Source organism: Notamacropus eugenii, chromosome 7 (genome assembly GCF_028372415.1).
Source record: "Notamacropus eugenii isolate mMacEug1 chromosome 7, mMacEug1.pri_v2, whole genome shotgun sequence".
NCBI lineage: Eukaryota > Metazoa > Chordata > Mammalia > Diprotodontia > Macropodidae > Notamacropus > Notamacropus eugenii.
This window is the reverse complement of record NC_092878.1, coordinates 136,465,935-136,538,023: the sequence shown is the minus strand read 5'-3', so window position 1 is coordinate 136,538,023 and position 72,089 is coordinate 136,465,935. Positions and strand designations below refer to the sequence as shown.

The 72,089-nt window shown below is 39.7% G+C and overlaps 1 long non-coding RNA gene and 1 pseudogene across 2 annotated transcripts; one reads left to right on the top strand and one right to left on the bottom strand.

The window, feature by feature from the left end:
• Positions 1-30,043: 30,043 nt before the first annotated feature.
• On the bottom strand, positions 30,044-57,638 carry LOC140514983 (uncharacterized). Of its 2 annotated transcripts, XR_011970787.1 has the most exons (4): positions 57,210-57,638; positions 57,044-57,099; positions 39,651-39,782; positions 30,044-30,817 (listed from the first exon to the last, which is right to left on the bottom strand). It is a non-coding gene; the product is annotated as an uncharacterized lncRNA (long non-coding RNA). The 2 variants fall into 2 exon arrangements; XR_011970788.1 differs by lacking the exons at positions 57,044-57,099; positions 57,210-57,638 and adding an exon at positions 40,610-43,689.
• A 4,231-nt stretch (positions 57,639-61,869) lies between these two features.
• Positions 61,870-62,344, top strand: LOC140514763 (low molecular weight phosphotyrosine protein phosphatase pseudogene; annotated as a pseudogene).
• Positions 62,345-72,089: the final 9,745 nt, after the last annotated feature.

Below are 72,089 nucleotides of genomic sequence, written 5' to 3'. Positions count from 1 at the left end.
TTTCTGACTTAACTAATAAATTGATTATTAATTACCCAGAAGCTCTGTCTCTTGGGCTTTTCTTTCATCACAAAGCAAAGGAGAAATAACCTGACCATAGACAGCTATTACAAGGACAGAGAAGATCTGGCTTCATATTCAGAGGAAGATAGTAAAGTTAAAAAAAGCTACTTCTAACTCAAAGAGAATTGTCAAATGGTCCCCAACACAAAAGAGTTCTTTGAAGAACAGAAAAAGGACATCAAAAATCAAATTAGGGAGATAAGGAAAAATTAGGGGAAAAAAGGGTAATCCAAGAAAATCAGGAAAATTATGAGAAGAAAGTCAACCAACTAGAAAAACAGATGTAAAAAACAAGAAAGAAAATAACTCCTTGAAAACTAGAATTGGGAGTGGAGCCAAAATGGCAGAGAAAAGTCAGGGACTTGCTTGAGCTCTCCACCAAACTCCTCCAAAAACCTTTAAATAATGCCCTAAAACAAATTCTGGAGCTACACCACAAAAGGAAGGGGTGAAACAATTTTCTTGCCCAAGATAACTTTGAGCAGGAAAGGTCTGTCTCACCAGGGTGGTACAGGGTGTGCCAGCATAGACTAGGCCCCAGCAAACCAGGAAGAGGCCTTAGGAGCAACTGGAGCAACTGGGTCATCCATGGCAGCAGCTGCTTCCAGAGCTCTCAGCCCACAGATGGTAAGGGTGTCAAACACTTGGTCAGAAGGAGATTAAAGAGGTCTCTTTATTGACATCTGGGGATTGGATTCTGTTGCTTTGCTCATGTTTGGATCCAAGTCACAGTTCTGGGTGGCACTCCCACCATGAGGAGAAACAGTATACCAAAGTTTGCACCCACAGCGAAATGGGGACCCTTCTCACAGTTTCAGGGCAGAAAAGAGTGCTTGTGGGTGCTCAGAGAGCAGAGCAAAGGACAGGATAGTAGTAAGTGCACGTCTCCTTAGACCATACTACCTTGGAAGAACTGAGAAGGTACAGGTCCCTAGAAGTAGCACTGAAACCCTGGAATCTTGAAACAATCTTCTAACCTGGAGCCAGAGCTCCAGCAAGAATTAAAAGTTAAGAAATAGGCTGGAAAAAAATGAGAAAACAACAGAAAAAAATTCTGACTATATAAAGTTTCTATGGTGACAGGGAAGATCAAAACACACTGTCAAAAGAAGACAACAAAGTCAAAATTCCTACTCCAAAGCCTCAAAGAAAAATATGAATTGGTGTCAGGCAATAAAAAGGATTTTAAAAATCAAGTAAGAGAGGCAGAGGAAAAATTGGGAAGAGAAATGAAGGTGATTCAAGAAAATCATGAAAAAAGAGTCAACAGATTGGTAAAGGAGGCATAAAAAATACTGAAAAAAATTACACCTTAAAAACTAAAATCTCATGAAGAGAAGAATGCCTTGAATAGCAAAACTGGCCAAATGGAAAATGATATAAAAAAATTCACTGGAGAGAAGAACTCCTTAAAAAATAAAATTGGCCAAATGGAAAAGGAGGTACAAAACCTCACTGATGAAAATAATTCCTTAAAAATTAGAATTGAGCAAATGGAAGGAAATAACTCTATAAGACATCAAGAAACAATAAAATCAAAAGGATGAAAAAATAGAAGACAAGGTAAAATATCTCATTAGAAAAACAACTGACCTGGAAAATATGTGCAGGAGAAATAATTTTAAAATTATTGGACTTCCTTAAAGCCATGATTTTAAAAAAAGACCCTAGACATCATCTTTCAGGAAATCATCAAGGAAAACTGCCATGATATTCTAGAACCAGAAGGTAAAATAGATGTTGAAAGAATTCACTGATCACTTCCTGAAAGAGATCTCAAAATGAAAAGTCCCAGAAGTATTATAGCCAAATTCCAGACTCCCAGATCAAGGAGGAATATTGCAAGCAGTCAGAAATAATTCGCATATTGTGGAAGGCAAGGTAGTGGTTAGAAGTAAGGAGGGATAGTGTAAACAGGGTGAGGATAAATAGTGAGAAAAAAGAAGATGGAGGGAAATACATAGCTAGTAATTTTAACTTGGAATGTGAATGGGATGAATGGATTAAAAAATCAGAATCCAATAATACGTTGTTTACAAGAAACACAATTAAAAAAAAATTGAAAGATATACACAGAGTTAAAATAAAGGGCTGGAGTAGAATTTATTATGCTTCAGCTGATGTAAAAAAAATAATCATGATATCAAAATCAAAGCTAAAATAGATTTAATTAAAAGAGAGAAACAGGGAAGCTACATTATGTGTTAACCAATATTATTCAATATTGTTTCAGAAATGCTAGCAATAGTAATAAGAGGAGAAAAAGAAATGGAAAAAATCAGAATGGGAAATGAGGTAATACCCAATCTCTTTATGCAGACAATATGACGTTATATTTGGAAAACTTTTTGCAACATAGCTAACGTGGAGATATATTTTGCATGACTTCATATGTATTATTGATGTCATATTGCCTTCTCAATGGGTGAGGGAGGGGATAAAGGAGGGGGAGAATTTGGAACTCAGCATTTAAGAAAAGGAATGTTGAATTTAATTAATTATTTTAAAAATACATTTGATAGCTTAGTGATGACTCTTCACATACTTTTTGAGACTTCCCATCTAAATCCCCATTGGTATCCAATTCACTTATAAGGATTTTCAATATACGCTTTATATTTATTTACCTGATAATATTGTGAAGAGATCACTGTGACAAACTAAAAATTCTGTGCAGTCACATATCACTAGATTCTAAATCCTGAAAAGTTAGCTAATTTAAAATCCTCATGATATATACTAACACCAAAAGCAAATACTGGACATTTCTACTAGCTTTGGATGATCCAATTTGAAGCCCATACAATTGGTAGCATCCATAACCTTTTTTGACTTCAGCCTCATCAAAACTCATCTAGCTTTTGCCCGATTTGCCCATCTCTGTGACCTAATAAACTCTCTTGATTTAAGGTATTAATGATTGATAATGGCTTACCACTCAAAGATGAGACACATAGTATAATAGGCACATTAATAAGGAAAGAGTAACGTGTAAAGACTGAAAGGTGACAATATATGAGATTGTCCTTAACTTTCACTTTTCCTTATCCCTACTCAAGGGTAGGAATTGATGTTCCTTTGGCACCCCTGACTTCCCTTCCATTTTATATGTGTGTGTATGTATATATGCATGTGTACGTATATATATACATATATATACACATGGATATATATGTATGTATATTTTTATATACACACATGTATTAAAATATAGGATATATACAATAAAATAAAATTCATACATATATATTCACACACACATGTAATGAAGTTGCAGGCCAACTTCATTAATGCCCCCTTTTATTACATGTGGGGGCCTTGGCACAGAATTTCTTTGGATAATTAATGGTTTTTCTTCTATGTTTGTCAAAAGTTTCAAATAATGAATCTTCCCAATTCCCATGGCCAAGCAGTGGGTCAGCTTGTCTGTGTAATCTCTAGGTGTGGCTGTGGAATGCAGTTAGTAGTATTTGCTCACCTCCTCCCTCTTCTCATAACCAGAAAAGTCATGGGGTCAGAATCTTCACAGATCATGCCAACTGGGACCAGATTGGAGTGAAACCTTTCCTTTTAGCCACCACTTAGTTCTTTCCTCCTCTTCTCTTGTCTGGGGACAAAGTGGGAGAGGAGACAGCCTTAGCCTCAGATACAAGGTTATCCTCTCAGCTACCTCCTGGTTACAACGAATGCAGTCTTCTAATGGAAAATTAAAGTGATTGCCCAAATCCAGGCTTTAAGATTCTGCTTGTTGGAAGCATTCTAGAGTCATTCATAAAAGTAATCTGTGCATTAGTAAGTTCTGGTGAGGGTGGGGTGGGGGAGTATATGGCCTCTCCAACACTCTCCACTGTAGCACACTGTGACATAGAGAGAATCCTTCAGGGTTCTTCCCCATCACACATTGACTTTAAGTAGTGTCACATCCCCACACTATGTGAACAAATTAATTTATAAAAAGAGAATTGGGCTTCTAAATACCATTGTCAGAGGAGGGGGTGCTGAGTTTAGGAAGACAGGAAATGTTGAGGCTTTTTGTAATCTCTATTTAAAATTATGGAGGAGAGGGAAGGGAAGAGAAAGTAGAATGACAGAGAACAGTGTCCTCCTCCTTGAACATTCCGCATCACTTGGGGGTTACTGCCTAGTGCAAACACTGCAGGACACCATGCCTCCAGTGGGTGAAGCTGTTGGCTGCACTGGATTATACTGCCAACCCCTTGGTTACAGCTTCCTCTCAACCGTTTGTAAGCTACTGTCCCTCATTCCCTCAAATTTCACAGCCCCCTAAATCTCTTTCTGCTGTTTTACATTTTGTAATACTCCATCTTCTCCTACTCTAAGAAAATGAGGACCTACATCTCCCAAAATGCTTTGCCTTCACTTGCAGAATGCTCCTTTGAGACTTTCAGGCCCAGCCTTGCCCCCAAGGTGTTCCCTCTGTTTTCTTAGGGCTTCAGTGGGAGTTTTGACCTCTGCTGAGACAGGGAAGCAGCTGTTTGTTTCTTGATTAAGGGATAGCCCTGGAGCATCCTCTCTTACAGTGAATTCTGAACCAGATAGCCTTTAAAAGAAGCCCCCACAGAGAGAGGCCTCTAGTTCTCAACCCAGAGAAATAAATAGGAAGAAATTCTTGAAGTCACAAATTACAATTGGAATCATCATGATTAGAACTGAGGGATATGTGAGTCTTCACTTGGCATAAAATCATCAATGGCACAAGGATGTAGGCCAGGTTGCAGCTGTTCCAGAACTTGTCTTGGAATCAGAATATGACTCATGATGGGCACCCTGTGCCAGAGAATTCCTGAAAGAGCTAAAAACCTGGCATGTGTCCTTGTGAGAGAGCCACTGTTGTCAAGAATCATCCATGGGAGAGAACAAGGCAACTGAATCATATTCCCCAAACTGAGTAGAAGGTGAGAAGGAGAGGCAGCATAGCCTAGAGCATAGGACACAAGACTTGAAGTCAGGAGGACCTAAATTTGAAACCTGTTTGCTATCTGTCATTGTTGCTAAACCACTCAAATTCTCTGTTGCTTCATCTAAAAATAGGGGAAGATGAACTCAGTGACCTCTAATTTCCTTAGCAGCTCCAAATCTTTGATTCTGTGAGCTAGCCTCAGAGTAACTCAACCTGGATTCAAATCCTCTCTCTGATGCATTCTGATTGTGTTACCTTTGGTAAATCACTTAGATTCTCCATGTCTCAGACAACTTACAAAGCAAGTGCCAACCTGCACTGGGAAGGAGAGATTCCTCATGGGGGAACTCTATCTATAGGGAGCTTCCTAGAATAATGAAATCACAAAGTAAAACCAAAAACTTTTAAATTAAGGAGGAAAATTTGGTCTTTGTACTCATATCTATGTCCTGAGTGGTTTTAGTCAAGTGCCTGGCACAGACTAAGAACTGTCAACCCTGATAACAAATGACCAAAGAGTCTCAGAGGTTTTGCAGCTGCTGCTAACTCAAAAAAAATTCAGAGAGCTTATAAAGGTCATCAAAAATATAGTTAACTCTAAAAAACAAAATAAAACCAAAGAGATAACAGTGGTCATGAGCAAAAAACTTTCTTTATTCCATTGGAGGAGGGACACAGGTGCCGGGGTTCCCTGCAGTAGGGGACCTGCTTTAGTGTGGGCAAATCTCAGCATATATACCAATGATCGTGCAGTGAGCTGTAGCCCTGACAATGGGGGGTAACAGCCACAACAAGACAACTTTGATTCATAGCAGAACTCTATGACCTGAACATGGCTACAACAAGTGCTTATCCAACCTCACAGACCACCTGGGGCTAGTGGGATTTTACTGTGGCTGTGATCACCCAGAAGGTGAGCACAAAGGATTGGTGTTTTGCCAAACTCAGGACATATCCTGCTTGCTGCATCTTAGCTCTGGAAAATAGGGTGTCTCTGTAACAGCATTGACCCTGGCATACACAGGAGGGCCTGCTGTACAAGTTCTTAGATCTACTTATCTAAAAGGAAAGCAACTTTTGAGGGTTCAACAATCTACTTCAATCAAGTACATAAAACATTTGTTTAGTTCAGGAGAAAAAGTCAGCACCATGATCTTTAGAGAAAACACCAACAGAAAGACCAACAGACAGGGTTTCCAGTTCTCTGACCATAAGCAATACTGACCATACAGACATCGTTACGAGAGACAGAAGGACCAACATCTGGGTTTTCAAAGTTGGGAGGCTCCTTAACAGCTGCCCAGAGTCTTATATGGCCAAACAAACACTTCCAATGAGTAAACCCCAAAGTAAAACCTCACCTCAGAGTATATATACATTTTTCAGAGCCAGAGGGCATCACAACCCTTGAGAACCAGTGCCTCATTAGAAATTAACAAAAGATATGGGTCTTCCAACAAAAAAAATCTCCCCTAATCAAGTTTCCCTTAATGGGCAGGCCCATTAATGGACGGGGAAGATCTTTAACTCTCATCAACATAATTAACATTACAGTCTCCTAAAAAGAGAAGAGTAAAAAGAGAGGGGTGGTCTTGGCATGGGGGTCCTGACAGCATTTAATAAATGCTTACTGCCTTACCTCTTTGGACATGGTCTATGGTCTTGTCCCAGTTCAATTTTGGGACCTAGTTAGATACATACCTACCACCGTGCACAAATGTAACCCACTCAAAGCGGCTGCGCTGGAATTAAAGGTCAGGGAAACCTGGATGGGAGGAAAGGAACAAGTGTTTATTAAAGGTCAGGTACTATGCTAAGTGCTTTACAAATATGCTTTTATTTGATTCTCCCAATTACCCTAGGAAGCAGGTGCCATTATTATCTCCATTTTACAATTGAGGAAACTGAAGAAGTCAGAGGTTAAGTGACTTGCCTAGGGTCATACCCAGATTTGGACTCAGGTCTTCCTGATTCCAGGACTAGCACTCTATCCATTGTGCTAGCTACCTGCCTTTAGCTAGGGCATCTTGGGGTACCCAACCTCAACTTCCTAAATTTTATTCTGATTCAACTAACCCTTGACTAAGATGATCAGCCTCAAATTCTGTCTTTTCTCAAAAGCAAGGTTTTGATGAGGGAGGTTCACGGTCTGTCATTGAGTTGATACAGGAGAAAGGAAGGGACTATGGAGCCTCTACTTAGTTGTGGTCAGAAAGTAGGTGCTGTGCCCAGAGAACTTGTCTCCATGTTTCAGATTTCTCCCCTCCACCCCACCCACCCTCCAAGGTAGCTTGCACAAGATGGAACAGGAGTCAGGGAGTTATACTAAACTCTCCTTTTTGGAAAACACTAATCGTCAGAAATTAGCATCTCTGTGTCTCACTCACTGCCTCTAATTCTATCCTTTAGGGAATGCAGTTGATAGAGTGCTAGTCCTGAAGTCAGGCATCTTTCTGAGTTCAAACCTGAGTTCAGACACTTACTAGTTGTGTGACTCTGAGCAAGTCACTTAACTCTGTTTGCCTTAGTTTCCTCATCTGTAAAATGAGCTGGAGAAGGAAATTTCAAACTACTGAAGGATCTCTGCCAAGAAAATCTCAGATGGGGTTATGAAGAGTTGGACACAATTGAAACAACTCAATGAGAAGGTACTTCCTGAGTGTTCCTTTCCCCAAATTAAGCAATCCCAATTCCTCCAGTTGGTCCTCACATGGTATGTTTTCCAGTCTTCTTGCTACTCTAGTTACTTTATTTGGGGCCTACTTCAGCTTAACAATAGCCTTCCAAAAATGTGTTGTGTAGAACTAAGCCTAATGCTCCATACATAGTCTGACCAGAAGAGACTCAAATGGGACTATTAACCAATATTTTGGGACCATCTAATTCCTAGTTCTAAGATTGTATCCAAGGCTCCACTAGCTTTTCTGACCACCGAATTACAGTATTAACCCATCATAAACTTGTGGTCCACTAAAATTCTTAATTCAACTCAGTTCAATTCAACATGCTTTCAGAATGAGAAAATTTGCCCACTCCTATTTCTTTTCCTTAAACCATTAGGGGAAAACTGGGCATTCCCAGGAATTAGTCAAAGTTCAAGGCAGAGTAAGACAGGACAATGTGGGAGTGAAAATCTAAGGAACAAAAAGAAATTAATGTTTCCTTTTGATGAATTCCTGAACACATACTAACCTTGGTCTTTATAGATATAGCCCTGTATCTAGCAGAAACCTCTGAACTTGCCAACTTTTTCTGGGTCCCTTTCTTGCTCAACACAAACATGGTTTTCTTATAGTTCTATCTCTACTTAGGCGTCCTGACTGTTGTCCCTCCATACTCTGACTGTGTTGATGACACATCACTTTCCAGATTGCCAGAAAACAAGATGCCCATGGTCCGTGAAGCTTATGCAACTGTCCCATGTCAGGTGGAGATGTACTTTTCTAATATGAGGGATGAATTGTGCTGATTCATCGCCATACTCATCTATTTTCTCCTGTGACCCAGAAAGTACTTGTGTGAGCTTACTGAGCAAGGCAAGCAATCTGTTGTCACGGGACGCAGTTTTTCTACGCCTCTTGCTATTGTAGAGATCAAAATAATGACCTTGGCCTCATTAGCTAATCAGGCAAAATAGTGCCCTTGGTCTTGTGAAAATCATATGCAAATGACAATATGTATTCTCTAAAAGCCTGTCAAAGAGCCAAGATGAACACAAGTATACTTTTATTATCAACTAGGCTAATAACCTATGGGCCTGCCCCTACTCTTGGCCAATGTTTCAGGTTTTACATGTGGCTGGATTGAGGCCCAAAGAGTATTTCCCATAATGAGCACAGAACTAAAAAAGATTTGCTATTCACTGGAGAACAGACTATGGCAAGCCTTTTAATTTATATATAATATACATATATTTATATAAAATTACATATATAAATATATTTATATTCTATATTACATATATTTATTAATATGTAAATATCATATATATTCATTAATATATTAATATATATTATTATATAATATATTTAATTTAATATAATTATGCATGAATATATGTATAATATATTTTAATGTAATTATATATATATAGAATTTGATAAGAAGAAAGTTAAACCCTTGGATATTACTTGGGGATTCCCTTCCCCATTAAGGGGGAGCAACCAAGTGAGTAGCTTGGACCTAAAAATAATTTCCCCTAGACTAGCAATATTTAGGGGAGCTGATAGAAATAATTCTCATCTAATATTCGCTCTCCGAGGAGAGCAGAGTGGTCCACCTTATGGCCCCAATCTCTTCTTCTCCTCCAGTCAGAAGTCAAAATCTTCCTTGGCTTGGAGTTAGTGAGACCCTAGAGATATTTAATCAATTCTCCGTGAGAACTTTATTTAGAAAAAAATCACATGGAGCTATGTATGACGTACAAAGACAATGCATGTACACGGTGTACATGTGGTGGGTATTGGCCCAGATACTTGGTAAAGACGTTTGTCATGTTATGAAAGGCAGGGCGTGAGGTTGACAGATAGTTGATTTTTATTAAATTACATATTTCTAATAAGGAGACTCGGATTCACGAGCCCTAGAAGCTCTACCAAGGCACATGCCCTCCAGTCAATGAGACATCCCTCCTGCCCCCACCCCCCTCAAGCTCTAGACTTCCTTGCCTCATAGCTCTCTGAATACTGAGCATGAGCTTCACTTAGGGTAAGATAAGAGGTGATTCAACTATTTAGAGAATTGGAAATTTTGCTCTTCTTTTTATTGGTACCTGTCACCAACAGGAGGAGAGTCTAAATGTCACTCACCACTTTAACAGGAGACTAGTTTTTGTGGTTTAGTACTTAACTGTCCAGCTCGTAGAGATATACAATTTGGTGATCCCAAAGCACCATAGAAATGGTTATTCCACTGAAACCTTGTCATTACTCTATCCTCATTTTCCCCGCAATGGAGCTCCTGTAGAAATCATCCTGAGACAGGCCACTTTCTCTTTCTTATTCTTTTCTATGTAATGTTCTGTTGATTATCATAGAAAATATGGATTAAGAGCTGGAAAGGATTTTAAAGGCCATCTATTCCAGGCATCTTCATTTTGTAAATGAGAAAAATGGATAAGAATAAATAAATGATAAGAATAAATGAATGAAAGAATAAATAAATGAGAAGAATGGATAAGATGACTGCTTTTTGTAACTGAAGAAAGCATTGGATGGTGGCTCATCTGTCAGTTCACTGAAATAAATTATTATTATTTTCTTGGTACCTGTTAGTGGTATCTAGGTGGTGCAGCAGACAGAGTGGAAGGTCTGAACTCAGGAAGACCCGAGTTCAATCCCAGCCTCAGACACTTAGTAGCTGTGTGACCCTGGGTAAGTCACTTAACCTCAGTTTTCTCTACTGTAAAATGGAATAATAATAGCATAGCCTCTTCCTTCCAGGACTGAAACTCTCAAATGAGATAATATTTTTAATGTGCTTAGCACAGAGTAGGCACCTAATAAAAGAGGATTCCCTCTCCCCATGGTATAGGGAAGAGACTCCCTTTTTCAGTGCAGGGCAGCACCTTCTCTGCAATTTGTAGACTAAGAGATAACTGAGACTTGGAGTGGCTTGCCCAGGGCAAAGGTAGGATGCAGGTCTTCCTCACCCTGAGGCCAGTTCTTTATCTGTCTTGCTATGTTTTCTGGTATTATTATTTTTTTAACATAATATGGTCTTTTAGACCAAGAATTGAATATATCATCAAACTGTCTCTTTTGCAAACACATTATTAGCCTGCTTACTTCTGCAAGGCTAGGAGATGGGAAGCTTCACTAAACTCTCTCTGACATTGATTAGCTGTGTGATCCTGTGCAAGGCACTTAATCTCCCTCATCCTCAGCTTTCTCATCTGTCAAGTGGGAATGATAATCATATCTACCTCATGTTGTAAGGATCAAATGAAAGAACGTATTAACATGCTTCACAAGCATTAAAGTGTTCTATAAATGCTAGCTATTATTATTATTGGAACTGGATCTTATCTTAACATTTAATATCATGCATGATTAAATAATTTTGTTGCTGAAAATGAAATGTAATGACAATTTTTAAAATTAAAAAAAAAATAGAGAAAGGTGCAGCTACATGGTGCAGTGGATAGAGTGCCAGGCATGGAGTGAAAAGGACCTGAGTTCAAATGTGGCCTCAGACACTTACTAGCTGTGTGACACTGGGCAAGCTACTTAACCCCAATTTGCCTTGAAAGAAAAAAGGAAGGAAAGAAGGAAAAAAGGAAAAGAAGGGAAGAAAGGGAGGGAAGGAAGGGAAGGAAGAAAAGAAAGGAAAAAAGGAAGGATGGGAGGAAAGAAGAAAGTAAGGAAGGAATGGAGGGAGGAAAGAAATTTTCAACAACTCTTCATTTTACAAATGGGGAAACTAAAACCCAGATCAATTAAATGCTATACCCAACCTCACCTACTGGCAGAGTTGGAACTAGAATCCAAGTTTTTTGCTTCCTTGTCCAATGTTCTTGCCTTTTAAAATAAGTCAGTCAATAAATGTTTAAGGGTCTACTATGTGCCAGCCACGATGCCAAGCACTGGGGATACAAAGAAAAATCCCAGCTTGCCAGGAACTCACAGCCTAATGAGGGAAATCACATGTAAATGGCTATGCATAAACAAGATTTAGACAAATAATTGGAGACAGTCACTAGAGGGAAGATGCTAGAACTAAAGGGGATAAGGACAAGATTTCTTGGAGAGGGTGTGATTTTAGCTGGGATCTGGAGGAAGCCAGAGAAGCCAGGAGACATAGAAGAAGAGAGAACATTCCAGGCATGGAGGCTATCCTGGGAAAATTCATGGAATCTGGAGATGGAGCAAGTCAGTGTCACTGCACATCAGCGTGCTTCTGGGAGCGTAAGGTATCCGAAGACTGGAAAAATAGTGAGGTAGCATTGTGTACCAAATGCCTTGTATATTTTGAAATTGATTTGAATGTTGACACCATGTCAGTGCCAGACTCTAAAAGTCCTTTGAAAGATGTATGGGTTATCTTGAATTTTCTTTTTTTTAAATCAGTGTACCATTGGCCATTTTCTCACTACTGATTCTTCTATTCTGCAGACAATGGTGAGAAGCAGACAGGTGTTCTTCTGGAAAGACTTACATGAACTGATGCAAAGTGAAATGGGCAGAACTAGGACAATATCATACACAGGAACAGCAACATTGTAACGATGAGCAACTATGAATGACTTAGCCCTTTTCAGTGATACAATGATCCTAGACAATTCCAAAAGACTCATGATGGAAAATGCTATCCACCTCCAGAGAAAGAACTAATGAAGTCTGAATACATATCAGAGTATATTATTTTTACTTTATTTTTTTCATCATTTTTTTTCCTTTTTGCTCTGTTTCTTCTTTCACAACATGACTAATATGGAAATGTGTTTTACATGATGGCACATATATAACCTATATCAAATTACTTAACTATTTTGAAGAGAGAGAAAATTTGGAACTCAAAATTTTACAAAAATGAATGTTAAAAATTGTCATTACATGCAATTGGAAAAAATAAGATACTATTTTTAAAAAAGAACAGGAGTTGTTAACTGTTTTGTCTCATGGATTCTTTCCCAGTTCAGGCAAATGTAATGCCACTATGGTTTTTTACCTAGATTCATAATGGAAAGAAATGCTGAATACCAGGTTGTCAAGTCCTGCTTTAGAGAAATGAATAAGTTGCTGTAACATGATGTAGGTGACAGAGAACTGCCCTCAGAGTCAAGAAGACATGAGTTCAAATCTTGCCTTTGACCCACAGTGGCTGAGTGACCCTGAACAAGTCAACCTTTCAGTGTCTTGGGCAATTCTAAGACTCTAAACTGATGATCTGTTTTGACAGAGAGAATTTCTAAGATCAGTGAAATCACAGGTATAGAAAAAAATCAACAACCTCTTACGACCCTTATTTCATGTTTTTGAATTTTCAGATTTCCAAACGTAGAATTCATTGCTTTTCTAAAAATGTCTAAAAATGGCAGCTTTCTAACCTTGCAAATCCCACCTGGTTAGAAAATTAGGTTAAAAATAACTCACGTTTATCTACCACTTAAAATTTTTTAAAGCATTTTTAAAATAAAAGCCCAGAAGGATAAGTAATTAAAATAATAACAACATTAATAACAACTTTCATATTTCTATAGCACTTTAAGGTTTGCAAAACCCTATCTCTATATTATCTCCCTTGATCCCCATAATTCTGTGAAGTTGGTCTGATCTTTTTATTTTGCAAATAATGCAACTGAGGTGCAGAGAGGCTGTGAGTTTTCCATGGACACATAGCCAGTAAGGATCAGAGCTGAGATCTGACAGAGGAGCCCTTTTACCACTATGATCTGTGTTTTTGTAAGGTCCTGGCAGGTAGACTGTATTTTATACTTTTGTATCCCCTACAGTGCTGTAATACCAACGTGATACCCACAGCAGCCACTATGGATATGCATGAGTATTTCCAGAGTAAATTCGCAAAATATAAACTCTCTTCCTCAAAGATGAAACCAAGACATTTATTCAAACACCAGAAAGCCAAATCCATCCTAGTAACAAAGAAATCTATACACATTTTCAATGCAGGGAGCACAACCATCCCCAAGCCTTCTCTCCTCAGGCTTCCCCACAAACAAACTCTCTTAGGCAAAATTCCTCCCTTTCTCACTCATGCTAGCTACTCTGCTCTCTTTCAGCTCTACCTCCCTTTCTCACAGCGGAACCCTTCCTGCTCCACCCTCTTGGCAAGCTCCTTCCACCATTAGGCTCCACATGATTCAGGTTGTGGGCTAGGCCAAAGCTCAAAGCAGGTCACATGGGCCTATTAAGGAGCAGGAAAGATTTTCAAATTCCCTTACCATTACAAGTGCCTAGCACATTACCAGGCTCAAAATAGTCATTCAGTAGTCATTCAAACTTAATTGTTTGAAGCTATTATATACGTATGGATACTCACAAATTACCCTTAGCAATTGGTTATCAACTTCCACTTGAATACTTCCATTGATGGGAAATTTACTACCTCATGAGACAGTCTACTCCATTTTGGACTAGCACTAATTGTTTGAGAGAAGTATAGTGGGGTCAGATAGGTGGCATAGTGGATAAAGCACTGACCTTAGAATCAGGAAGATTCATTTTCATAAGTTCAAATCCAGCCTAAGATATTTACTAGCTGTGGGACTGGGCAATCACTTACCCCTATTTGCTTCAGTTTCCTCATCTATAAAATGAGCTAGAGAAAAAAATGGCAAACCACTCTGGTATCTTTGCCAAGAAGACCACAAATGGGGTCATGGTGAGTTGGACATGACGAAACAGCAACAGCAGAATGTAATGGAAGCCTCGCTGGATTTAGTGTCAGGGCCCTTATGTTTAACTCAGTTACTTGCTACATTAGGAAAGTCACTTAAATTTTCTGCACTTCAGTCAGCGATAGCTAGCATTTATGTAACTCTAAGGTTTGCAAGTACCTTTAAAATTATTAACTCATTTGATTCTCATAACAACCCTGAGAGATAGGTATAACTATTATCCCCATTTTACAGATGAGAAAACTGAGGCTCACAGAGTTTAAGTGACTTGCCCAGGGTCACATAGTTGAAAAATAAGGGAGAGAGAGAATTTCTCATAGCTCTTCTTTGGGATGGAGCTTGGTGTTTCAAAGTAATGGTGAGGCAGGTAGTTGGTGTGGTGGGTAGAGCAAGACAGGAAGAGCTGAGTTCAAATCTAGCTTTGACTACCAGCCAAATAATAATAGTACCTATCTCCCAGGGTTGTGAGGATCACCAGATAATATTTGTAAAGCATTTGGTATAGAGCCTGGCACACAGTAGGCACTTAAAAAATACTTGTTCCTTTCCCCTTCTCCATTTATATTATTATCGTGCTAGACCAGACTTGGAGGCAGCTAGGTGGCTCAGTAGATAAAGCACTGGGCCTGAAGATGGGAAGACCTGAGTTCACATCCAACGTCAGACACTTATTAGTTGAGTGTGTCACTTAGTCTCTGTTTGCCTTAATCCACTGGAGAAGGAAATGGCAAACTGCTCCAGTATCTTTGCCAAGAAAAAACCATTGAGGTGCTGTGGTCCACAGGGGCACAAAGACTTGGACATAATTGGACAACAAGAAGGACTTAACCCTTTCTTAATATTCTTTCTCTGTGTCTCCAGGAGTAGGGGGGAATCAATGGTAGCCTACCATCTTTGGAAACTCAGCTTTGTGGCTCAACTTCCTAGGAAATTGTTTGTTTTGAGAATTTCTCCAGCCTCAATAAGATCAATAAGACCCTCTTTTTGTTAGAGCAGCTTTTAGAAAAGAAGTATCAAGGCAGGGAGAATAAGATGTCCATGTATGTCCCTGGTGCCAGGTCCCTGATGAATGAGCTCTGGCTAATACGCATGCTAAGAGAATCAACAGTATGAACATTATGGAATGTGTCTCTTGGGCATCTTTCCAGCCCCCTGCCCCCAGCGCCTTCTCGCTACCCTTGGCTTTGTCCTTCTCTCACAGAGTAGGGGTCAGGTAAACTTATTTTCTAGACCCAGATCTATCAGTGACCTTGCTGTGGGATGGTGGAGGCTTGGGACATGTGAGGCTTCTCAGTGCCTCAGATTCTCATCCTATAAAATAAAATAAGTCCAGACTAAGGTCCATTCTGGCTCTAAAATTCTGTGATCCTGTTCTGTCAAGGCCTTGGAATTCCTAGCAAGGCATTCACCAATTCTTTTTGAAGTTCAGAGTATCAGGGCCGGAAAGGCCCTCCAAGGTCATTGAGTCCAGCCTCTGTATTTTACAGAAGAGAGAACAGACCCAGTGATGTACCCAAGGTCGCACAGGTAATAAGCAGTCAGAGATGGGAGGAGAACCCAGGTCCTTTGACACCAGAGTCTGTTACCTATTGTATGGTCTTGGTTGAATTAAGTTTTTCATGGCAATCGTGGAAGGCTTTATAAGATCCTTTCTGACTCTCAATGTATGATTTCCCATACAGCTTATTACTCAGGATCCAGAAAGGTGTTCTAGGCCCAGAAAAATGACTTTTTAATGGAAGAATTTCCGGTGCCCTGGGAGACAGTTGTATGAAGGGTTCCTGATCTTTTATCCACACCTGGAAGGCAGTTTCCTTCAGCTCAATTATCTCCTAAGACCCTTCATGCCTCTGCATGGCCACACAAAAACTAACTCAGACACTTGTGGAAACTTGTTGGGGAAAGACAAGGCAGAGATGAATCTTTCCCATGCAGCTGACTCTGCAAAGCCGGAAGATAGTGAGGGGTACCTGCTTTCCCTGACCTGTAATTGGTAGTGTGCTGTGGGAGTGACTCATGCTACCATGGGCAGGGGAGTAGGGCAGTTGAACCTGGTTACTTGCAGAGTTTGTTAGAGGCTAGGTACTGCCTGGGGCAGGGTCAGTCCTTTCCTGGTACCACCCATAAATCTGACTAAACCCAGGAGGCACTGCTTGTTTCCTTCAAAAGGGAATCCATTGTGCCCCTAACTTAAGTTATGGTGTTCATGGCATCATAGAATTAGTGCTGGGAGAGATTGTGGGGGCCACTGAGCCAACCCTCTCATTTTATAGTTGAGAGTCTCATTCAGACTTAAATTAGATTAGATTAAATTAGGGAGCTGGTTATGACAGGCCACTGAAAATCATGTCAAAGAATCATAGAATTCTAGAATTGGAAGGGACCCCAGTCCCCTAGATCTAGTGCAGCCTGTAACTGAAAAGGAAAACCCTGATACAACACAGCTGGGGCAGTGACCTCGAGTCAGGACATGGTTGTTCTTGGGTTCTTTGTAACCCCATTTGGGATTTTCTTGGCAGAGATACTGCAGTGGTTTGTTATTTCCTTCAGCTCATTTTACAGATGAGTGACTTGCCCAGGGTCACACAGCTAACAAGTGTTTGAGGTTAGATTTGAACTCAGATCTTTCTTCCTGACTCCAGGCTCAGCTCTCTATACACTGAGCTACCTAGTTGCCTCCAAGTCTGGTCTAGTGTTATAACAATATAAATGGAGAAAGGGAAAGGAACAACTATTTATTAAGTAAGTACTGTGTGCTCTATCCACTGCACTACCTAGCTGCTCTGATCAGGAAGATCTGAGTTCAAATGTGACCTCACACATTTTTTACTAGTTGTATGTCTCTGGCCAAGTCATTTAACCTGTTTGATTTCAGTTTCCTCATCTGCATCTGCTTTCCAGGATTGTTGTGAGGATCAGATAATTGTATAGCAAACAGCCTAGTGCCTAAGTGGTATATAAATGTTAGTTACTATTATTACTACAATTAATATGACAATACAGTTGACAAGTATTCATCCAACATCTACTTGAAGACTCCAAACTGGGCAGAACCAGACATTTCCTGAGCTAGCCCATTCCTTTTCTGAATTAGCTCTCATGGCTGATAGTAAAAGGTTTTTTCTGCCAACATCAAGCCTAGATTTCCTTCTGCGGCTCCAATTCTTTGTTCTTGGTTCTGCCCTCTTTTGCCAAACAAAAATGAGATCTCTTCATCAAATACCTGATGACTGTACCATCCACCCCCTTAGTCATTACTAAGCTAAGCATTTCTTGTTCATACTAGCTCCTCCTTCACTCCTTTTACCCATAATCAAATGGCCAATCAATCCTTGCCAATGCAAACCCTCCTACAAGTACAGGTAATCCCCCTCCATCCTGTCTTCTCCAAGTTAGCCCTTGTCTGAGAGAAATCATTAATCCCCAATGATTGGAGGAGATCCAGAGTTTCTCCTTTTCTATAGTTCTCATTTTAAAGTTCAGTCTCTGGAAGGACATCACTGATAATGAGACTGAATTAACCCTCCTCAACCTCAATCAGACTCCACCCAACCTTATAAGCCAATTGTCTTCTGCTCAGGTTTGGGTGGGGGATAAATTCTTTGATTTGATTATTCCAATTAGGGGTAATTTAGAAGTAAGTTACATAATCAGAGTTCATTAGAATAGTCCATCTCCTCACTGTAATATTCATTCTCTCATTAACTGTTAACCTCTCAGAGTCAACTGCCACCTATTGGGAACATCCACTCTTCCAAGGGCATATAAGTATCAGGAATCCACCATAATCATCTTTGGTTTAGGAAAGACAGCCACATGATTCTTTTATTAATTATCTGCTAGCAATAATTAATAAAATGAATAATTAACCAGAAACTGTGTCTCTTGAACTTTTTATACATCACACATCTCAAACTGGGTATCCCATAGACATCTCAAACTAACCATATTCAAAACTGAACTCACTATCTTTCCTCCTAAATTGGGGGCCTTGAGGACACATATAGCCCCCAGGTCCTCAAGTGTGGCCCTTTGAATTCAAACTTCACAGAACAAATCCCCTTAATAAAGTATTTGTTCTGTAAAACTTGGGCTCAGTTGAAAGGCTGCACCCAAGGACCTAGAAGGCCACATGAGGCCTTGAGCTCTCAAGTTCCCAACCCCTCCCTGCTTTATCCTTTATCCTAACATTTATTAAGTACCTACTATATACTAGGTGCTGGGAATATAAAGATAGAAATTAAACAGCTTCTCTCCTAAGAAACTTACATTCAATCAGAGAAGTGACGTGTACACAGTTAAATATATATATGTGTATATACATATACATGTGTGTGCATACATATACATGTGTATTATATATAATATATACACATACATACGCACATCTACCTAGATAATATATATCTATATATCTCTTCATCTATCTATCTAGAGAGAGAGAAAGAAAGAGAGAGGTCATCTGTAGAGGGATGTACTAACCAATGAGGGGGGCCCAAAAGGTCTTTCTTAGGAGGCTAGCACAACATTGAAGGAAGGTAGATTTCCTAAGAAATGATGGTGAAAAGGGATGGCATTCCTGACAAGAGGAACAGCCCATGCGAAGGCAAGGAGACAGGAGATAGAAGGCCATATATGAAGAACTACAAGAAGGTCAGTTTTACCAGATGATAAAGTGTTTGTGAAGGAGAATAATGTGTAATAAAACTAAAAAGACTGGCTAAACACAGGGTGTGAAGGACTTTAAATGCCAGAAGAGTTAGTATTTTATCCTGGAGGCAACATGGGCCTACCAAGGCTAGGGAACAGAACTGAGATGTTCTGACCTGCATTTTAGGACTATTATCACTTTGGCACACCTATGTGAAGGACGAATAGGAAATGGGAGAGACTTGAGGAAGGCAGACTAATTATCTGGTGTCTGGGACTGAATACAGAATGCATTTGCTTCCCAGAGTACCTTCCTGATGAAATTGGCCCCACATTGAGATAATGTACTCATCACCTTACATACATCTCAGATACAGGCTATCTTAAGACATCACACAAAGAGAGATGCTCTTTAAATAGCCTGAAATGGGATTTCAGCTACTTACCTGTGTGCTCAAGGGCAGAGCCCAATGTTATTAATGTTTTTTACCTTCTGACTTCTCCTCCTTCCCCTGCCACTTTCCCCCAAGGTCCAAGAGAAGTTTCTACACTAAATGATCAAAAATATCAATGAATAAAGAGAAAATGAGAGAGGAGATAAGGTCTGATCTAAAGGGAGGTGGACTATGGTCTTGCAATTCAATTCAGTGTTGTAGCTTTCAGTATACACTATATACTGTGCTGAGCACTGAGGATAGAAAGACAAAAATAACCTCAAGGAATTTGTATTCTATTAGTAACATTTATTCAGAAAAAAAAATGTGTAATCAACCTGGAAGTTAGTTTAGAGCCAGATTGTGAAGAACACAGAGAAATTTGTATTTCATCTAACCTTTACTGGACCCTCACTGCTGCAAGGCAAACATTTGACCCCTTTGGAATTGATTTTCTACCCCACTCTCCAGAGAGCTTGTTCTAAACCTTCTCTTCTATCTTTAAACCTCTCCGTCTCCCTTCCCACCCATTCTTTCAGCTGAGGATGCCACCTCCTAGTTTGCTAAGAAAATAGCAGCTGTTTACTGTGACCTCCCCCCTACTTCCTTTCTGATCATGAAAAGACTCTTATCATCATCCCCCTTCATTCTATCTTCTTTTATTCTAATTGTCAATAATAAGGTGGCCCTACTAGCCAAGATTCTGGATCCAGTTCCATCTTGTCTTTTCCAACAGGTTGCCTCTTCATACATCTCCCAATTCTCAAATCTTAAATCTCTCCCTAACTACTGCTTCCTTCCCTGCTGCACGTATGTCCAAGTCTTTCCAAGTCTTTCCCATCCTAAACAAACCAACCAACAAACAAAAAAACCTTAATTATACGCTACCAATCCACACAAGCTATCATCTTATAGTTCTCTTTTCTTCTTATCCAAACTCCTAGAAAAAGCTGTCTACCCTCACTTTTTCCATTTCCTCTGCTTTTATTTACTCCTCAGTCCTTTGCAGTCTGGTTTTCAGCTCCATCACTCAGCTGAAACTGTTCTCTAAAGAATTACCAGTGATCTTCAGAATTACTGAAAGGTGATGATGTTTTCTCAGTCCTCATGCTTCTTGACCTCTCAGTAGCATTTAATACTGTTTATCACCCTCTTCTCCTAAATATTCTTTCTCTCTTTTTTTAAAGACTACTCTTTACTGATTCTTCTCCTATCTGCCTGATAACTCCTTTTCTGGGTTATCATCGATGTCCAAGGGATATGCCTCAATACCTTGTCCCACATCTCTCTTTTCTTTTCCAAACTATGTGTCCTATGGGCATCTCAAACTCAATATTCCAGAACAGTACTCATTAGAGTAAATAGAACCCCCAAATCCATCCCCATTCTAAACTTCCCTTTCATTCACCCAGGATCATAGCCTCTATCTTATCCTCAGTATCTGACTCTCCTTCACCCACTACATCCAGTCAGTTGATACTTCTACATCTCTCTTTCCCTTGCTCATGGTCTTGCCTTGCCACTGGGTTCCAAGGACTGTGGAGGAGAAAGCAAGGCTGACAACTCTGATAGCTCTGGTTCACTCAAATCCAACTCACAAGCAAGTCAAGACATCAGGCTCATGACGTCAGTGGTCCTCTTCATAACAAAGGATGAACAGCAAACGTCCCCTGCTCACACAGCAACCATTTCATCTCCCATTGGCTAGAATATTGGCTTGGTCTCCTGATTGCTCACCCTGACTCAAATCTCTTTCTACCTCAATCCATCCTTTATAGAACTGCTCATGTGACTTTCCTTAAGTGTAGATCTGATCACAACACTCCCCTCCTCAATAAACTCCAATAGCACCCTGGTGCTTCTAGAATGAAATGTAAATGCTACTTGGTTTCCTCCCTTCCTTCCTCCCTCCCTCCCTCCCTCCCTCCCTTCCTTCCTTCCTTCCTTCCTTCCTTCCTTCCTTCCTTCCTTCCTTCCTTCCTTCCTTCCTTTCTTCCTTCCTTCCTTCCTTCCTTCTTTCCTTATTTTCCATTCAGAAAGATTTTATTAACTGCCTACTCTGTGCTCAGCCCTTTAGGACTGGAGATACCAAAAAAACCCACTTCGTGTTCCCAAGAATCTTTGTTGTTATTACTGTTGTTTGTCTTTGAGAACATGATGCTAATTTTATTTCTTAAATTGTTTTAATTTAAATTTTTTCTCAATTGTCAAAAATGGTCATCTCTCCCTCCTGCATACTCCTTATTAAGAAAGAAGAAAACCTTTGCTACAAATATGCATGTATATAGTCAAACAAGAGAAATTTCTCCATCGGCTGTATGTAGACATATACACATAAATATGTATAGATAGAGAGAAATAGATAGATAGTTATAGATATAGGTTAGATTCCATATATCTATATCTCTATAGAGAGCTATAGATAGAGTTATAGAGATTCAGAAAAAGACATATCTATAGTTATAGATATCTATGTCTATATATCTCTATAGGAATATCTATATCTATATATCGCTAAAGGGATATCTATATCTATATATCTATAGCTAGGTGGTGCAATAGATGGAGTGCCAGACCTGGAGTCAGGAAGGTTCCTCTTCCTCAGTTCAGACCTGGTCCCAGACACTTACTAGCTGTGTGGCCCTGGGTAAATCACTAAATCCTGTTTGCCTCAGTTTCCTCATTTTCTGGAGAAGGAAATAGAAAACCACTCCAATATCTTTTCCAAGAAAACCCCAAATGGGGTCACGAAGAGTCAGACATGACTGAAATGAATGAGCAACAGCTATGTGTGTGTGTGTGTGTGTGTGTGTGTGTGTGTGTGTGTATAGAGAGATCTTTATCTTTATATAAGTTATATCTCTATATAAATCTATCCTCTAAGCTTATTGCCTCTTTTAAAGTCCTTCACAACCTGACTCTAAGCTATCTTTCCAGAATCAGTGTACATCTTTCCCTTTCCTACACTTTACAGTCTAGCCAAACTGGTTTTTGTCTTCCTTACCCAAGACCTCCCATCTGATTCAATAAGTGCTTTTGTACCTGCCATCCCTTATGTCTCGACTGCCTTCCCTCTTTCCCCCCTACCCCCCAATCCCTACTTGTTTCAAAGTTCAGCTCAGACACTGTCTTCTAGGTGAAGCTTTTCATGATTTCCTCAACTGCATCCTAAACAACCACGTAATTATTTTTGTATTTATTCCATATGTGCTCATATTTGTACATGTTGTCTCTTAGTATAGAATGTAAGCTGCTTGAGGGTAGAGACTGTTTCATTTCTGCCTTCATATACCCAGGACCTAGCACAATGCCTGCAGGATGCACAGTAGGTGCTTAATAATTTCTTATTAGTTGATTGTGTGTTAGGATTAGCCATTGGATAACTGTGGGCTAATGATGGGTTGGACCAGGAAGATCTTGATTCAGGGAGACCAATGAGGAGGCTATTATAATAGTTCAGGTGATAGGTAATGAGGGACTTAATTAAGGTGATGGCTGTCCTACTGGAGAGACGGGATGAATAGGAGAGATGTCATAGAGGAAGAACGATAGAGGCAGCTTGGTGGCGAAGTGGTAGAGCACCAGCCCTGAGTCAGGAGGATCTGAGTTCAAATATGGCCTCAGAGTACTAGCTGGGGGACCCTGGGCAAGTCACTTAACTCAGACTGCCTTCAAAAAAAACCAGAGAGATGCCTATGGAACACTGAGGTGTGAGGTGGGTTACTCACTGCAACAGCTTGAATGTGGGCTATATATGTGAGATCTAGGAGCCTTAAAATGAAAAGGAGAAATGATGAAAAGGAGGCAAAGATCTCTCCTAATGAGTGATTTTGTAGTAAGCCAGCATCTGCACTAGGGAGAGAAAAGGAGAAAAATCCCGGGAGAGGGCCAAGGGGCCAAGGCTGGGTCCACTTTGCAGTGGTGCTGGAGCACTAAGGTTTTCCCTCTTAGTATGCGAAGTCCCCCATTCAGAAGTGTCAGGGGTGTTCCATTACCTTCTGAAGGTTCCAGGATGGTGGCTGAAGGGGAAACAAGGTGCAGTCTATTACCTGCATTGCCAAACCAGCAGGTTGTTAAGCATTGTTATTGGTGGGCAGGAAAGGAAGAAGGGAAAGAGGCTGATACTCTGGCTGACTTTGTGCTTGCTCTCGTAATGAGAGGAGCCTGTTCCTCATGACCTTGGCTGGACCTCAGAGAAATGTTTCCCTACACAGATGGTTATGAGCTCACACACAGAACAAAGGTGCCAAAGTTTGTTCATTGTCTGAATTTCTGACTTAACTCTTGACTGTCCTAAACCAGTCTCCATACTCTAAAGCAAGGGCTCTTAATTGTTTTTTGTTGTTTTTGTCATTGTTATAGACCCTTGGTAGTCTAATGAAGCCTTTGGGCCCCTTCTCAGAATCATGTTTTTAAATGCATAAAATAATACATATAAGATTTCAGGGGAAACTAATTATATTGAAATACAGATATTGACATATCATGCACACACACACACACACACACAAGTTCACAGACCCCAGGATAAGAATCCCTGCTCTAAAGCATGCTATAGGTCAACATGAACAAGAAAACATTTAGTACTTCATACGTTGGATTGTCTTATAGTTATGAAATATGGCGGCAACCAATTGGCCAGGCCTGGCAGAGGCTCTAACACAAGGTGGAGATGCTGGACTGGAGCTCAGTAGGGAAAAGAGGACTGAATAAATACATTTGTGAGTTATTTGCACATAAATAATATGTGGGGTGATGAGAGAGAGGGGGGAGAGAGAGAGAGAGAGAGAGAGAGAGAGAGAGAGAGAGAGAGAGAGAGAGAGAGCGCCAAGTGGCTCAGACCCAGGGGTCCATAGATAGAATTTAGGGGGAATATGTACTTAGATGGGGAAAAATTGCATGTTTCTCTTTATTGAGTTCTGAAATTTATCATCTTTTGGAATTATAAATGTAAGCAACCAGCTACAGTAGTATTAGCAGTACCTGTGATTGTCACCAACAGACATCACAGATATTTTCATATCACATTGCAACTGCTGCAGATATTTCAAGCTGTAGCTTCCGCCCATCATGACCTTATCAAACCTGACTGTTGATCACGAATGGTCGCATTCTTTTTATTTATGGACAGTTACACGAAACCTCTTTGCCTAGTAGGCATTCACTCACCAAAAGGTAAAGCTGCCAGTTCTCAAATTCATGACCTAGATGTTGTTGCTTTCCCATATTCCCTATCTAGAACTGTTTGTCAATCAATACGTGGCAGGAAGTCAGTAGTTTTTATTGTTTGTTAAAGTTTTGAAAAGCTGGCTAGTTCAAAAGAGAACTCCTAATTTTCCATAAGACAGCTGTGGCCTTTTGTAATAGGGATACGTGAGCCAGCTTAAAGTGTAGACCAGGCAAGTTCAAACATCTTTGACAGTTAAGATAATTGTTGAAGCATTACTTAAAATACCATTATTCTAGCTAATAGATTGTGTAGGGTCATTCATTCTGTTGTAAGTTCGGTGAATAGGGAGATTTTTTTCTTTTATTTGTTTTTCTCTGTGTAGTTCCTTTTTATAGACTGGGTTATGAATGAAGTAGAGACTGCAGATGAAGTAGGCTGTATAAAAGATGTTTGTACATTATTATTCTGTGAAATATCATGCATTTAGAAATTTATTTCTGAGAAAATTGTAAATGGTATCAGAAATAAGAACTATTTTTTTCTATGAAGGCAGGGAGAGCCACACAATTCCACAAAAGAGAAAAACAGGAACACCAGAAGGAGATTAATGTGCCTGTTCTCCTGCAGCCCCTCCAACAACAATCTTTGCCATTCCAATGGGTGTGACTTCAGTTATTTTCATTTATATCTCTCTAATTAGTAATGATTTGGAGTTTGTTTTTTTTTTTTTAAACATAGCTATTTAGATCCTGGGTCTCTTCCTTTGAGAAATTTCCATTTAATATACTTTGATCTAATGTAGAATGGCTCCACATATACATATACACATACACATACACACATACATATATACACATACATACATAAATGTGTGTGTATTTGAATCTGTTCTTTACACCACTGGTGTCAAATATATCCCCCTCTGTCAACCAGGCTCAGAAGTGGCCAGATTAAAATGTTATTGCAAAATGTTTAACAAAATAAATAGGAATGCAGTACAAAATAGATAGTATTAATTTGTGGTTTTCTAAGACAACATGCAACTTGTAGGAATCAATTTCTATTTGACTTTTACACCACAACTTTATACATCTTGGATATCAGACATTTATCAGGGAAACTCACTGCACAGAATTCCCCCCATCCTCCACTAATTAGTAATTATTTCTACTTTAATTGTAATTCATTTTTGTGCAAAAGCTTGTAAAATTTTCTGTAATCCAAATCATCCATTTTATCTTCTGTGATTCTGTCTATTCCTGAACTCATGAACTCTTCCAGTAAGTTGCATAAAGGTTTTTCTTTCCTTTTACCTCTCATATGATCTTTTATATCTGAGCTATATATTCATTTGGAATATTTCTTGAATATATGGTGTGAAATGCTGATCTATACCTAATTTCTAAAAGACTGTTTTCGTTTTTCCAAGAGTTTTGGTTGAATGGTGAGTAGTGGAGATTACAATGCTTTTTTTTCAGCTGGTGTGCTAAACATACTCTTTCAGAAAGGGCAGAAAGTCCATGCCTAGGATTGGCACAAGCCTTTCCATTTCTGCTCTCTCAAGGCCTTTCATCATCCATGTAGTAGATGGGAGAGGGAGAGGTATAGATGGTCTCTTCTGTTTGTTGCTTCTTCCAGGTCCACAGCTACTTTCCCTTGACCTGGAATCCTGCCCTAACTTATGGTAAATGTCCAGTTACATTTCCTAGACTTCCATTGAATCTTAAGCAAATGAATGATTAGGGACAAAGGTATTGAGAAAATCTGCCCTGGGGCAACTTCACTGTTTCTTTGGGTGTTTTCAGGACCAGCTAACTTCATCAAAGTTTCAGAATCTCAATGCTTGGAATGTTTCATTTACATGCCTCATCCTTTCCCTAACTTCTCTTAATTCTTTTGCCTTCTTACTGTCAGTTATATCCTGCTTAGAGCTTGCTTTGTATACATTTGTTTGCACATTGTTTACCCTTCAGATCATAAGCCCTTTGAGGGAAGGGCCTCTTTTTGGCATCCTCAGTGCTTAGCACAGTTCCTGATCCACAGGAGGTTCTTAATAAATGTTGACTGATTGATTGGTATCATTATCTAAATCTTTGCCCCCAAGACCTTCAGCTTTGCTCAAGTCTGAATGGGCACACGTTGATTTTCTCTCCTCTGTGAAAAATGTGTACCCCATGAAAATCACTTGGGAAAAAACAGTCCATCTGTGGGTGGGCAAAACAGCAGATAAATGTTAGCATCTCATATAGGTCATAGAGTTAATGCAGACTTGGTAAAAGTACAGTGTGCCTTTTATATGACACTTACCATATATGATCACATCATAACACATTAGAATTGCATACAATAACCAAACATATAAGTCACGGGGCAGCTAGTATATAGAGCACTGGGCCTAAGACTCATTTCCTGGGTTCAAATCCTGCCTCAGACACTTACTAGCTATGTGACCCTGGGCAAGTCATTTCATCCTGTTTGCCTCAGTTTCCTTATCTGTAAAATGAACTGAAGAAGGAAATGGCAAACCACAGCAGTATTTTTGCCAAGGAAACCCCAAATGGGGTCATGAAGAGTTGGACACAACTGAAAAATGACTGAAAAACAAAAATAACGGGTCACATGTAACAACATTACATATGCACATATAACAACAAAATATGTCAGAGAATATAACCTAAGTGATAAATACCAAATGTTGCACATCATTATACATAGCAACACTGCATTCATGGTAAAAAAAACTTATGTTCAATAATGATAATACATGGAACAGAGAAACACATACAAAACATAATTTGATGGCATACACAATTCATATTATATGTATTCCATTAATGAATTTCATCCAACCATAGGTTGCATTGTATTATAAGTAAGCATGGTCACTGGTTGAAAAGTCCTGCAACTTCTGAACTTGTGAATGGTTGACTCTTAACCTCCTATATGGGTTGACTCCTATATGAGAAACTGAGGGTTAGAGAAATTAAGTAATTTGTATGTAACTAATGAACTTTAGAAGTAGGATTTAAATTCATGTTTTTGAATTTTGAATTCGGTGTTCTTTCCATTACATTATATTGTCTCCCCCATAGCCTAAGCTTCAGGAAAACAGATTTGAAAAAGTTGAGAGAAACCTATGATCCCCATGACCAGAGATTCTAAAAGACAATGAAATTCAAGAGAAGAAAATTCTGAAAATACAATTTTAAAATATTTTGATGAAGAAGGTAAAGGGGTACAGAATCAGCTGCCTCAGTTCCAGACATGTCTGTCTTCTGCTTAACATCTCTTCCCTTTTCTCTGTTTGGAAATTTCTCCCCTCCCCTCCCCTCCCCTCCCCTCCCCTCCCCTCCCCTCCCCTCCCCTCCCCTCTCCTCTCCCTGTCTCTGTCTCTGTCTCTGTCTCTCTGTATGTGTGTGTTTGCTGGACAATCTTTGGTATTTACCTACTTGTGACAATAAGTGTAGGGAACCAATTAGCTGCTTCTTAGTGAAAATCTATCCCTCCATATAAAGTTCATGACTCCTGCCCATCTGATGGCATGGTCTTCTTCGGCAATGAAGGAGGAACACAACCCAACAGCAACAGCCATGGAAAGATGATTCAGTGGTTGGGATGCTTCTATAATCCACACATGCCAAGTTCAGAGGTGAGAATTTCCAGGACTTTCATTAACCTCTTTCCTCTTCCTGCTAAGACCTTAAAGGTCATTTCCTCTGCAGTTCTAACAACCTTTTTGTTGGTGTCCTTGACTGTACATGTCCTTATTATCTTGGATTGCCTAGTCACTCCAAGGATTCATATTTCTGTGCTCATGCTGGTTTGGGTGACAGCCAAAGTGAGAGATGGGGACATATAATGGTACAGATAATAATATAATAAAAGAAAGCAGGAACACATGCAAAGTTAAAATTGTCTTATAGACTCATTCCTAACTTTGTGGAGACTAAAAGATAGTTAGGTTTTTTAAACGTTATGAGTACAATGATTGCTGACTTATGAATAATACTGAAGTATTACTTACACTACTAAAGCCTATCATAATCTGGCTCCAACCTACTTTTTTGAGATACAATAATTTCATTCCACCATCACCACCCCCACCCCTCCTTCCCATAAGTACAGGGGAGAAGGAGGAGGAGTAGTAAGGAAGTAGCAGCTTGGTTCAGCTGCTGATTGGAAAGGACAGTGAGCTTCCTCTCACACTCAAAGAATAAGAACTAAAAATCTAGAGGTCAGAAAGGCAACAGGAACCTCAAGGAGGTACCATGGCCTTCAGAGGGGAGAGCATTTCCAAGTCTGGCCTCCTATTGCCTACTCTTTCCTAGCTCCATGAGCAACGAGTTAGCTGAGGTGTGAATTGTTCAGAAGTCCCTGTCAGCTAGAGGTTAGATTAAAAGAAACCCCCAAAGCACGAGGCCTGAAGAATTCCAATTTGCACTGTAGTGAGAGGTCTCTGCTTCCTGATGTTTCACCTGATTCTAGACCCTGCTGGATGCATTAGTTACAAATTAAAATGTATTAAATTGCTGGCTCAGAGGAGAGGCCATAGGGGCTAAGCAAACTAGATTATGCCTTTCCTGAAATTCCCAGATCTAGGATATTACATATTAATGAATGGCCACTTCTAGGGTGTTCTAGAGGTTATGGGTCATCCAGTGGAGCAGTGGAATGTTTTAGGATGCATTACTCCATTGGAGTCCATTTGAGTTGAGTTTCCTTGGCTGCTTCCTAGAGGCACATGAACTTTGAAATAATGAAACAATCCCTTGGTGCATAGGATGAAAAAAGAGGAAGAGGGCTGTGTAAAAAATTGGCCACTGAGCCAGGAAGAGCCCCTGACTCAATAGATTTTAATGGGAGAGACAACTACTTTCTCCCCTCATCTAATGAGCATGTGGAGACTCTATAGAGGATATGTCTTGAACTTCTGGGTAGAACGGCAGATATTGGGGAGCACGTAACTCCCTGGAAGCTATAGCAGCTGCTTGCATCTGGCAGCAGATCCATGCTTCCTAGATGAGCCTGAGCAGGAGGCTTGGGACCCTGACTGCCAATTATGCTTTGTGGTTCTTTCCCTGAGTATAGGTCACTGAGCAGAGATCCTGATGTACAAATTCAGCCTCATGAGCTAGACAGGTTGCGAGCTCCTGAGACCTTCAGTCAGAGCTGACTAACAGCAGGAGGAATTTTCTTTAACCTAGCTTCCTTGGAGAAGATGGCCATTGATAGGATGAAGAGTCTAAACCATGGCCTGACTTGCCAGAAGATATGGATCTTGACAGTAGTTTGGACAGTGGAGAGCTGAGGTGAAAGAAAAATGCCTATTCAACAGTTCCAACAAGTGCTCCGTGTTCTAATGATTGAAGTATCAACCTCCTGGGAATATTCAAATTATAGATTACTTTCTCATGTTCTGGATTTTTATCAATGCATGGGTATGAGTCTTTTGTGTTTTAAGCATTTCTTTTGCATGGAGGAAATAAATTGATCTATATTGTACATTGAATACCTTTCTGAATACCCATCTAAGCTCAAGTCAAACCCTAAGCCTTCTTTAAATATTTCCCCCAGGACTCATAGTCTCTCTCCAGCCTGAGACCATGAACAAAAGCATGAATCCTTTCTACAAAAGATCATGTTCTCCAAAGACTGAACCTCACATGACCACAAAATTGGACCCCTGTCCCCTGGTAGGAGAGAGCCCTCCAGCTCCCTGGGCCACCCTGGTCTCTTATTACATTATTTCATATTGATACTTATTGTTTTCAATTCTGCCCCAGGTGAACTATTGTATGCAATTAAATATGTTTTGTCTGTTTATGTAAGGAGTTATGGCCATATGACTAAGGCTTGGGAGAAAGAAAATTCAGGGTTTGATAGAGGTAGGCAATTAAGAGCTGATTTTGTTTGGTTTTATCTATAGTAATTACCTCACATCCTCATACCACCTCAGTTACTGGGAAGAGGAAGGGGATTAGGTTCACAGCCTAGCTTAGTTCCTATAGCACACAGTCCCAAAGTCCAAGTCCACTTCCTTCCCCTCCAGGCTTGAGTCTTGCTTCTTGGGGGTTTCTCTGCCAAGTTGGCTGGCTTCAATATCCCACTTGATATCCTGACTCTTCCAAGTATCCGTCCCTTCCAAGGATTCATTCACTCCCTCCTCCAAAGTTGTCTTGACGTGAGCAGGTCCATTGGGGATTGCTGCCTGCACCTGGAAACTGAGAATAAACAAAACAGAGCAGAATCAAATATGAGGCCTAAAAGAGGAAAAAAGAGAAAGGTGTCCCACCCCTTTTCAATTCAGTCCATGGCCCCCCAGTGCTGTGAAGAGGTTAACCACAATTGTGGGGAAACACAGCCGAGCAAGGTACCTCCATGTTAGGTGATCTAGACATGCTCCAAAGCTCCATTAAAACAATAACATAGACTCATTTTTACCTGATGAAGACTAAATCAGGGTGTTAGAGCATGCTGTTCAGAATGAGACTTTAGATTTATAGATTCAAACCATCTTTATTTGCAAAAATAAAGCCAGTCATTGTTTGTCTCCAGTTGACCTTTCCACCCTTCTCCCATGCTCCCCTTTGTATATCCCCATCAGGGCTTTCCTAATCTCTTCAGTTGTCAGTACTCACCCCCCACCCCCATTATCATATATTCTTACCTGTGTGTATGTTATATAACCTCTCCCAAAAAAGACTGTAAGAAGCTGGAGAATAACAACTGATTTTCATTATCTTTGCATCCCTAGTACCCAGTACAATGCCTGGAACACAGTAAAGCTTTAATAAGTGCTTGTTAGATTAGATTGGATTGGAAGTAAACAAAATAAGATTCTCTTCCAGCACAATTAAGTTTCATGTATGTTGAAGTTTTAGAAACCATGTTTTATCTGTCTTGAATTAGAGACTCCTAACATTTATTTGGGTAATTTAACTTGAATTATATTTCTTTGCCCACATGGTCTCTGGTCAATGAAGGGCTTAGAGATCCTTGGCCCCATTTCAACTCAATCCAGGTCAGTCTGTAGTTTGGGTTAAATACAGAACTGGTGAATTAGAGCAGACCTGCCTAGATTTTTCTAAGAAGGTTGTGGGTTGACATCCTTAGTACATAGATAAGAAATGGAGTATTCACACGAGGCAGCTAGGTGGAGCAGTGGATAGAGTATTGGGCCTGGAGTTCAACTCCTGAAGAACTTGAGTTCAAAATCCAGTGTCAGACACCTGTATGTCCCTGGATAAGTCATTTAACCCTATTTACCTCAGTTTCCTCATCTGTAAAATGAGCTGGAGAAGGAAATGTCAGACCATTCCTGTATCTTTGCCAAAAAAACTCCAAATAGAGCCACAAACTGTTGACACAACTAAAACAGCTCAACAATATATTCACATAGGTATTCTGCTGGTATAGTGAAAAGAGCCTTGGACTCTTCCTTGGTATTTATTGTTAACAGATACTTAGGTTCTGCCAATGAGTAGTTATTTATGAGCTTCAGCTGTCCTGCACATATAATGAAATATATAAATAAAATACGAAATGATGGGGTTGGAGTAGCTGAGTTCTATAGACCCTCTTGGCTCTTTCAATCCATGATTCTTCTTGGGTTTGCTTGGGCCTCTTAATCACGAGTCAGAGAATGGGCGACAATAGGTATTTATTAACCACCCATCGTCACATGTTTAGTTGCCATTTTAGCACCAAACACTCCAGGGGGAGGAAAGCACCTTGTGTTTGTCATTGGTCCATTGTATGCATGAAGGATCTTTTTCAGAATCGAAGTCACAAGATACTATGGTTTCAAGTCTGTTTAGAGAGTTGTGATTTACCAAATGGCTGTAGTGGAAAGCTGCTGTCTGATGACTGACCCCAATAAGAACAATACAATGTCATCTGAATAAACGTAATATTTGCAAAGAAAGAAAATTCAAGGATCTTTCAAGAGAGGAGAGATTAGAGGGGTGATGTAGCTTTGCTTTGTGTTTGCTCCTTTTTCAATGTTTTCATTTCTTAATAAATAACAAATATCATGGGATCATAGATTTAGATTCATTTTGCAGATGTGGAAACTGAGGCTCAGAATGATTAAGTGATGTGCCCAGGGTCACACAGTTAGTAAGTATAGGGGAGAGGAAGATAGTAAGTACTTATTGAACCCCGACTATGTACCAGGTACTGGGCTAAGCTCTTTACAAATATTTTTATCATTTTATCCTCACAAAAATTCTCAGAGGTAGGTGGTCTTATGATTCCCATTTTATAGTTGAGGAAACTGAGTCAGCCAGAGGTTAAGTGATTTGTCTGGGGGCACACAGCTAGTAAGTATTTGAGACAGAATGTAAATTTATGTCTTTCTGACTCCAGGTCTAGCACTCTATTATACTACCTAGCTTCCTCAAAAGACAATTTCTAATTAAGTGTTGGCAACAGGGACTTCAGAATCTGGATTCATTAGTTTGGAGTTGCCCTGTGGTGCCTCCTACAGGACCTTTGAGACCACGAAGGTACCCATGCCTTTGAACAGGTTGTACATCCTTGCCTGGAATGCATTTCCTTCTCTCCTCTATTTCCTATAATCTTTCATTTCCTTCAAAGCTCTGTTTACATACCACTTCCTACCTTTCCCCAGTTACTCAGCTGCTCATCCCTTCTCCTTCAAATTGCTTTGTATTTGTTTTGTACGTCTCCACTATGTCTCCATATATTTTATATATCTGCATTGGTAGAGGATTTCTTGAGGGTGGGAGGGAGGAAGAGAGCTTGCTATATCAATGACATCACAAGTCCAGCCAAAATATTTTACATACGTAGCACTCCAAAAGGTTACTCTCCCAACATATATTCTTAAATGGCTGGAGAGAGTCTCCCTGGGCAAGTTACAGCTAGAAACTAATGCCATCGGGGGAGTCAGGAGCAAGAAACCCCCTCCTCTTTCCTTGTTGGGGGCTCCATATAGCACTCCCGAACCTTATGCCTCCCACTCTCAAACTGCAATAATTCTTCTAGGGTTTAGCTATTTAAAGTCCCTAGAAGTGTGGCTGATGGGTTTGCTCAGCCAATCTAGCAGTTCCTCTCTTGACTCAATCAGAGACCTGATCAGGTGATCAAACCTCATAAGGGTCTCACCGGCTTTGGCTGTATTTTTGCAGTTAGTTTAACACCTCATTAATAACCCGTGATTACATTGTGGACTTCCTGGGCTAGGCAAGTGGCCAAAGACCAGCTTCGCTACAAATATACCTTTCCTATATACTTGTGCTTGTACATACTATCTTTTCTTTAACATATAAACTACTTGAGGTCAAATAACAGTTTCACTTTTGTCTTTGTACTCTCAGAACCAGCAGAATGGTTGGTTGGTTATTGTCCTTTGTTCTAGAAAAGGACCAAAATGACAGCACCATGCTAGCGTCAAGTTTACAGTGTGTCTGACTGTGGCTGATGCAACCAATACGAGGTCATAAGACTACCACAAGTCAGGTACAAATAGTCCACATGAACACTTGGGGTGGATTCTCTAAATGTGTGCATCTTATGTCTCTTCTGAGGTACTCCAATTCTGCTTTGCTCCTAGAGCAGAGCACAACTCTGATAGAATGGCCATGTTGTTTGAATGCCAAGTACAATAGTAGGTGCTTAATAAATGTAAAACCCTAAATTCTCAAGGACAACTAGAAGCAACTCGAAAATATCTAAGCATTTCCTGAATTAGAGTGGAGAAAGTCCATGACCTTGACTAGAATGCTAACTGGGCATTTCCAAAGCAGCTGTCACTAGGAGATGCCATAGTATGATGCCCGGAAACACTTCAGGGCTTGAAAGAACCTTAGAGGTCATCCAATTCAATTCTATCATTTAAGTGAGGAGAAAACTGAGGTTCATATGACAAGTCAAGCAACTGAGGAATCCTGACCAGCACCACTATAATAATAATTTGTGTTTATTGCATTTGTGGAATAAGAGATGAACATCACCTCCCTCTTATTACTACAGATGCAGTAAGGGAAGTCATCACAGTTTTAGGGCTAATACATTTATTGGAACAAAAATCACATGCATGAACTCTTGTGAAGAACCTGAGAAATGAGTTGTCAGAAGAGAAGAGAACACCAGGAGAAATGAAAGGGAAAGAGAGAAATGAATGTGGAGTCAAAAGTCTATATTGCAGCTGTGATATAACAAGAGTTTCTCCCTTGACTATATGATGCTACCTTTTTGGTCATTGTTACTCTTTGTCCTTGACTTGCTAGTGAATTGGATTTAAGCGAGGCAGAGCTGTGCAGAGTCACCAGCCTCACTTTTCCCCACAGAGCTATCTGGGTCCAGTGGCCAGATGTAGATTGCGATGACTGGAGATGGTCCTACAGTCTTTTTGGATGATGAAGTGACAGTGCCTATAATGATAGACTTTTTAGCCTCCTGTACTTGCCTGTTGATCCATCTAATAGATGTAAGACAACCTAATAAAAGAGGTATTGAGCATGAACCCCCAATGAATGTCAGTTTGTTTACTGCCCTTATATAGCACATTTTTAAAGTCTACAGACTTGTCCAGAAGAGTTAAAGCATTAAGTCATATATTTAGACAATGTCATTGTAGTCTTAGCAATTAGAAGGCTTGCAAACAGCCAATTAGGCTTAAAGATTTGCCTCTTTAGCTGACTGTTCTAGGAAAGATAGCTCAGCTTATTGAATTAAGTTCTAATGGTCTTTAATGGGCCTTGTGACAAGCATTGTTTCTCTGAAGGGATAAAAGGGCCTGCTCAATGGCCAATTCATGTTTATAATGACAATTTCCCCCCCTCCCCCACATAAAAGGTGAAATTATTACTCAGGAATATGAGGTAAGGGTAGAGTGAAGCTTTGCTGAGCCTAATTTCCCTTTTGAGAAAGCAGAGTTGCCCAATGAAAGCAAAGCAAATTGAGATGGCAGGTAATGGCCATGGACTGATACATGTCAACAGCATCAGTTGAATGGGGCCCAGCAAGGCACGATGGACAACTAGGAGGGTCCTAGAGGTCTAATCTTCCCCTCTCATTTTACAGACAAAGGATCTTGTGATTTTATGTTCCCTTTCAGCATTGTGAGTCATTTAAGTTATCTCTGACCTGCATTTTCTTTATTTAGTACAGCATCTGGAAGACATGAAAAATGCTAAAATCGCCTATCCAAAAGGAAACTAGAGATATAATTAAAATCCATACCATTCCCCCCCTTCCCCCTCCCTAGGGATTTCTCCTGCACTAGGTTCAGGCAGCTTGTCCTGGTACCATACTGAGATAGAGCCACTGTCCTCATGACTGAGATCCCTGTCTCCCAGCACCCTATGGCCACCTGCTCCAGTCTGCTGCTCTCCTAGGCACGTGTCCTAGGGCCTCACAGGACACATCAAGGTTGAACCTCTAGGGAGGATCTTGAACAGTTACAACACCTGCCTCCTTCAGTGGACCTCTCCAGTCACTGATCCCCTACCTGGATTCAACCTTTGATGCTTAGAACCCTTAAACCTCCTTATATACTTCTTAGCCTGAGTTCTGAACTTGTGACTGATGAATATACAGATTCAAATTCATATCCCCAACTGTCTTCTCCTCACTCCCATCCATATCAATGTCCCCTCACCCTGCCCCACTGGTCACCAACATTCCCACTATAGACCTACCTGTTCCACGGTGCCCTTTATCTTCTCCTTTATCTTTAACCTCTTCCCTTTTCACTCTTTTTTCCTTGTGGAACTCACTAAGCCATGACTATCTCTGGACAACACTGCCTACCTAACCACGCTTTCTTTCAGCCAAGAATTTCTTTTTTTTTTTTAACATTCTTTTTTTTTTTTTTTTTTTTTTACATTTTGAGTTCCAAATGCTTTCCCTCCCTTTAGCCTTTTTCCTGCCCATTGAGAAAGCAAGCAATATAACAGTTATACAAGTGAAGTCATGCAAAACATTTCCTTATTAGTCATGTTGTTAAAAAAACAAAAAATACATAAAATAAAAAAAAGTATGCAAGTATGTTTCAGTTTGTCCTTGGTTAATCATTTCTCTCTCTGGGGTGGATCGTATTTTTCGCCGTAGGTCCTTTAAGATTGTCTTGGATGATTGGACTGATTAGGGTAGATTTTTTTTTAAAAGTTTAAATATTTCAAAAGTACAGGTGAAATTTTATTAAAATAAATCCTTAATCCAAAGACACAAAGCAAAAAAAAAAAAAAAAAGATAGGTCAAATTTGGGGAAGAATGAATGGTCCAGTTTGGCTGGAAGCAAAAATAAAAATAATAGCTGATAGCAAAGTGACAATTTAAGTTGGAATCAGACTGGAGAGAGCATTAGAGCCTAAAATTAAAGGTCAAGTTGAAGCCAGTTGCCAAAGTCGGGTTTGGGGATTATCTTTAGATATTTCCAGTCGTGGAAGTCCCTGTCAGAATCATTATGATTAATCTAAAAATGGTAATATTTTTATCAGCAGATCAAACCATAGTCCAAGGAACAAGATGCTCTTGTGAATACAAATAGTATTTTGCTCTTAAGAAACAGGCAGTCTAGGTCAAAGATAAAAAAACCCAACAAAAACCCAAAACAGGTCCTATAAACACTAAAAAGATTTGTGAGTAGCTAAGTCTTTCACACTTACAGGTATTGCTGTTACTGTATACAATAATCTCCTGGTTCTGTGCACTTCACTTTGCAACAGTTCATATTTCTGAGTGCACCCTGCTCATCATTTCTTAGTATTCCCTCACAATCATATATCACAACTTGTTCAGCCATTCCCCAACTGATGAGCACCCCCTTAATTTCTAATTCTTTGCCACCTCAAAAAGAACTACTATAAATCTTTTGTATATATAGTTTTTTCCCCTTTTTTGTTGATCTCTTTAGGGTACAGAGCTGGGAGTGATATGCTGGACCAAAAAAGTATGCACAATATTTTAGCCCTTTGGACATAGTTCCAAATTGTTCTCCATAATGGTTGGACCAGTTCACAACTTCACCAACAGTGTATTAGTGTGCTTATTCTTCTATATTTCCTCTCGTGTTTATTATTTCCCTTTTCTGTTGTGTTAGTCAATTTGATAGGTGTGAGGTCTGAGTTGTTTTAATTTGCATTTTTCTGATCAATAGTGATTTAGAGCATTTTTTATGACTATAGATAGCTTTCATTTCTTCCGAAAACTACCTATTCATATCCTTTGTCCATTTATCAGTTGAAAAACAGCTCTTAAAAATTTGACTCAGTTCCTTATATATTTGAGAAACAAAGAACTTACTGTAAAATTTTTTGATATTACTTCAATGTCTGTGATACCTTTTAACAAACTATAATTTCATTCTGGTGACTGAAAACATGTTTGATTTGTTTTTCCATGGTTATAGACAAGCATAACCCAAGTTTGAAACAGCTTGAGTTTTCTTTTCCTTGGTATTGCCTTGCATCCTGAAAGCAGGCAAAGTGTGGGAAATGTGTGACTTATGTAAGCCTCAGGGTGCTAACATCAATAAAGTTGTCAAAAAGTCATGCAATGCGGGTATTATATTTCTTGCCTTCTCAGTGGGTGGGGGAAGAGATAGAGGGAGGGAAAAATTTTGGAACTGAAATAAAAAAATAATAAAAGAAGTCATCCAGTGATATATTATAGGGCATCCAAAAGCTACCTGAGGTGCCTATTTCATGGAAAACACACCAGAAGAGACCCAGAGGAGGATATGCTGAAACTCTATGGACTTGCCAGAGTGACAAGATGTTATAGCATGAGTTTATGGTGCAGTACGTGGTGTTGTTAGAAATGTCAAAGGACCCTATAGTGAAAATCAGACCTTGAAATTGGTCAGGAAGTACATGTCCTTATAGGAGTGGGTGGGGGATGAAGGGTAGCTGTTCACTACTCACCATATGATGAGATTGTTTTCTGTTCTCCTTTGTGATTTTGATATGAAGTGGACACTAGAGTAGAAGACACTAGATAGTCCTCAACAGTCTCTAGCAGCTAGTCCCTTGGTGAAAGTGAAGTGACTCAGATATTAAAAAGACGGGCAGTAATCCATTGGTAAGTTGAGATTCCAGCCCTTTCTGGAAGTGGCTTCTATCCCCTCAAGCATTTTAAATACTGTAGCTTTTAATTTTATTCCATTTAATATGTCCACAATGTGAGAAAATAGTTCTTTCGTGGGCGGGATGGGGAGGGAACTCTTAGATGCAAATCTTAATGGGAATGGGGAATGAGTTATCATAAATTATAAATTGTAGTTGATACTCTTTGTACTTTCAACCTTAGACTAAATGAGATGAGAGAGAATTTGGGCTGATATACAAAGTATTCAAACAGCTTGGTGGAGGGGAAGCGAGATCCATTTTCCCCACTAAGTCCAATTGGCTCATGTTCTCTAGTGAGTAAGCTAAGTCACTATGGACATGCAGTACCATCTGAGGGTTCACAAAGATACTTCCCCTGAATAGTTATGCCAGCTTCCATTTCTAGGAAGCACATGCGTGCCTGTCTATCCACTTTCCCACTTTGTTTAGTGTCTTTGCATCCTCTTGTCCTTCATTCTCAAAGAAGACTGTGACATCAGGAAGGTGACGTCATGACTTGCAAGTGAATTGGATTTAAGTGAGGGAGGGCTGTGTAAAATCACCAGCCTCACTTTGTCCTCCAGAGCCATCTGGGTCCAAGGAGTGGTAAGATGTAGATTAGGATAACTAGCGAGGGCCCCGGATGCAGTGCATCTATGTTCATTAGGGATAGATAGAATACTATAATTGTGTTTTATATTATTATCTTTGCCAGATTCTAAAGGCAACACCTTTAAGAAGAACAAAATGTGTGGCAGTGTGAGTGGATTGTAGAGGCTAAGAAGAAAAGCTATGTGTTCCTTGGCTGGCCACCAACCTTAGAATGTGGGTGTCACTGCTCTTAGAGGTAACTAGGTGGCACAGTATGCTGGTCCTGGAATCAGGAAGCTTCAGATACTCTGTTACCCTGGGCAAGTCACTTAACTTCTGTCTGCTTCAGTTTCCTCAACTGCAAAATGGGGTCAATAATAACACTTACCTCCCAGGGCTGTGATAAGAATCAAATAGCATACAGTCAGTGCTTAATAAATACTTGTTTTCTTCCTTTCCCAGGCATTCTTCTTTCTCCAGATGATTTGTTCTTTAGCCACTGCCTTTGGCTATATGGCATCTGAGCATGAGGGAAAGGAAACAAGGAGAAAGGTAAGATGAGCAACTGACCAGCCAGTCCCAGCCCCAGCCCCAGCTCCAGCAGATAGCAACACTACTGTTTTTAAAGCTTATGGTTTTAGCCTGGGGGAAAAGAACCAGATCCACATGGTTTGATATCCTCTACTATGGAGAAGTTTATCAAATATAAGATTCTCTTTCTAATAGCTTTTGAGTTCCCAGTTAGGGAGGGGACAAGAAAAATTTCTTGCTCAACATTTCAGGGAAAGTATCTCTCTGTCTCTGTCTCACTCTGTCTCTGCCTCTGCCTCTCTACCTCTGTCTCTGTCCTTCTGTCCCTCTCTGTCTGTCTCTATCTCTCTGTTCCCCTCTCTCTGTCTCTGTGTCTCTGTCCCTCTCTCTGTCTCTGTCACTCTGTCCTTCTGTCTGTCACTGACTCTGTCTGTATCTGTCTCTCTCTCTCTCTCTCTCTCTCTCTCTCTCCCTCTCTCTCTCTCTCTCTCTCTCCCTCTCCCTCTCCCTCTCCCTCTCCCTCTCCCTCTCCCTCTCCCTCTCCCTCTCTCTGTCTCGGTGTCTCTGTCCCTCTCTTTCATCTGCCCTCCCTTCCCTCCACATGCCCACTTTTTTTTTCTTTTTACAATTCTCCAATCATAAATGATAAAGTGTACAAATGACTTACCATATCTTTATTTAGGGTAAGCTGGCATGAATACTAATTAAAACAGAAGTTATAAATTTAAATTTAGAGAACCGGAAAAAGAATTAGATTTAACTTCAGCCCTCTCAAGAAGAAAGAATGGGGGAAGGAAAGAAGCTAGAAACAGGTACCTGGCCACCATTATCAGATTCCAGAACAGAAAAGGTCCCCCAGGATCTGTCTGTTCCAGACACAGCCCTCCTCACTGTTCCAATAGGCAGAGGCCTTGGAGGTAACCACAGCAGGATTACAAACAGCTGCTCAAATACCACCTGTGACAGCTAGCCAGCTCTGTGCCACACCCCCTGCTTCTTTCCTCCCCTGCAGCCCTCTCTCTCCTCTTCCAAAACTGAGAGGGCAAAATTCTTGTTCATCCCTGTAACGTAACGTACATCACCACCTGTACTGATATTTTCTCCAGAATAGGAGAAAAACAACAATGTCTCTTTAAGACAAAATCTCACTTTAGGCCATGGGCCGTAGGAGATGTGATAATTTTCATCCTGAGGAATAGAAATTTTTTACTAGCTAAGCATGTCCTTGGCAGAGGGGATAACAGGGGCTACAGAAGGTACAGGCAACATTCCATCTTTTCTCTGTATTTATGAATAAATCTATATATTATTATGATTTTTTTATTCTTGAGAGATTTAAAAGAATTAACTTGCGAATCCATCTGGGCCAGATGGATTTTTTGGTAGGATAATTAATTGATGAGATGTCTTATTTTTTTTTCTCCCAGGTTGTTCTATTTAAATGATTAATTTCCTTCTGTGTCAGTTTCAGATTATTTATATTTTTATAGATAATTACCTATTTCCTTTAAGTTCTTAAATTTCTGAGGCTACAGTTCTTTATGGTATTTCCTCATGTTCTTAAATTCTTTTGTGCTTGTCACAGCTTCTTTTTCATTTATAATGTTCCAATTTACATTTTCTCTTTCTTTTTAAAAAATTGTTTGCTAACACTTTATACGTTTCATTGATCTTTTCAAAAAATGACCTGGTTTTATTTATCAAGTTAATTGTTCTTTCATCTTCTGTTCTATTCATTTCTGTCTTAATATTGTATTTCTTTCTTTCCTTTGGTCTGTTTCTTTGTTCCTTTTCTAATGCCTTTAGAACCAGCATTAATTATTTTTTCCTTTTATCTCTCATTCATTGAACTGAGACATATAAATTTGCCTACAAGAACTGCTTTGCCTGCGTCTCATAGATTTAATATGTGGCATTTTTGTTGTCATTGTCTTTTAAGTATTCTAATATTCTTCTAGATTTTTCTTTAATACGATTGTAACATAATAGATTGCTTTTAAGTTTCCATATGCTTTTGCTTATGTCATTATAGCTTGATTGAATAGTTATCTAATAATACAGTGTATATTATTTCTGACTTTTTGGAATTTATATAGGATTATCCTATGATCTCATGATTAATTATTGTGCATTCCATGCATACTTAAAGATTACATATATACACATATATGTACGTATGTATGTATATATATGTCCCCTACTTCTCCCATTTAGTTCTCTACATAATCTGTTATTTCCAATTTACTAAACAATTTGTAACTTAGATTTTCTTATTATCTTTTATTTATCATATTCTGATAATGGAGTATTAAAATCATTCCCTATTATTACATTTGGTCAACTACTTCTGTCATATTTATTGCATAAATTTAATTTTAGGACTATTTGGTGCATATACATTGAGAATTATATATTTTTTATTCATTGGTCCTTTCGCCATTATATATGTAACCCTTGGTTATCTCTTCCTTTGTTTTCTAGTTTAATTTCCACCTTATTAGTTACCCCTAGTACTATATTTAGACTTACTTAATTTTATGATAAAGGTTTTTGCATTAAATGTGCTTTCTGTAAGCAGCATCTTAATGCATTTTATTTCTTGATCTATTCTGTAATTTAAAAATTTTAATGAGAGAATTCAAATCATTTACATTATTTCTAGAAGTAACCATTTTTATTTATCACCTCACATCACCTTTTAATTATTCTTGATATTACCTGTATGGAGTTAAATCTATCTTAATTTTGATCAATTTCAAGACTAAAACTACTTAGTAAAAGAAGTTATATTTCTGGTGGTTTTTAAATACTATTTATTCTCATACTTCCCTGATGTTTAACTACCATTGTGCTGTAGAAAAGAGTTTTGCTTTTGTTTCTGCCAGTTTCTTTCCTTTTTCTCCTTCTACCATTTCCAGAGACAAGCCCTGAAAACAAAACAAAACAGAGGATCAAAGAAACACAATTCAGGTGCTTAGATTCAGTCTCCTTTCTCTAGCTGATTCAGGGAGAGAAAAGAGTCAGCCATCCGTGAGGTCCCAATTGTCTAGGTCCTCGGTAGTTTTAGATGCTCCTAATTTTCTACTTAAGCTTATCTTGAATACCATCAATCATAAGGACTGCTGGTCTTCACAGAGCAATTCAGCAAGCTGTCTCAGTCCTGTTCAAACAACTGAAGAAGAAAATGAGCAGACACCCTGGTGCCATCACCCACATTTCCCCTCTATCTTTTCTCCTCAAATAATTCACTTGTTGGTCCAGACTATTTTACAGGCAATTTTCTGCCAGGCTGAACTGACTCCACCAGTTCTTCAGATCTTTCTGCATTGTCTCACCCCTCAAGTTTGGTAGGCCAACAGACACAATATCCGTCCTGCCCATTTCCCCTGCCCTCCACTCCTTGTCACTTGTTAATTTCAACATGTGTGTTGATATTTCAGTTTGAATTTCCTTTTGGTTTTGCTTCCAAAAAAGTTTTTTTTAAATTATTTTTCATTTCTATGTCACTTTTTTCAGAATATATCCCTCCCTTCTGCCTTACCCATCAAACTATTTCTTGTCACAAAGAATAAAAAACAAAAGAGAAAAAACAATTCAGTAAAACTAATCAACTGAATCTGACAGTACATACAGTTTTTGAAAGCCATAGTCCCCTCCACTGCCAAGAAGGGAGAAGGTGCATTTTCTCACCTCTCCTTTGGGCCCAAAGTTAGCTATTATAATCATACAGTGTTTAGGGCTTTTAAAAAATTCATGTTTGGGGTGGAGCCAAGATGGCGAAGTAGAAAGACGCACATACACATAGCTCCGAACACACAAACCACAGAACGGCTAGAGGGGACCAAGCCAGGGTGAATTCTTCACCCAGAGACCACAGAGTATTGGAGCGAGGGAGATTCCTGCTCCGGAGAGACCTGCGGACCTCTCGCGGGGGGTCCTTCGCGTCGCGGACTGGGCGCCGGGATGGGGAGTGGAGTGCGGCCCTGCTGCAGCCGCTACACTGAGGGGAGGAGATCCAAGAGGGCTACGGGGACCGGATCTCCAGCGACCACGCGGGTCCCCCCACCCACAGAAGGACCTGCAAACCTCTCGCAAAAGGTCCGTCACGCTACAGACGCGGAGCCCAGCCTGGACCTGCGGTGGCAGCGGCGGCCACGGCTCCGAGAGGCACACATCTGAGAGAGCTTCGGAGGCGGGATCTTCAGCGGCGGCACTAGCCTCCCCACCAACAGGTGACTGACGGGGGTGGGTGAGAGAGTCTCTTTGGCGGGTTGAGAGGGGAGTGGGGTGCCCCCAAGGCTCGGGCCCCCCCGGGAGGTGGGGGCTGAGAGGCAGCTGCGGACGGGGGCTCCCCAAATGGGCGGGAGCCTGGATCCATTGTGGAAGGTCTGTGCATAAACCCCCAGAGGGAACTATGCCTGAGAGGCGGCCCTGCCCCTGACCACCTGAACTTAATTCTCACACTGAATAGCAGCCCTGCCCCCGCCAAAAATCCTAAGGCGGGAAGCAACATTTGAATCTCAGTCCCCAAACGCTGGCTGGGAGGACCAGGAGGCGAGGTGGGTGTGAGGAGAACAATTAGAGGTCAGGCCACTGGTTGGAGAAAATGCCAAGAAAAGGGAAAAGAAATAAAACTATTGAAGGGTACTTTACCGGAGAAAAGACACTTCCTCCCTTCCTTTCTGATGGGGAGGAACAATGCTTGCCATCAGGCAAAGACACAGAAATCGAGGATTCTGTGTCCCAGCCCACCCAATGGGCTCGGGCCATGGAAGAGCTCAAGAGGAATTTTGAAAATCAAGTTAGAGAGGTGGAGGAAAGACTGGGAAGGGAAATGAGAGGAATGAGGGAGAAGCATGAAAAGCAGATCAGCTCCCTGCTAAAGGAGAACCAAAAAAATCTTGAAGAAATTGGCACCTTGAGAACTAGCCTAACTCAGCTGGCAAGGGAGGTGCAAGGGGCCAGTGAGGAGAAGAATGCTTTCAAAAGCAGAATTAACCAAATGGAAAAGGAGATTCAAAAGCTCACTGAAGAAAATAGATCTTTCAAAACTGGAATGGTACGGATGGAGGCTAAGGACTTTGTGAGAAACCATGATATCACAGAACAAAGAGAGAAGAATGGAAAAATGGAAGATAATGTGAAATATCTTATTGGAAAAACAACTGACCTGGAAAACAGAATCAGGAGAGACAATGTAAAAATTCTGGGAAAACCTGAAAACCATGATCAAAAGAAGAGCCTAGACATCATCTTCCATGAAATTATCAAGGAAAACTGCCCTGAGATTCTAGAACCAGAAGGCAAAATAAATATTCAAGGAATCTGCAGAACACCGCATGAAAGAGATCCAAAAAGAGAAACTCCTAGGAGCATTGTGGCCAAATTCCAGAATTCCCAGGTGAAAGAGAAAATATTGCAAGCAGCTAGAAAGAAACAATTCAAGTATTGTGGAAATACAATCAGGATAGCACAAGATCTGGCACCCTCTACATTGAGGGATAGAAGGGAATGGAATAGGATATTCCAGAAGTCAAAGGAACTAGGACTGAAGCCAAGAATCACCTACCCAGCAAAACTGAGTATAATACTTAAGGAGAAAAAATGGTCTTTCAATGAAATAGAAGACTTTCAAATTTTCCTGATGAAAAGACCAGACCTGGAAAGAAAATTTGACTTTCTAACACAAGAATGAAGAGAACCATGAAAAGGTGAACAGCAAAGAGAAATCATAAGGGACTTACTAAAGTTGAACTGTTTACATTCCTACATGGAAAGACAATATTTATAACTCTTGAAACATTTCAGTATCTGGGCACTGGGTGGGAGTACACACACACACACATGCACACACGCACACATACATAGAGACAGAGTGCACAGAGTGAATTGAAGAGGATGGGATCATATATTAAAAAAAAATGAAATCAAGCAGTGAGAGAGAAATATTGGGAGGAGAAAGGGAGAAGTTGAATGGGGCAAATTATCTCTCATAAAAGAGGCAAGCAAAAGACTTATTAGTGGAGGGATAAAGAAGGGAGGCAAGAGAAAAACATGAGGTCTACTCTCATCACATTCCACTAAAGGAAAGAATATAATGCACACTCATTTTGATAGGAAAACCTATCTCATAATACAGGAGAGTGGGGGACAGGGGCATAAGCAGGGTGGGGGGGAGGATGGAGGGGAGGGCATGGGGAGGAGTATTCAATACGAGGTCGACACTCATGGGGAGGGAAAGGACCATAAGAAAATAGAAGTAAAGGGGGACAGGATAGGATGGAGGGAAATATAGTTAGTCCTATACAACACAACTAGTATGGAAATCATTTGCAAAACTAAACAGATATGGCCTATATTGAATTGCCTGTCTTTCAAGGGAAAGGGGTGGAGAGGGAGGGAGCTAAGGAGGTTAGAACTCAAAGTGTTAGGACCAAATGTAATGTTCTTACCACTGGGTAACAAGAAATACAGGTTAAGGGGTCAAGAAAGCTATCTGGTCCTACAGGACAAAAGAGAAGACGGAGACAAGGGCAGGGAGGGAGGATAGAGGAGAGAGCAGATAGGTCACAGGGGCAATTAGAAAGCTCGGGTTTGGGGGGGGGAGGGAATAAAAGGGGAGAAAATTTGTAACCCAAAATTGTGTGAAAATAAATGTTAAAAATTAATAAAAAAAAAAATTATGTGTTTGCCAGGACAAAAAAAAAATTCATGTTCTATTGATTTTTCTTTAACTGATCACTGGCACCTCCCACTGACACCTCCTGTCCCCCACCCAGAATGTTCCCTTGTAACAAAGATGGATATTTAAGCAAACCAATTGAACATATTGACCATGTTTGCCAATGAATACCTCACTTTACACTTTTGGGCCACAAGTGTTCTTTTCTGAAGCAGAGAGGTGACTTTCACCATCAGATCATCATGATTAGTCGTCACATAATGTTGTTTTCTTTACTACGTTCATAGTGTTCCACCATCTTATAGAAAGTACTCTGCATAAATCTTTATACCTTTTGCCCCACTGCTCTCACCACTAGGACTATACTCTAAGGACATTCTTAATGGAGAAAAAAATTCTAGCAGCAACATTTGTAATGATTAAAAAAAAAAACCTGAAAGCTGCCTAAATTTCCAGTGACTGGGGAAACACTGAACAAATTATACTGTTTCACCATAAAATAGAATAAAAGTAAAAAATACAGAGAAATGTAGGAAGACTTATGAAGTGAGGTATGGTAAAGGAAGCCATAATTAAGACAAAAATATGTACATTGAATATAACTAGGCAGATAAAGAAAAAATAAAATACTGATAAATATGCAGAAAAGAAGTTCAGAAGGGTCAAGGAGATAGGCAGGGTGATTTTATTACATACCTTGTTCAAGTTATACTTTAAAAAACCCAAACTATTAAAAACATTCACAGTTACTTGCACAATTATTTAAAATCAATCTCTTGCTTGTTTTTTTTTTCTTTTATTATGTTTTTGAACATGGGTACCTGTCAGAATTGAAAATAAATTTAATTTTAAAAAATTAAAAAAAATGTGTCAGCTTAAGTACTCTTCTTCTATTTGATTATGCTTCTCTAGGAAGCTGCTCTTGCCTGGAATAAAAAAAATAGGTTTTATTTTTACTTATTTAACCCAAATTTCTTTTACCTCTAGTTCTACCTTTCATCCCTGGATTGTTATCTCTTTGTAGATAGCTTCCAGATTTATATATGTAGCCCATGTAAGCTCTGAGTTCTCAACTCTCACTCTCACAGATGAGTCTTAAATCCTAGAAGAAGGCTGTATACAATTCCCCCCTCAAGGTTCTAGAGGTACTCCTGAGGAGTCAGAAGTCATTCTCTAGTACCACTGGCTTGAACTGGAGTGCTTTTCCACAAGGTTATCAGTCGAGAATCAATCACCCAGTATTAAATTTTTATTTTTGCTTCCACATTCTCTTTTCATCTCTTTCTCCACCCATTGAGAAAATAAGAAATATGATAACCAGTACATGTATATATGTATATATATACATATATAAAATATTATATACTTAATATTACACATATATAATCTATCTATTGTCATGTAAAACATCTCCACATAAACCATGGTCTGGAAAGAAAAACAAATAGGCAAGAAAAGTAAAGCAAAAAAAAAAAAAAAAGCTTTGGTCTATACTCAGTCTATCAGTTTTCCGTACAGGGGTGAATAGCATTTTATATTGTGAGTGCTTTGGACTTTGGTGGCTCACTGTACTGATCAGAGCTACTAAATCTTTCACTTTTCCTTAAAATATTTTTTGTTATTGTGTATATCGTTCTCTTGGTTCTGCTCACTTCATTTTGTATCAGTCCCTATAGATCTTCCTAGGTTTTTCTGAAACCATCTCTTTCATCATTTCTTACATCACACTAGGGGCAGCTAGGTGGTGCAGTGGATAGAGCACCAGTGCAGGAGTCAGGAGGACCTAAGTTCAAATCTCACTTCAGACACTTGGTACTCACTAGCTGTGTGACCTTGGGCAAGTCACTTAACCCTAATTGCCTCATCCTGGGTCATGTCCAGTCATCCTGATGAATATCTGGTCACTGGATTCAGATGGCTCTGGAGGAGAAGTAAGGCTGGTGACCTGCACAGCCCTCCCTCACTCAACAACAAAGTCAAGTGCAAGTCATGTCATCATTTCCCTGATGGCATGGTCTTCTTTGGCAACGAAGAACGAACATACATCATGCTAGTATTCCTTCACATTCATTTATTCAGTCACTTTAAGAACTTTTTAGAAAAGAGTACTTACTAAAATGGTATAGTAACAACAGTTGGAAGGAAGCATTTCCTTGAACTATCTGAACACAATTCTTGTCCAACATCACTACAGTTTAAAGGACTTTTCACCCTATGACTGACTGACAGAGCATTATTTTAATTGGGGTGGGGTTAAGTAAGATCAATCAGACAGCTGTAACATATATCTATCCCTAATCTCTCTCCTGAGCTGCAGGTCCACATCCACTTTTGCCTTTTGGACATTACATACCACAAGTTTCAGGGATATCTCAAACTCATCATAGCCATAGTAGAACTTATCTTTCTCCCTAAATAAGACTAGTATATCTCAACTTTCCTGTTTTTGTCAAGGGCACTGTCATCTTACATTATACAGATAAGAAGTTTCAGCATCGTATTCCCCTCTTCCCTTATTTTCTGCCCATACATCTAGTTGTCATATCATGTGAATTCCACCTCCATACTTCTTTCATTTACTCCTTTCTCTTTGTTCACACAGTCCCAAGCTGAGTTTAACCTCCCATCACCTCTTGCCTGGATTATTGCAATAACTACTTAATTATTCTTTCTTACACAAGCCCTTTCCCTCTCCAACCATCCTTTATATAGCTGCCAAAACAATTTTCCTAAAATACACGTCACTCTCAGCAGGGGAGTGATTCTAACCATGCCACTCCCCTGCTCAGGAGACTCTCTGCTACAACCAAAATAAAATACAAATTCTTGTTTTTACACTTGAAACTCTTTAGAATATGGTTTTAGTCTACCTTTCCAGCCATGTTATACATTACTTCTATTCACATACTCCATTTCAGAAAAAAAAAACAAAACACCTGGACTCTTATGATTCCTTATATACCCCAAGTCTTCCATTTCCCACCTTCCCATTTGCCTTTCCAAAAAAAAAGGTTCCATGCCTGGGATATTTTCATTTCTTACCACCAGTCCTCCTCTTCTTTTAAGACTTACTTCAAGTACCACTTTCTACAAGAAACCTATTTTGATCAACCCAAGGGCTGGTTTAGTTTGTACATTTTGAATTTACTTATTTTTGTATATGTTGTTTCCCCTCAGCAAAATAAAGAACCCAGCACACAGCACCTGGTCCAGGGTAGACACTTAGAAAGTGTTTGTGGAATGAATGACTCAGTGAAGATTAGACTGATTCAGGGACAGGCCTGATGAGACAGGTCAGGCATGGTCAGATTTGGATCACCTAGATTAGAAGATCTCCCAAGAAGTTCTATTTTTTAAATCAAAATTATTTACTGGACAACACAATAGATCTATTAAAATTGGCTTCTATCAATTGTTGGCCCATCACTTTTCTAATTTCACAACTTCTTATTCTTTTTAAAAGTTTTTAATTAATTTATTTGTTTTCAGTTTTCAACAATCACTTCCATAAGTCTTAAATATTCCCACCCTCCTCCCCTGTCTCCCTCCCCCCTCCTTCCCGAGATGGCATACAATCTTAAGTGGGTTCTACACATACATTCCTATTAAACACATTTTTGCATAAGTCATGTTGCATAGAAGAATTAAAATGAAAGGGAGAAACAATGAGAAAAACAAAACAAAACGAAACGTAACACAAGAGAAAAGAGTCTGCTTCATTCTGCGTTCTGACTCCATAGTTCTTTTTCTGACTATGGATGGCATTTTGCCTCAACAGTCCTTTGGGGATGTTTTAGGTCCTTGCATTGCTGTGAAGGGCTAAGTGTACCAGAAACAGTCCTTGCATACTGTGGCTGTTTCTATGTATAATATTCTCCAGGTTCTGCTCATTTCACTTCAGGTTTTTCTGAAATCTGACTGTTCACCATTTCTTATATAGCCCAGGAAAATTCCATTACATTCATATACCGCAACTTCTTCAGTCATTCCCCAATTGATGGGCATTCCCTCTTTTTCCAGTTCTTGACCACCACAAAAGGAACTGCTATAAATATTTTTGTACATGTGGGACCTTTCCACATTTTTATTATTGCTTTGGAATACAGCCGTAGAAGTGATATTTCTGGGTCAAAGGGTATGTACCTTTTTGTAGCCCTTTGGGCATAGTTCCAAATTGCTCTCCAGAATGGGTGGATCAGCTCACAGCTCCACCAACAATGAATTAGTGTTCCAACTCTCCCACATGTTCTCTAACATTTATCATCTTCCTGTTTTGTCATGTTAGCCAATCTGATAGGTGTGATGTGGTACCTCAGAGTTGTTTTGATTTGCATCTCTCTAATCAATAGTGTTTTAGAGTATTTTTTCATATGACTATAGATAGCTTTAATTTCTTCCTTTGAAAACTGTCTGTTCATATCCTTTGACCATTTATCAATTGGGGAAAGACTTATATTCTTGTAAATTTAACTCAGTTCTCTATATATTTTTAGAAATGAGGTCTTTATCAACATTTGTTGCACAAATTCTTTCCCAGTTTTCTGCTTCCCTCCTAATCTTGTTTGCATTGAGTTTGTTTGTGTAAAAACTTTTCAATTTAATGTAATCAAAATTATCCATTTTGCATTTCATGATGTTCTCTATCTCTTGTCTGATCATAAATTTCTTCATTCTCCATAAATCGGACAGATGCACTGTCCCTTGCTCCTCTAATTTGTTTATAGTATCAGCCTTTATACCTAGATCATGTTTCCATTTGGACTTTATTCTTGTGTATGATGTCAGGCATTGGTCTATGCCCAGTTTCTACTAAACTATTATTCAGTTTTTCCCAGCAGTTTTTGTGAAACAGTGAATGCTTATCCCAGAAGCTGGGGTGCTTGGGTTTATAAAACAGTAGAGTGCTATATTCATTGACTACTATGTCTTGATTACCTGACCTGATGAATATCTGGTCATTGGATTCAGATGGCACTGGAAGAGAAGTGAGGCTGGTGACCTGCACAGCCCTCCCTCACTCAAAACAGTCAAGTGCAAGTCATGTCATTATTTCTCTGATGGCATGGTCTTCTTTGGCAATGAAGGACAAACACACATACCTTAATTATTCCACTGATCTACTCCCCTGTTTCTTAGCTGGTACCAAGTGGTTTTGATGATTGCTGATTTATAATGTATTTTGAGATCTGATAGGGCTAGGCTACCTTCCCTAGCATTTCTTTTCACTAATTCCCTTAACATTCTGGACCTGTTATTATTCTAGATGAATTTTGATATTTCCTAGCTCTAGAGAATAATTTTTTGGTAGTTTGATTGGTATGACACCCAAGGAGTTCTATTTGAGGCAGAAAAGTTAAACACACATGGGTGTTATCCATAAAACAGAGTGTACAATCTCCCGCTAGACCAATTGGGGGCAGCATTCTGGTAGTGGGTGGTGGTTCTACAACTTTATTTTTCTGGAAAAGTGTAATATTGGTTACTATGTGTGTTATTGTGTTAAAATTGTATCTTGTTCTAGTCCCCCTGGACCATACCCTCCCTCATTGCCCCTCCTGCTTTGAGTTAGTATCAAAAATTTATAGGCAGTCTGTATAAAGGAGCAATAGCGGGGAAAGTCACATGAAAGTCACCCCAAAGATCAAAGGAGCATAATTTACAAATTGTATCATATATTAACCAAAATTCACATCCTGGTAATGTGCCAAATTAAAAAAAAACATCTAGGTGCTGCTTGTTAAGGTTTCTGGTCCTGTGATATGTAAATTTTCAGACAAAATTCAGACCAGTAGAACATCAAAATGCTGGTGATCACTTTGAGATGACAACTTTGAAGTTTTACGATTAACTTTGAGAAGATCTGATTATATTAAGGAATTAAACCCAAGGTGGCACCAGTAAGAGTTAGTCTCTTCTCACAAAAACCCCTGTAAGAATGAGACCTCAAGCTCCTGCCTCCTCCCAACACTTCCATGTTGTCTAGTGCTCTCAACTCTAGAACATGGTCATGTGGGTTGATATTCTCTGCCTCTCCTCCTCCCCATCTTCTTCTCCCCAATGCCTTCCTTCATCATCCCAGTTCCAGTCCCCACACCATCATCTGCCTTAGTACCACTTTTCACCACTTGTCTCTGCCTTTCTGGGCTTTTTGCCCTCCTACCCTCTGTGTTCAATTAAAGTGTGATTGCTGTCCTGTTTCCCGGCAAGTATCTCAAGAACCGGGAATGCCTGCCCCTATTTCATAACTTTGTAAATTAATTATCCACTCACTCACCAACCTAATCCTCATTTCTCAGCACTGGGGTAACCCAACAGCCCTGGAATAACCTGCCTCATTACCAGCTTAGAGTCATTTATAAAGCCCTGTGCACCATGTTTTGGTCACAAATTACAGTATGTCCTCCTGCAGGAAAGATAATTCAGCAGATGATTCCGGGCTCCAAGGCATTGTTTGCTTTTGAGGCACCATCCCTAAGCATAAATAACATGAAGACTCAGGTGAAAAAACCCTTTTGTTACTTTAACCTGGTCATTTAGTGTTTGTCCAGCTGCGCTGACCTTTCATGTTGTGAGTCAGCGAGCCAAGGGAAGGCACAAACAGACAAGAGGCCAGCAGAGAAGGCCCATGGGGAGTGGGAACATTCTCTGGAAAGAATGGAAAGGAACAGCAGGTGTCCTAACATCCCCACCCTACCAAGAAAATAACTGTTCCGGTCAGCAAATTGTTCAGCTGATTTAGAGGAAGTAAGTTGACTTCATTAGTTCTCAGGCTCAGACAAAATCACCAAAGTAAATTTATCTTCTGAAGGCAGCTTGGCCTAATGGAAAGGGCACTGGATTCGGGACAAAGGATTTACTTACTTTTTAATGCTTTGTTTATGCTTATTGAGTTTTTTGTATTAGAGTCACTTTGTAATACAGAAATCCCTTCCATATGGTGGGGGTTAGAGGAATGTCCCCACAATCTGGAAAATCTGTGTAAAATTCTTTGACCCTCCATACCAGAGAAGAAGTCTGAATCATTATGGTATTAAAAGATAAAATATGTTGATATTATACAACACTATACATAGATTTTATGCATTTCTAAGTTTCTAAACTTTTTCTGCGTTGTCTACTGGTCTTCATGTATCCTTTGCAGTTTCCACAAAACTCCCCTCAAATTCCCATTTGATTTCTTATGCTGACCTGTGATGTATCAAAACTGGGATGGGGAAAGTCGTGATGTGGAAGGGATAACTATTTTCCTTTCTCTAACCATTTTTTTAAATAAATTTTTTGATACCTTTCATTTTTACATCTCCTACATTTTCCAATATAGTCTTCTATCTTCCCAGATAACCATCTCTTCAATAAAGAAAAAAAATTAACTGAACAGATCAAAAAAATCTGACAACACACATAGTGTTCCACATCCATAGTCCTCCACCTCTACAGAGAAGTGAAGGGAGGTACCTTGTGATGTTTCTTCTTTGGGGACAAGTTTCATCATCATAATCTTACAGCATTTGCTTTTGAATGCTTTATTATTGTTAGAATCCTATTGTTTAAAAAAGTTCATCAAAACTAATAGAGAAGATAAGGTGTAAGACACAGCGTCTAGAATTGGAAAGGGCATTAGAGGGTATAACGGTACCTATGTGATCTTGCATAAATGACTTCCCTATTTAGACTCAGTTCCCTGGTTTTTAAAATGAAGGGATTAGACTAAGATGATTTTGAGATCTTTTCCAAGCCTAAGTCTATGATCTTTTCTACTGCTTATTTTTCAAGTGAGAAAAATGAAGTCTAGAAAACAAATAATCAAAATCAAAAATTAAATAAATAATAAATGTTAAAGTAAGTTGCCCACGATCAGTCAGGTAGCATAAATGAGATTCAACGTTTATGTTAATATTGCTAATATACATACATACAACATGTCATGTGTATTTGTGTGTATTTCTACATACACAAAATAATTTACATATTATTACCTATAATTTGCATGTTTACATATATTTGTGTACATTTCTGTATGCAATAATTTACATATTGATATGCGTAATTGACATATTTACATATATTTCTACACATACAAATACATATTTCTACATATACAAAATAATTTACACATATTAGATAGATAGATAGATAGATAGATAGATAGATAGATAGATAGATAGACAGACAGACCCTGCAAGATCAGTTGTCATCTTGCAGTCACATCAACCTTGGAACTTCTATCGTCTCAGGACCTTCCTCCCCTCTCCATCACTGTTTGTGATGGATGATGATGAATCTCCATGAGTGGAGGCCAGGACCCCTGGCCACCCACCTCTTTATTTCCCACTCAGCTGTACTTCTCTGGACTTCATCAGGCCCCCAAGCTATACCCCCAGCCCCTAAATGCATATACTTTTCGTTTTCCTTTTATGTGTTGCATTCCCCCATTACATTAAGAGCTCCTTAAGGACAGGAACTGTCTTTTGCCTTTCTTTGTACCCTTGCTCTTAGTATACTGCCTGGCACTTAGTAGGTGCTTAATAAACGTTTATTGACTAACTAGACACCTGTGGAGGAAATACACCTTGACCTTGCCCCCGCCCCGGGCTTTAATTGTTATGTATATTCATTGAATGAGAAACTATTAAACTCCCAAAGATAGCTCAGGGGATCAGACCTACAGAACTCAGGTGGGATTTCTTTAACAGAGATCAGCTTTAGTGAGTTTGAAGGCTCAGAAATTAAACAGTGAACCACATAGACTTTCCAGCTCTAAGCTATAAACATGGGGAGGGGAGTTGGGAATTGGTTCTCTGACAGAGATGTATAGGTCTCAGTAACCAGGAAATATAGTTCAAAAATAAAATTAAGCCTAAAGGCACTGGTGGGAGCGACTCTGCTCCATGGTCCAAATTATGTTAGCCAACAAATGTTTGTTAAGTGCTTACTATGTGTCAGACCTTGGTAAGTATGGGAGGTGTTAGGAAAGGTAAAAACAGTCCTTGCCCTCAAGGATCTCACATTAAAATGGGAGAGATGACATGTAAATTACTAAGTATGAACAAGATATGTTTGATGGAAGATAATGTCAGAGGTGAAGTCACTGGTAAAAGGATGGAGGGTGAGGGAGGGGAATCAGGGAAGGCTTTCTCCACAAAGTGGGATTTGAGTCAAAGGAAACCAGGAAACTAAGAGATATGTTTTGCAAGGACTTTCCTTCTAGAGAGGAAAGCCCTTTCTTATCAAGGCTTTGAAAGAAATAGACAAGTAGAATGAATTTTTCCCTAAAAAAGTCCCTCCCCCTCTTTCCAGTCAAGTCCAATGACTTCAGTTTCCTAAAAGAGTTATTATAGAGAAAACTTTAGTGCTAAAATCAGAAGTCTATGACAAAGTTTACTTATCCTCTAAGAGGAAAAGTCAGCACCCCAGCTGAATTCAGTAGCTGGAAGGCAAGAAAAACTCCAAAACTAGATGCCCAGTGAAGCCACACTTGGAAGTGACCAGCATCCACTGTGGAATTAATGGAATAATGCTGAGGAGAAACCTCATGAGAGCAGTAGCATCGTAATAACCTCACCTGAAGACATACGATGTCAGAGACATGAGTAGCATCTCCCCTTGCTCACTCTAAATATCTGCTCTTCCGACTGATGGCATGTGTAGCATAACAGTTGAAATAAGGTAAACTGAGGCACAAAAGTTCTAAGCATCTTCACTTTGTTGGTAAAGCTGAATCTACCAATAAGAGGGAAGCTGAGACTGACCCCCAACGAGGTGGACAGTTTTCTTCTATAGATTTTTGGAAGTACAGAACAGGGTAGGTTCTCATGGCATAACAGACACAGGGAACATATATGATATAGTTATAGATGGTGGAGAACAACATGATTGGTCGGAAGTTTGGTAATGGGGGATAGCAATGACCATCCTCTTTCTTCACTATGACTAAGAAGTGTTCACCTTCAAGAGAGTAGTCCTGACATCTTGGACAACAAACCAGGCATCCTTGAAGGATAGCTTGGTGGAGTAAAGATATTAGACCCTACTCTCCTATATTCACCTGTGTCCTTCAACATTAGCAAAATTTCTTGAGATAAGAATTGAATAGTGATTAGTAACAGAACTGAATTTTTGAATCTAGCCCCGGCTAAGTCTCTGAACTTAGCTTAGAGCCATGACTAAAGCAAATACAGGATCAAAGCCAAGTAACCATAAAAAGAATAGATAAGAAAATGATATAAAATTAGTATTGATCATTTCAGTATGCACCACGATGTGGACTGTGTGCCTCAGGTTATTAGAGGAAATATTCTATTGGTGCTTCTCTTACTGCCATACTTTATTAAATGTCCTTGAGTTAATTATGTCCTTTTGAAGGCTAGTAAAGGTAAGATAGCATGGCGCCCTGTGAGCCACAGTATTGAGTTGAAGCAGACACAAAGAGTAACTTGAACCTGGAGTAGACTTGTCTCAGAGCCCACGTACGTGTTAAGGGGTGTCTCCAGGTGCTTCAAGTAAATAGCAGTTTACTGCTCAGATTTAAAGTCAGAAGACCTGAATTCTCATACCAATTTAGTACTTACTGCCTGTGTGGTTTTAGGATGACTCTCAGCCTGCCTCTTGGTATCAATTTCTTACCCTGTGGAAGGAGGGGAGAGGGGAAAATTGAATTATTGATTTCTAAGATCCCTCTTATTCTAAACCCAAGTTTTCTGATTTGAGATGTCTGTTGAGGAAATGGAAATTTACCTTGTTTAGAGGGAGAGCATTAGCTTGTTCTCTGGGCTTTTCATTCCTGCAATTGTCAAAAGCGTTGGAAATGAGCAAATCCTGAGAAAAAACCTCATAGTCACTTATGGGAAGGGGAAGAAGTAAGGACGATGGATCCAGAACCTCAATTCCAGTCAGTGCAGCGAAACCACTCTCCAAACCAAGCAGAGTTAGAAACCCTAGGCCCCCGGCCATGGCCTCGGGAGAAAAGACAAAAAAACAAACAGGTAAATGGCCTCTCCAGGAAGCGGCTTAGATGAAAGTTCTGAGCCTGGGAGGCAGCCTCTTCCTGAGAGGAGTGGCAAAGATTCAGAGCAGGATTAAGATCTTGGGTTGGCGGTGGATAAAGGGATCTGAAGCGTCTAGAGCAGCTGAGACCCAGAGGAAATTTACATAAGCCCCCTGGAAGTCTAGGGAACAGAGCCACGGAGAGGCAGGAAGAAACACTTTCTGTAAGAAAGAGAAAACATCTGTAGCAAGCCGGCTTAGGAGAGGAAGATGGAGGCAGAGCAGGGTGGGAAGGGGAGGGCAGGGATGGGGGGAGAGAGGCAGACACCTCCTCTTAGAAGGCTGGCAAGGGGCCTGCAAAGCAAATCTGACTCCTCTGGGGATTTCTTTATTGTTACATTTTTTTCCTTCTGGGCTGGAGTCCTTTGATGGAACTCTCAGGGAGAAAAGGAAGGGGAAATGCATATGAGAAACTTTAAAAAAAAATTTTTTTTTTTTTTTAAGAAAGCCTTGGGGAAAATAGATAAAGCCCTCTTGGAGCTAGAATCTGGAGATTAAAACCAAGAAAGCAGGATGGAGGAGAGATAGGATTAAAAAGAGAGCTGGTGGCTCAAAGCCATAAGGTATAATAAACCTCTGGGGCCAAGATTTCCCCAATCCCTCAAAGAGCTCTGATCACAAATGACATGTTCCTTACCACTAGCATGTTTCCTGTTCGGTTGACATAGCAGGATTAAACCTTTGGGTCCTGACTCTAAGAAATGAACAACTGGGACAATGAAAAGTGGCTAGGGTTATTTTAAAAATATATATTTTATAAAAAATCTGTGATTTTTTTCAACCATTCATCAATGCAGATCAACCCCATCGAGGTTTTCTCATCCAGTGCTTTTCTTGTCCCTGATCTCAATGGAAGATACATGGGAGAAGGCCTCGATGGGGTTGATCTGCTTACCCCTTTTGTCAAGTCTTAGTTTTCTGTGGTTACCAGGTAAGCACTTTGGCTGTCTGGTATCCCTAAGAGTGAGGAGTTCTGGAGCTTGCTTTAATTAGCTTGCAAAAGTCAATTATTAAATTTTCAGTCTGAGCATTTATACGTCAGAAGTCACGGCTTGATTTATTGCTTTGTGGACTGTCTAGACTTAAAGATGTCTAAATAATATAGATTAAACTTTTCAAAGGGTACACCCTTAGGCTAGCACATCCCCATCTTTCTCTAGAATCCTTGTTTGAGCTCAGCAGGAGAGGCTCGAGGAATGAAGTCAGGCATAGATAGGAGGCCGGTGACTGGAGCCTAATGAGACTAAAGATGACAATAATATTAATTATTATTGGGATACTATAGGGCTATCAGGTTTGTAAAGTGCTTTACTCCCATTATCTCATTTGATCCTGGTAATACCCTTGTCTTAGAGAGCTTCACAAGTGGTCCCCCTCCTTTTCTGATTGTTAATTTCCTTGAAATGTTAATAATAACATAATAAAAAAAATAACTAACCTGGATATAGGGTTTTAAGTTTTGTTAAGCACATTACCAATATTCTCGTTTAATCTCCACCACAATCCCAAGAGGCAGTGCTATTATTATCTGCATTTTACAGATGAGGAAATTGAGACACCCAGAAGTTAAGTGATCTACCCATCTTCACACAGCGTCTGAGGCCAGATTTGAACTAAGTCTTTTTGACTCCAGGTCTGGTACCCTCTTCACTGTGCCATGTAGCTGCCAATTCTTGAACCCTCATCATCAGTCGTAAAACAAAGAGGACCTGAGTTCACAGGTTGCCTTGGTGCTTGCTGTCTGGATTATCTTGACCCTGGCCCTCAAAAGGATAAAGACTTCTAAATTCACTTTCAGCTCAAAATCTATGGTCCTTTGGTCATGGACATGCACCAATTTTGTAAGATCATAGATCTAGAAGAAGCTGTCTAGTTTAACATCATTTTAAAGTTGAGAAAATGGAGGGACAGAAAGATCAAGTTCTATAGTTAGTGTTGGAGGTAAGATTCGAACCCAGGAAATCTGACCCCAAAGTTAGTATCATAGTTCTTTGGGAGGTCTAGACATTCCACGATTCATAGACATATATTGAAGAAAGTACCCTGGTATTTTTAAAATGAAAAAATAAAAGAATTTTACCAAAATCAAAATGTTAAAAACCACCAGTAGTTATAACAGAATACACTGAGAAGTATTAATCAGACAACTGCCAACTCTGGGGATGGAGGAAAGGACCTGCTTGAAAGGTGAAAGAGATAGGGAGCTGGGACCAAGATGATAGAAAAGGAGAAAGGAAGCAGTACAGGGAGCTCTCTCCCTGTCAAAAAACTGCTCTGACCCTATCTAGAAAAAAAAAACTGATGGGAAAATCCAGAAAAAGTCACTGTGAGTCATTATTCTACCATGGTTAATATAGGGAGACAGACAGGTCTATGAACAATGATGATGAGATCAGGCCATGAGCACTCTGCACACTGAATATTCCAGCGCTCAAGGAGAGACTGCAAAAAAGGGTTAAGAGGAAGTCCCAGATCTATATCAGGGCACTATGATGGGGACAGCTGCCTACTGGCAGCTTTGTTGCTACTAGCTGAGTCTGAGTGGACCAAGAAGGGTGGTACTCCTAAGCACTGAACTATGTACCAAAGGAGTAGTAAGTTCAGAAGTAAGCAGCAGTGATGTGGATAAGAAAGACTGTCTAGAAGAAGAGTGAGGTTCACAGCAGACAACTGACTGCAAAACAAGTCAAGGAGAAAATAATTTTAGAGTCATCTATATGCCATGATATATCTGGGTCAAAGGCTTAATACAGCTTAATAACTTTTGGGGCATAGTTCTAAATTGCTTTGCAGAATATCTGGACTAATCCATAGCTCCACCAAGAATGGACTTGTTTTCCCATGACCTCTCCAACATTTCTAATTTTCCTTTTTTCTTAAAAAAAAAGCCAAACACGTTTCTTTTCTGATGGATGAGATAGAAACTCAAATTTTCTTTGATTTCTACTTCCCTAATTATTAGAAACCTTATCGTTGATGATAGCTTAGATTCTTCCTTTGAAAATTGCCTACTCTCAAATTGACTAACATGAGAAAACAGGAAAATTATAAATATTGGAGAAGACGTGGGAAAATTGGAACACTAATGCTGTGAATGGGTTCAACCATTCTAGAGAGAAATTTGGAACTATGACCAAAGGATCATAAAATTGTGCATACCCTTTCACCCAGCAATTCTAGGACTGTATTCCAAAGAGATCATAAAAATGGGAAAAGGACCCACATGTAGGAAAATATTTATAGCAGCTTTTTTTTTTTTTTTTGTGATGACCAAGAATGGGAAATCGAGGGAATGCTCATCAATTGGGGAATGGCTGAACAAGTTGTGGTATATGAATGAAATAATTCCATAAGAAATGATGAGCAGGCAGACTTCAGAAAAACCTCGAAAGACATACATGAACTGATGCTGAGCGAAGTGAGCAGAACCAGGAGAACACAGTACACAGTAACAGCCACATTGTACAATGACTAACTAATAGATTTGCCTCTTCTTAGCAATGCAAGGATCTAAGACAACTCCAAAAGGCTCATGATGGAAGATGTTATCCACATTCAGAGTCAGAACCATGGAGTCTGAATGCAGATCGAAACATACTATTTGTTCTCTCTCTTTTTTGGGGGGGGGGGGTTCTACTTTCTTGTGGTCCCTCCCATTGGTTCTAATTCTTCGTTACATGATTAATGTGAAAATGTTTAATATCAATGTATATGTAGAGCCTATATCAGATTGTATGCTGTTATGCCGTGGGGAGAGAGGAGGGAAGAGAAGAAAATTTGCAACTCAAAATCTTATGGAAGTGGATGCTGAAAAGTAAAAATAAATAAATATTTAAAAAAAAAGAAAATTGCCTGTTCAAGGCCTTTGACCCTTTATCTATTGGGAAATGACTCTTAATCTTATAAATTCGAATCAGTTCCTTGTTTATCTTGGATATGAGGCCACTGTCAGAGGAACTTGCTACAAAAATGTTTTCCCCAGTTACCTGTTTCCTTTCTAATTTTAACTATATTAGTTGCTTTTGCAAAAACTTAAACTTTATGCAATATAAGTCCATTTTCTCTAGTTTGATTCTCTTCATCATTCATTTGGTCATGAATTCTTCCTCTATCCAAAGATCTAGAAGGTAATTTCTTTCTTGCTCCTGTAATTTGATTATGATGTGACATTTTATATCTAAGTATCCATTTAGGGCATTTCTTGGCATATAGTGTGAGGTGTTGATATAAACTTAATTTCTGCCAGACTGTTGTCTAGTTTTCCCATCAATCCTTGTCAAATAGCAAATACTCATGAGGGTCCGTAAAAAAAAAAAAAAAAGAAAGAAAAAGAAAAAAAATTCCAGTAGGAATGAAAAATGGCCCCAGGGGGACCAAGTATGTGTTATTCATAGGCTTGCTTAATATTTGTTGCTCACCGATAGCAGAAGCAGTTTTAAGGAAACTTGTAAATGATCAAAATATTTCAGGTAAGTGAAGGCTAGACAGTGAGGCGATATCTACATGTGAAATAAGAAACCATTCTGATTATTATCGAGGGCAGCCTCTCATGAAGAAATGTGGCATTGCCATGAATCATATTGCCAGGCAGACTTTGCCATCCTTTGATTATCTATATGTAGAGGAAAGCAATCTGAGAGATTTGAGTGGAAAAGTTAATCAAGTCAAAACTGCAAAGCTAAAATTGAACGTCTTGGAAGCTGCGATCCACAGAAGCAACTTATTATTGAAGAGCCATATTATGAAAAAAAAAAGCCTCCAACTTTCAGACTGTACGTGAGCAACGATTGAGGTATTGCAAAGCATTTTTGGAAAAATTTCATTAAAGTTTACACCCATTTATTGCTAAAGGCCAATCGTGATTGACAACTTTAAAATCATGTATGCATATCAGCTGATGTGTCATTAAAGTGTAATAATGTACTGCAAAAAAATTATTCATTTTTAAAAATGTTACCTTTATTTCTAAATATATCCCTTCCCCATCTCCTATCCATAGATCAATCCCTTGTAACTTAGAAAAAGGAAAAAAAATCCATTCAGCAAAAATAACAGCATTTGCAGTATTCAATACCCACACTCCCTCATGTCTACAAAGAAGGGAAGAAGTTCATTTTCTCAATATTATCAATAACATTCAGTTTATAGTTTTTTTGTCCTTTCTATTTACATTTTGCCCTTTCTGTTATCATAGTATTACATACTGTCTTACCATTGGTTTAGAGACTTTCCAAAATGTCAAATTTATAGACCTGAAAAGCTCATCATCTTCGCTTTCCCGTTTCAATAGATATGTGTTGATCATATTTTAACAGATCTCCAGTGATGAGAATGTTATTGATTTTGAAGTCCAAAAGTTCTGTCCTCAGTCTAATAAATCTCTCCTGATGTATTTTGATCCTATTTCCTCTGGTTTCCATCTCTCCAGAGATGGAGAGAAGCCAGACAGCCAACACTTCTCAAAATAATTCTCCATATATTTGAAGACATTGGTTAAGTCAGTCCTGTTCTGGGATAAACAAATAGAACTTTCTTAACCCTGCTTAGAAGACTTATTTTCCACATCCTTCATCATTTCTACTGCTTTTCTTTGGCTCCTTTCCAGCTCCTTGCAATAGCTCTGAAAACTCAGGGATCTAAATTGGACTCAACACTAATCATGGCCTGAAAAGTATCAACTTTAGAAAAGTGATAGTTTCCTACCTCTTGTGTCATACACCTGACCATATAACCCTACAGAAGGATCTCATTAATGCTGAATTTGTGATGTTAAGACAGTGCCTAGATTGAAATTAACCTTTGCTTAACAGAATAAAAGTAAATAAGGTTACAGGATATAAATAAAAAGTCACTGGATATGGAATCGGGAGACTTGAGGTTCTAAGCCCACTTCTCTTTCCCCCTCTCCTGAAACATGAGTTAGGCCAATTTTTCCCTGAAAGGTGGTAAATCTGTCTCCCAGGACTTGATTGGTCCAAAGACCAAGGCTTAAACTATATTTCCCTTAAACGTCTTTCTGGTCATTTCTGACCATATTGATGTGGCTTTCTGGTCACCTAAGGGCATAAAAATGTTCACCCATGTGGAATTGGGGCGCTTCAGACTTGGCAAATGTCCCAAAGCCATGCCAATTACTCTCCCTGCTTTGCTGACCAATCATGTTTCCATTTGTAGACAGGGGGATTATATCTACTCAAGTGCCAGAGATTCCTTATGGAAAATAATTTCTATATTATGGATAATCAAACCTTCTTTTCTTAACTGTTGAATGCCCTAGGAGTGCCTCATTTCATTCCAGCATTGAACATGAATTAACACGGTATGGGCCTGAGTCAGACTCACTTCTAATATTTGACATAATCAGTAATGGGAACAAAAAAAATCTCGAGAGGTTAGATCCCACTTTCTGGGTGGAACCCAACCAGAAGAGTGTTCGCTTTTAGTCTCCCCCACCATACAACCATATTACATGGTTGTACATAGATCTGTACATACAGCTCACATTGTGGTCCAAGTGGGGCAAGGTTACTACACCAAAGGAAGGCAAGGTGATTAGATGGCATTGTAGCACTCTATGGCAAGAGCCCTTCTTAGGGTTTATAGAGTTATTTCAAAGGAACAGAGAGCAAACCTCCACTCTCATGGAGCACTTAGCTCAATGGGTATGAGAGGAGGTTGCTAGGAAGGGTAAACCAAGTGCTAGGTCCAACATTTCCTATTTGTTGCTGATTATCTTGTAGAAGTTGGACTGGTAGCATAGTGAGACTGAAAGTAAACTGGCCTAGGAGACTTGGAAACTGGAGACAGAGTTATCAGCAGTTAAGGACTGTTCAATGAGGACTGTGAATAGAGAGTAGAGCCTTAAGACAAGAGAATGAGAGTGAGAGTGAGGAGAAGACTTGGCAAGAAAAGCCTGGGTTCATCCTCTTACTGCTCCCAGGAAGAGGGTGATTTCTTCTACCAAGAAAGGAGGGAGGGAGTGGGTGGGCTTTCATCACCAAAGACCTGAACCTTATAAGTCATGGAGCAGTGATTGGAGAGTATGTAGTTTAATGGAAGCCAAGGCATAGACTCTCTCAACCAGTGTTCCATTGGCTTGGGGAACTCTCTGAGGGCTTTTGGGAGACAAGTTCAATCAATTACCCACTCTTCCTGGAAATTGACCTTTGTCCCCTTTTAGATGGCTAAGATGGAGAGTTTACATGCATTTGACCCCATAAAGATGAGCTCTTGTTACAGCCTGCTCTCAGTAGAGATCTTCAAGAGACGGGCTGAAGTTTTTAAAGGAAATGGGATTGGTAGATTAGATCTGTCCATTAACATCCTCTTCCCTGTTCTATGACTAGACTAGCTCAAGAATGATTATATCTGACCAAAATAGCTTTAGCTATTAATCTCCCCTACCATATAACCATACAGGTGTGGGCTGATCAATTGGTGAAATTGGAGCAGGAGATAAGAGCAATAGTGCCTTAGGCTGTCAGAGTAAATAGGCACTCTTGGAATAGGGTAGGGAAAGGCACAGAGTCTGCTGCTCTGTTAGTTGGGAAAAGGCTGATGAGACCCTCTCCCTTAGGTATGACTCCTGAAACACAAAGCTGATAAAGTGCTTGATGACCAGCTGTAAAACCCTATTATGAAATCCAGCACCAACATAGAAGGAACCCTTTATTCCTGTTTAAACCAAGGTAGCTAGGTGGTGTAGTGGATAGAGTACCAGGCCTGGAGTCAGGAAGATTCATCTTTCTGAGTTCAAATCTGGTCTCACAAATTTACTAGCTGTGTGACCCTGGACAAGTCTGTTTGTCTCAGTTTCCTCATCTGTAAAGTAAGCTGAAGCAGGAAATGACAAATCAGTATCTCTTCCTAGGAAACCCCCCCAAAAGGGGTCACAAAGAGTTGGACTTGACTGAACCACAACAATATACACTAGAACCTAGGGTAGGACATCTCATAAAGGCTCAGTCCCATTTGAATAATCCAAAGGAGGTTATGGAGGGAAGGGATAGCATGAGCTCTGAATAATCAGTATTTTTGTAGTTTGCGGTCAGAAAACTCTCTATTGGTTTTTTGGGTGGGGTCAAATGGAAATACTTCCCATGTATTTAACATCCCATATACATTGCCATGGAGTTAACATCCAACAGTATAGAATCCCCAAGGGAGTGAAAGATATTTCTTCTCTAGTGATGCAAATGAAGGAAACTAGAACACAGCCTTATGCCAACTCCTCTTGGCCCAGGCCCAAGGTGAGTGGCATGGGATTATCGACTTTATCAATGTTTTTTTCCCCTCTTTTTCTGTATTGACTAGTTAGGAACAGATTGCTCTCCCCAGGGAAGAATGTCCAATATGCATTCACCTTATTTCACGGGGACGACCGGAACCCCATCTCATCCTGTCACATTAAAGCTTTTCCCTGCCTGATTCTAACCCACCTTTCCAAGCCTGTTCCTTATTACTTGATATATTTTTCATCCCAGTCACATTGGCTCACTTGCTACTGCTTGTATACAATATTTCACTTCCCAGGTACTCGCTTTTGCATAGGCTGTCTGTAATGCCCATGTAGCATTGAAGGGATACCCTCCCATGTGAAAGGAATATGTGGGAGATGTTTATCACATTCTGGTGGGCAGACCTGCAGGAAGCTTTGCTGCATAAGCATATTGAGATACCTCACTGTATTAATGACATAATGCTGACTAGGTCTGCTAAGGCCATGATGGCAGAGGTGCCAAGTTGGATGGTGGCCCATAAGGATAAGGCACCTCTCCTGATCAATGAGCTCTTGCCTTTATATGTATTCTTAATCCCTTCCCTCCCATCTTCTCCAGAAGATTGACTCTGCTATTATCAACCTCTCTCTCTAATCTTTAATCTCTCCCTGTCTACTGGTGCCAGTCTTACTGCTTAAAATTACACCCATATCTATCCCATCTTTAAAACTCTTTCACTTGATCTGACCATTCTCACTAGTTTCTGGCCTATATCTCCCCTTTTCATTAAATGTGTTCTTTGAAAAAGGTGCTTATACATGACACTTTCATTTCATTTCCTCTCGTTCTCTGTAATCTGATTTCTCACCTCATCATCAAATTGAAATTTCCCTCTGAAGTTACCAACGATTTCTTAATTGCCAGATTGCTAGATTTAATACACTTTTCTTCACTCTCACCCTTTTCCACTTCTCTGCAGCATTTGGGGCTGTAACCAACTTCTTTTGGATACTCTCTCCTCCCCAGATTTTCATGTCATTGCTCTTTTCTGGCTCTTCCAATTTATTTGACCATGCCTCAGATTCCTTGCAGGACCTTCATCCATATCACATTCCCTAACAAAACACTGTCCTGGGCCCTCTTTTCTTTTCCCTCTGCCTCACTTAGCAATCTCATCAATCTCATAGGTTCAATTACAATTTTGTTTGTGGATGATCCCCAGATCTATATATTTAGTCCTGAGTTCAGATTTTTCTCCTGAGCATCAGTCCCATATAAGCAACTTTCTTTTGTATATTTTGAATTCCATGGACACGTCAAACTCAACATGTCCCGAACAAAAATCATTTGCTCTACCCCCAAACCCATTCTTTAACCCATTTTCCCTACTAGTGTTGATGGGACTACCTCCCTTTCCACATCTTCTAGGCGGGATCTAGATGTAGATCCAATAAAGGAGATGGAAAAGGAACAGTTATGTAAGAGGAGAGCAGGTGAGAAGGAAAGGAGGGGAATTTTTGCCTATTGAATAATAGTTAATTTTTTAAAACTAAAAAAAAATCTGTTCCCAACTTAAAAAAAAATATACAAAGACTTCTTTCATAAGCGACACACTTACATAATTTTCAGCAGCCCAGGGAAGAGACAGTTAAGTGTACGAAAGGAGAAGATGGTCAAAAGTGTCAAATACTTCACAGAGGTCAAGAAAAGTAAGGATTGAGATGTAATGGAGAATTGGCCAATAAGTCAGTTGTACAAAGTGGTTATTTGGCTGACACACTCCCCATGTGGATTTTGGGGCATGCCCTGGTTCTGGTCTGCTTAGCAGTCAAGAGACTCTTCTTTGATTGGCTATATAACCCACAATGGGTGTTCATTTGAAAGGTCATGACCTCTTCCTTCTCTTGCTTCGTCTTCTGCCCACATTGTGGTATTCCATAGATAAAAGAGAGCAGAGGCCTTGGTGCAGGGGTGTGCTGGAGCCCATACCAACTCTTTGTTAGATTTATTGTTCAGTGTTCAGTATGAGCATTTTTGCTTCAGAAGTAGAAATTGCTACAAATCAAGGTTTGAATTACTGTTTCGTTGATTATCCAGACTTAGGAAGTGTTACTAATGCAAATAAAACTTTAAAATGTGTGTATCTTTTTTTTTTTTTGTAGAGCCCGGTTATTCTAATTTATTAGTCTACCCCTGAATTTCTCTATAAACTTTTCTTCATTTCTGCAGGCATGCAATAAAAGACCCTTACTCTGCCAATCTTTGCTTAACGCAGTGCCTGGCACATAGTAGAGGTGTGCTTCTTCCTTTCCAACCCCTCATACACCTACAACCTGAAGGGAAGGCATAGCTGGCCTTGATCTGAGAGAGTGAGACCATCACTCTGCCAGAAGCTTGCTACAGAGAAAAGGTTAGATTTGGTAACTAAGAGATCACTGATGACATTTAAGAGAGCAGCTTTAGTTCACAAAGCAGTCAAAGATACTGAGAAGTTGAGAATCTAGGTGATGGGAAAGGTGGTGTTGCCCTCTAGGGAAATAGACAAACTGAAAAGAGGACTAGATTTTCAGAAAGATAATGTAATGAGATTTGCAATACATGTTGCAACTCATCCATATCTACTCATCTTGTACTATTATTTCACTCTCTCCCACTGAAAAATGGAATGTCAGTGTACCTACCACTGCCTTCAGGTACAGAGTCAGCCCACTGAGGGAGAACTAAAGGAATCTTCAGGTAACTTGTTGGATTTTTCAGCAGTAGATCACAGTGAAGGTAAACCACCCCAAGAAGCTGACCCAAGTCTGGCCAGAGGTGGGAGGAGACAGAATGAGGGATTGCAAGAGCGATGATGGATGAAGGGAATGATGTGAATTGCTATGGCGAGAAACAAAAGTTTAATTGCAAAACAAAATAGGACCAAGGCTCTCAGAAGCCAAGGACCCAGAAGCTTGGTTTCCCACAGTTAATATATGACTTGGAAGGCGTGGAAAACAGGAAACATGGGATTATAGGGATTGAGACATCTAGTTTCTCACTGGTGGAGTGGGGTCAGGAGGCACTGAAGTGAGAGAGGGGTATTCTTTTGACTTTCTGTAAATTAGGTGACAGTGGGGAGGGGAAGTACTTGTGTGAAACCTTTTAAATCAGGTGGCTTACATGGAGAGGAAACCACAAAATGGTGGATAAAAGCAAAATGGAGTCAGTAATGTTAATTTTTAATATAACAAGTAGTACTGAAGACAAACCTGTGATTTGATAGCAAAGGGACCCATCTTCCAACTCTCTAACTTGTTGATCACGTTTTCCTTGGGGTTGTGCAGTGCTCTCCTCCCCACCCTCACGGGATTATGGTCCCTTTGGACACCACTAAACTAGAACACTTCTATGGGATTCTCATTTACTCTTGTCTCATGGTGAAGAAGGAAAAACAGTCAAATGACTGTAATCATCCTCTGATATAAGCATCCTTACATGGTAAGCCCTTTCAAGATTTCACCCCCATTATCACCAGCTTTCCAGCCAAACCTTGACATACTTTTGTTTTCTTTTATTTGAATAGAAGTGTAGTTTCTTGCTTTCCTCCTGATCAATAGCTTAGCTGGGTATTGAGGAAAATAAAATTTATATTTGTTTCCATAGCAACCATCTCAGATCCAGCTGCTCTTTGATACTTTCCTTTCCCATGGCTGTCCCACGTCTCTGGAATGCTATCCCTTCTCAACTTCGTTTCTTAAACTTCTCTGGCTTCCTTCAAGAAACTTAGCTCAAGTCCTCCTTTCTTCAGATCATATCTCCTGGTCTCTCCATGTGATAGGGCCAATATCTACCTTCCCCCCCTTCCCCACATAGATTAAACTAGATTTTCCCTAAAAGGTTATAAATCTGGGACTTGATTGAAGAGAAGTGGGGAGACAAACCATGCCTCTCTGGAGGCACCTTCCTAGGTGGTTTCCTGGTCACCTAAAGATGCATAGACCTACCCACATGAGGTAGGGACCTCCATATTTGGTAGTGAAAAACAGAAAACACAGGATCATAAGGATTGAGACATTTGGCTTTGATGGTTTGGTGGGACCTGGACTCCCTTGTTAGCACCCCTAAACTTTGTCAGTTTCTTATTGGTGGAAAGGGGTCATGAGACACTGAGGGGACAGGAAGAGGAGTATTCTGTGCTCTATATTAGGGCTAAAATAAACCTCCTTTCATTCATTGTCAATGGCTTACAGGTGCCTCATTTCATCCCCAGAAGAAATTTGAACTAACAAGTCACCCCTGAGGAGCTAGTGCCTTCCTCTCTCAGGTTTACCATCCATCTACTCTTATGTGTATTTTATGTGTACCTAGTTGTTTTCATGTTTATCCCTCCCATTAGATACAGGTCAAGGTCCCTTGTTTTGCCTTTCTTTCTATTCCTAGAACTTAATGCAGTGTTTAGCGCATAGTAAGCCCTTAATAAATGCTTATTGACTTTTGAATGACTGATTTAGGCTTCCTTCTTTTAAAGGCTCTAGGGCATTTCCAGCTACAACTATTTAAAGATAGTCTACTGTATTTTATGGCAATTTAAAGGATTTTCAAAGGCAATTTTAACGACATGATGTCCACGTTAAATTATGATTTTAGAATCAAACCCTGGTAAGATGCAACCTTCCTTTACATACTGACTTCGGTTATGTAAATAAAGGAAACATTAAACAACAGCAAAAGTCATGTTAAATAAGATGATTCTGTTACTGCCTTGTTAAAGTTAATACAAACATGAACTTTTGAAACAATTGGAAAACAACAGAGACACAAAGTCATATACGAACCATAGCAGACAATCACATTCTTGGCCTAGAAAGTAGTAGCATAAGCAGGTGTCCGGAGTCTGACATTTCGGCACACATATGTAGATGTGTGTGCGACTGCCAGCTCTTTCATTCCTGGCAAACAGTAAAGCATTCACATCACTTGCGATAAGGCAACACAAACAATAAAGCATTTTAAAATGAGATAAAAGCGGAGGAAACTAACAATGACTTACAGAACTCTGTTAAAACGCTGCCAAGGGGACCGCAAGATGAATTGGAACTCATTCAGGAAACTTCAGCCATTCACATACATTCTCATCTATTGAGATGCAGAGTCAGATTTTCCCCATATCTTGAAACTGGCCAAATGGAGATTGAGTAGCAGACTGGATCATTGCAAAACATAGGGTTGACTCTTGAGAAAAGTGGGAGGCAGTTTTTTTTTAGTGCCTCATCAAGTTTCCAACCACTACTCCTCCCTTAACACACACCCACAATCAATCAATCAATCAATCATTCACTCTTCTCCTGCCGTCCTTATTGATGAAAGAAAGGCATCCATTTCAGATGAAGGTGACAACGACCATATTCTACTTCTATATATTCTACTATTAAGGGATGAGGGAATAAGCCTTTTTATAGTACCTACTATGTATCAGGCTTTGTGCTAAGAATTTTTTTTAAATCAATATTAACTCATTGAGCCTCAAAGCAACTCTGTGAGTATTATACCCATTTTACAGAGGAGGAAACTGAGGCAAACAAAGACATAAGGGACTTGCCCAGGGTCACACAACTAATAGGTCTATGGATAGATCTGAACTCATCTCTTATTGATTCCAGACCCAACACTCTATCCACTGTATTACCAGTTGCTTCTCTCTAGAGAGGCAGATGATTAAAGCAGAATTACCTAGCCCAAAAATATTAACTTTCTCATTGCATCCAGGGAGGGAGATCTTGGAAGGAAAAGGGTTCTTTAGGGGATCCCTGCAAGAGACCACCTAAGCTATATGTTTTAAATATGAAAGCGTAAGATTTGCTGAATGGCGACATTTTGCCCCACCCCTCTCCCCTAATCAGGCACATTCTAACTTCAATAAATGGTCAACAATCCCTTATTAAGCACCTTCCAATAGACTGGCCATGTTGTTCGAATGCCAACTGTACACTTGCCAAAAAGACTATTTTATGGAGAACTTGCATGAGGCAGGTGATCACATGATGGCCAGAAAAAACGATACAAGAACACTCTCAAGGTCTCTCTTAAGAATTTTGGATTTGACTGTGCAACAAGGGAGACACTGGCACAGGACCGCTCAGCAGGGTGTGCCCACATAAGAAAAAGTCCTGTGCTCTTTGAGCAAAGCAGAATTGAGACAGCACAAAGTAAATGCAGGATGATCAAATTTGGGATATTCACCCCAAATATTCATACAGACTATCCTGTGCCCAACCTGTGGTAGAGCATTCCAAGCTCGTATTGGTTTGATCAGCCATAGTCGCACACGTTGAAACTTCACTATGCAAAGGTGATGTCATTCTGGTCCTCTTCG